The sequence below is a fragment of the Bos taurus genome, chromosome 8, assembly GCF_002263795.3.
Source record: "Bos taurus isolate L1 Dominette 01449 registration number 42190680 breed Hereford chromosome 8, ARS-UCD2.0, whole genome shotgun sequence".
Taxonomy (NCBI): Eukaryota; Metazoa; Chordata; class Mammalia; order Artiodactyla; family Bovidae; genus Bos; species Bos taurus.
Window position 1 is genome coordinate 99,154,903 of NC_037335.1, and position 72,089 is coordinate 99,226,991.

General features: G+C 42.8%; 1 pseudogene; it reads right to left on the bottom strand.

Moving 5' to 3' along the window:
• Window positions 1–17,952: 17,952 nt before the first annotated feature.
• On the bottom strand, window positions 17,953–41,566 carry LOC112447758 (surfeit locus protein 6-like; annotated as a pseudogene).
• Between the last annotated feature and the right edge of the window lie 30,523 nt (window positions 41,567–72,089).

The window sequence follows — 72,089 nt, forward strand, 5'->3', positions numbered from 1 at the left end:
TCCCCATCTATTTCCCGTGAAGTGATGGGACCAGATGCCATGATCTTCGTTTTCTGAATGTTGAGCTTTAAGCCAACTTTTTCACTCTCCACTTTCACTTTCATCAAGAGGCTTTTTAGTTCCTCTTCACTTTCTGCCATAAGGATGGTGTCATCTGCATATCTGAGGTTATTGGTATTTCTCCCGGCAATCTTGATTCCAGCTTGTGTTTCTTCCAGCCCAGCGTTTCTCATGATATACTCTGCATATAAGTTAAATAAGCAGGGTGATAGTATACAGCCTTGACATACTCCTTTTCCTATTTGGAACCAGTCTGTTGTTCCATGTCCAGTTCTAACTGTTGCTTCCTGACCTGCATACAGATGGGCTAGGTTAACCCTATAAAACTTTGAGATACAGATCTCTTCCAAAAGACATCAGGAGACCAGCTTATTGGGTAAGTAGGACTTTGAAAGTGAAAGTCGCTCAGTTGTGTCTGACTCTTTGCAACCCCATGGACTATACAGTCCGTGGAATTCTCCAGGCCAGAATACTGGAGTGGGTAACCTTTCCATTCTCCAGGGGATCTGCCCAACTCAGGGGTCAAACCCAGGTCTCCCGCATTGCAGGTGGATTCTTTACCAGCTGAGCCACAAAGGAAGCCCAAGAATACTGGAGTGGGTTGCCTCTCCCTTCTCCAGCAGATCTTCCCAACTCAGAAATTGAACAGGGTCTCCTGCATTGCAGGCAGATTCTTTACCAACTGAGCTATCAGGGAAGTTAAGCAGGACTTTACTTTTACTCTAAACTTCTCTGTCAACTTGTCTTTCCCTGCCCCTTAATGAACATCTGGGCAGTTCCCATAGCTTTTCCAATAGTTCTCAGGTTAATACATTACCTAATTTTCCAAGCATTAGTAAGTCCAGTGCAGTTGAATAGCAAATTGTAATCTTCTGTCCAATTTAAAGTCTCTCCTTTCCACAGTGCGGGCCCTTGTCAGCTAGATACTAGCAGGGGGAAAGGGGACATGGTTGGATTCTTTACTGTTCCTCCCTCTTCTACTCATTCTCCTTGACTCTGCAGCTTTGGCTTCTCCAGAGTTAGGGCTAGAAAGAGCGGGAGAGAAAGAGGCAGAAGATGCTTGGCTTGTCTTAAAATGTAGATTACAATGTCGTTGTAATGGTCATTGGTGTTCTCTGGGCGAGGCCAGTGGGTAAAGGCTAATTCCTTCTCTATAGGGCTTTCTCATATGTCCAGTCCCTCTTGAACCTTCCTCCCGCCTCCCACCCCATCCCACCCCCTCGAAGTTGTCACAGAGCATAGGATTTGAGTTCCCAGCTCATACAGCAAATTCCCACTGGCTGTCTATTTTATATATGGTAATGCATACTCTCTCAATTCTACTCTCTCAATTCGTCCCACCCTCTCATTCCCCCACTGTGTCCACAAGTGTGTTCTTTATGTCTGCATCTCCAAAGGGCTTTCTCTTAGATTTCCCAGAGGTAGCTTTCCTGAGGCCCTCCTATGTTGCTTCCTTAATATGCACTTTCCAGGACAATCTCTGACTCTCAGTGGCTCCCTCCACACCCCTTCTGGTGGGATCACCTTGCCCCTCTAGTGGATTTGAGCCTTCCTCCCTTCTGAGGGATCCCTATCTAACACTTGGGATGAATAAATGAATCTTTGCCCCTCCACCCTCGTCAAGTGCCAGTCAGTTGGAACACATCCCTCTTAACTGTACACCAAGGGCCTCTCTGGCCAGCCAGACTCTCACATTTTGACAATTTCAGGTATAGGTCAGCTCCAGACTCTGTCTTCCAATCGCCAGAGACTATCTATCAAACTCTAAGACTTGAAACCCTTACTTCTGTGGCTTCAACTTCCTACTTCCTTCCCCTTTACCAGTGGGAAGGGAGGAGAAATGCCACACTAAGTCTTTTTCTTAAAAAACTCTTCACCTCCCAATCTTTGTGACAAATCCTCAAGCCTGTCCCAGTGTGGGGAGTGGAGGACTGTACAGCCTGCCTCTTATATCTAAGCTCATCCTACACAGCTGGTCTTGTCCTATGGAACTCAGCAGCCAGGAGAGGGAAAGGCATATTTAACATCTTGTAGCTCTAACTACGGCTTCCCTGGTGACTCAGTGGTAAAGAATCCACCTGCCAGTGCAGGAGATGTGGGTTCAATCCCCGTTCTGGGAAGAAGCCCTGGAGAAGGAAATGACAACACATTTCAGTATTCTCACTTAGGAAATTCCCGGGACAGAGGAGCCTGGTGGGCCACAGTCCATGGGGTCACAAAAGAGTCAGACTTGACTTTGCAACTAAACAACAAGAACAGCAAGCTCTAACTACACACTCCCAGAGGCAGTGCTGTTTAAAATGAAATATTCCAGAGGAGTCATGATAATTAAGATCTCTACTGCAATAGAAGCAAGCAGATCATGCCTGCTAGAAAAATCTACCAGGCCAACATCATCACGGTCACTGTGATTCAGTCTGAAGAATTTGGAGACTTCGAATGCATTAACTATTCAGGATTACTTAGCTTTGGGGAAGTCCCTGGAGACCTCCATTTTGCATTGACTGCCAACTGGTTTCTGTCCATACTCCAGGCAAAGTTGGAGCTACACCAACCCTCTCCAGATCCTCTCTCTCTCTCTTTGAGTCTCATATCAGGATGGAACAGGCAGTTCACTGAATAGTCTTTATTGGACTACGATCTAATTCTATGGCTTTCATTGAAGGTCAGTATAATGAGCAACTGTTTGCAGTTTCCTTTCAGCTATACTAGAAACATCAGGAAAAAAGCAAATGTAATGGAGAAATTACTAGCTATCTTTAATCTTCCTGTAGACATCAAAGTTGTGAGACAAAGATGGGAATTCTAGAGTGAATACAGAAATATCAACACTGCCTTATAACTCCTGTGTCAACGAGTCTGTGTTACAGGAGACACAGAACTGAAAATTACTGGTGATTGTTCTGCCTCATTTGGGGACAATTCCTATTACAAATAGCAGAAAAAAAATTTCTGGAAGTTGTAATAATTGCATCTGGGCCAGAAGGGAAGAAAGAAACTATTGGGACTATTTAGTTTTCATGCCAAGAACAAGAACAATTAAAATTTTTTAATTTATTTTTAAACATTTTATTTTGTACTGGGGTGTAGCCGATTAACAAACATTGTGATCATTTCAGGTAAACAGCAAGGGGACCCAGCCACACGTATACATGTATCCATTCTCTTCCAAAGTCCCCTCCCATCAGGCTGCCACATAATACTGAGCAGAGTTCCATGTGCTCTGGTAGGTACACAGATACAGTAGGTCCTTGTTGGTTATCTGTTTTAAATATAGCACTGTGTACATGTCCATCCCAAACTCCCTAATTATTCCTTTCCCTCATCCTTCTCCTCAGCAGCCATAAGTTTGAAGAACAATTTTAATAGAAGTAAAAGGTAGCCTCTGACTGAAACATTCTCCCTGTTTGCCTAAATCTTCACAGCCTAGAGCACTGTTTCTTAGCCTTTTATTCATTATAACCCAAGAAGGAGTTTTTTTCAGACATTTTTCCTCATCTCCTCCCATGGATATTTAATACCATAAGCATAATTTTGTTTATGTAAACATTAAAGTATGTCTATACACTTACCATCTTTATCTGCATACCTATCTGTGTGTGTGTGTTATACATAAAAGGAGTAAAAAATTTTTTTTACCTATATTAACTTCCTAGTGCTGCCATAACAAAGTATTGGGTTGGCCAAAGAGTTCATTTGGGTTTTTCTGTCAGATGGTATGGAAAAATCTGAATGAACTTCTTGGCCCACCCAATACCATAAATTTGGTGACAACACAGGTTTATTCTTTTATGGATCCCTTGGCTTGTGGCTGCATAACTCCAGTCTCTGCAGCAGGCTTTGCAGGGCTTTCTTCTCTCTGTCTCTGATCTCTTCTGCTTTCTGCAAGAACACTCTCTTTGGATTAGAGTTTGCCCTCATCCAGAATGACCTCCTCTCATGCCTTACCTTAATTATATCTTCAAATATCCTATTTCTGATAAGGACATATTCTGAGGTTCTAGGGGGACATAGATTTGGGGAGATGCCATTCAATCCATTCAGATCCCAAGAACCAATTTTTGTGCCCTTAAAGATGATATCATCCTTATTGAGAATAGCACTTCCCTGGTGGCTCAGACGGTAAAAGCGTCTGCCTACAATGCAGAAGACCTGGGTTTGATCCCTGGGTTGGGAAGATCCCCTGGAGAAGGGACTGGCAGCCCACTCCAATATTCTTGCCTGGAAAATCCCATGGACAGAGGAGCCTGGCAGGCTACAGTCCATGGGGTTGCAAAAAGTCGGACACGACTCAACGGCTTTACTTTCACTTTTCACTTTCATAGCCTAGAAAATAAATGGTATTCAAAGCACTCCAGAATTGACATCCAGGTTATTTGGAGAAATGAATGTTGTCAACTCTCTGAGATCTCCTGACAAGTCCTCTGTTGGTGACTTCTGTATTAATAGTTCTCTGCTAAGAGGTGCTGTGGTCCCCAGAGGAAAATCACAGCACTGTCAGTCCATCTGCCTTCCCACATCCCCTAGCCCACCTGCTGAAAGGGTTCGTTAACATCTCTCATCCCCCACTGCATCATCTACTTCCTAGAGTTAATTTTGGCTTTAACTGAGGTCATATACAAGGAAGGGTTTGCTCAGTGTCTCCCACCGAAAATCAATCAATGATTAGCAGGTTCTTTTTCTTTTTTTAAAGTTGAGCCTTGCAAACTCTTTGCAAGCATGTGGGATCTAGTTTTGCAGCATGTGGGATCTAGTACCCTGACTGGCAATTGGACCTGGGCCCCCTGCATTGGGAGCTTGGAGTCTAGCCACTTGATCAGCAGGGAAGTCCGAGTAGTTGATTTTATTATCATTCTTTTTCCCCCAGGATGTCTTCCCTGAGAGGTGATGTTCTCTTGCTAGTTTCTCTCTCTAGCAGGGAGTTTTGAGACTTCTTGTATTTTGGCTATCTCTACCATAATTCCTAGGCTTTCCAGGTGGCACTAGTGGTAAAGAACCCGCCTGCCAATGCAAGAGATGCAAGAGATGCAAGTTCAGTCCCTAGGTGGGTAAGATCCCCTAGAGAAGGGAATGGCCACCCACTCCGGTATTCTTGCCTGGAGAATCCCACGGACAGAGGAACCTGGCGGGCTACAGTCCATGGAGTGACAAAGAGTCAGACACGACTGAAGTGACTTAGCATGCATGCACGCACCATGATTCCCATTTAATCACAGCCCACTTGATCGTTTACAAGCTTCAGCTTTGCTTTCCACCAGGAAATCATGAAAATTCCTTTCATTGGCTCACCGAGCTTGCCTTGATATACATTGGGGAACCATGCACAGGGAAGGGCCAGCCATCAATGTGGTGAACCAACTATGTCAGGAAAAGAGTGGGTGCATTGGTCAGTTCTGGCACACTCCAGGGGTGGGGGCAGAGGGGGTTCTGTGTGACTTCTCTTCTAGAAAGGTAAGGAACCTATGCAGTGGCTTCTCGGGGAAAATAGTGTATCACCTGCTTGTGAATAATTTGCATTTCAGGGCATTCATCTTGGCATACTTCTAACTTCAGGCTTTTCAATCTTTGTCTTCATCTTAAGGCTAAAATTCTGTGGCAGAAATAAAGGCATAATGGGTGACTTTGACTCTGTCAGCCTCAGAGGGACTCTGGTCAAATGCTCCCACTCACATGACAGGAAACAATTTTTGGTTTTGATTTTATCTCTGACAAGCAAGTTGAGATTTGTCTTTACAATTCCATCTTTTCTCTGCAAGTTGCACAAGTTCTTGGTAACATAGGATTGTGTGTGTGTGTGTGTGTGTGTGTGTCTACTCAATTGCTCAGTCATGCCTGACTCTTGGCGGCCCATGGACTGTAGCCCTCCAGGCTCCTCTGTCCATGCCATGGGATTTCCCAGGCAAGAATACTGGAGTGGGTTGCCATTTCCTTTTCCAGGGGATCTTCCCAACCCAGGGATCTAACCTGTGTGTCCTGCATTGGCAGGTGGATTCTTCACCTGGGAAGCCTCAGGATTGTGCTTATGATCATTTAAACACTATTTTTTTTTTCATACCCATTGTCAGAGCCAAGCATTTGTAGGGACTTGAATGACATTGGGGATCATTGCTCGAAGGAAATGCTGTTTACTCCCTCTTCCGGTTAATCGGTCATATAGCCTTGAGTCAAACTAGATCACAGAGGGGACTTCCCTTGCGGTCCAGTGGTTGACTCTGCACTTCCCATGCACAGGGTATGGGTTCAGTCCTGGTTGAGGAACTAAGATCCCACATGCTGAGCAACATGGTCAAAAATTAAATAGAATAAGAATAATAAAATAATTTTAAAGAAGATAATTAAAAAAAAAAAAACTAGACCACAGAGACCCCGGAGGGTGGGCTGCACTGTTCTGACTGCATGCAAAGTTAGCTTTGCTTAGGTGCTTCTTGGTTTGAGGCCTTCAGCATTTATAGGGGTCTGCATGGACCCATCCCTAAGAAGCTTCTTGTTCTGTCAGTTGAAGAGCAAGGCTAAGGATGTCATGCTTTCCTTCCATGCTGTCCTCTTGAGAAAATGCTGACTGTCTTTACTACTAAGATCGGCTTCCCTACCGGCTCAGTGGTAAAGAATCTACCTGCAATGCAGGAGCTGCAGAAGATGCAGGTTCGATCCCTGGGTCAGGGAGATCCCTTGGAGAAGAGCATGGCAACCCACTCCAGTATTCTTGCCTGGGAAATCCCATGGACAGAGGAGCCTGGTGGGCTACAGTCCATGGGGTCACAAAAGAGTTGGCCACCACTTAGCAACTAATCAACAGCAACAACTAAGAAGATCTCCTTTAAAACTTTTTTTTTCTTTGATCCGTATTTTTCTTGAATGCTTTTTGCCTCATGGATGTTGGGAACTAGATGTAAGATCATGTTTCTTTTCCTGTGTTGGAGGCTGCAAAGCTTCCAGCCAGTAGGTGGTTCACTATAGCCAGGTTGAAGACCCCTTCCACCAAGCTCATTCCCATCCCTTTCCTTATAGTCTTTTTTTTTTTTTTTTCTGCAGCATTTATAATTTGTGCTCTTTTGTTGTATTTTTAGCTCTCTTTGTAAAATCCCTTATATCCTTTTTGGAATAAAGTAGGAAACATATTTTTAAGTAAATATTTGTTTGGGAGAAGAATTAAACTAATTCCGCATGATCCCAATGGGCAAAATGAGGATTCTTTCTTTTTTTCTACTTTCCTTATCCTCCTTATCTTCCTTCTCTCCTTCCTCCCTTCCTTTCCCATCCTCCTCTCCCCTCCATTTTTCCTTATCTCCTTCTCCCCTCCCTCCTTCCATCCTTCCTTCTTTCCTGCCACTCAAATATTTAACATATTAATATGTCAACTGACTATCAGGAGCTGAACTAGGAGACTTAGGGAGACAGAGGAGGCAGCTTCTGTTTAAGAAGGGATTTTATAACACTCAGTCGCACCCAGAGATAATGAATTACCCCTTGTACCAGAACTTCATAATTTACAAAGTGCTTCTGCCCACATATGACCTTGTTTTACCTTCATAGCAGAGCTCAATGGTAGGAACTATTATCTTCATTGATCAAGAACCTGAGCTTTAACAAGAATCTTGGCCAAGGTAACTTAGCTGCTAAATGAGAAAGGTATGAATGGCTTCCTGGTTTTCTGATTTCAAATCCTTATTTGCCCTTTCCATGACCCGATACTACCCATACTTGTTCCCTCTCCACTCATGGTAGGCATGCCTTCTCAGCCTGAGTGTATTCCCTTTCACTCTGATGTCATTTTTACCCAGAATGTGAATAACAGTTCACATAGTGTCATTGCTATTTTTATTCTCTGTGGCTTAAAAGCAGACAGAGATATGCCAAACACGTTTCTGCTTTCATGCTTCCAAGTTTTGCTTGAGGAGATAGCATCTTCTGTTCGGAGGCCACATGAATGCTGGTTGGAAAACAGGTAGGTCCATGTGCCAGTCATTCGGTGCTCCATCAGATGCAGCATATAGTAGTTTTTTAAAAAAAATATTTATTTATTTACCTGTGCAAGTTCTTAGTTGTGGCATGTGGGGTCTAGTTCCCCCGCCAGGGATCAAACCCCAGCCCCCTGCATTGAGAGCTCAGAGTCTTAGCCACTGGACCACCAGGGAAATCCCTTGGTACTTCATTTTTGAGTCACCACATGTCACTGCCTCCACCTGGGGAGATGGCTCTAGTTAGCTCTTCATGTGTGCATATATTGTGTATTATCTTAGAGAGAGCAGAATGGTGCATTCTGGAATAAAGCTAGGGCTTATCACAGAATATCCTACCAGCAACTATTAAGGTACTTTCTTCTCCAGAACCAAAAGCTGAATGTTATTGTTATTACTATTGTTTTTGTGGGGGGAGACTCCTTACCATATACTTATTTAGCATGAAAAAGTAAACACTTCTAGGTTATTATTTTAAAAAAGGTGTATTCATTACCCTTCCTCAAACTTATTTTATGTTTTTGTGTGTTAGATGCTCAGCTGTGTCTGACTCTTTGTGATCCCATGGACTGTAGCCCACCAGGCTCCTCTGTCTATGGGATTTTCCAGGCAAAAATACTGGAGTGGGTTGCCAGTTTCTCCTCCAGGGGATCTTCCTGACCCAAGGATTGAACCCAGGTCTCCCACATTGTAGGCTGATTCTTTACCATCTGAGCCACCAGGGAACCCCCAAAATTTATTTATTTGGCTCTGTTGGGTCTTCGTTATGTCATGTGGGGTCTTCGTTGCTTCGTGTTAGATCTTTTGTTACAGCACAGGGACTCTCTAGTTGGGACACACAGGCTCAGTAGTTGTGAGGCGAGGGAGGGCTTAGTGGCTCCATGGCATGGGGCATCTTATTTTCCCCACCAGGGACTGAACCTGTGGCCCCTGCGTTGCAAGGCAGATTCTTAACCACACGACCATCAGGAAATCCCAAACTTTTTTTTTTAATCTTGTTGAAATTCCTCCAAAATGATGGTTTATGGACAGCACGCTTCCTTAGCTTCCAGAGAGATGCATCTGGCCCCTACTTTTATGGTTCTTTGATCATTTTAATCAGGTCATTCAGTGAATGTGAGCCTGTGCATGGAATGTATCAGGTAGGGTATGTCAGGTTGTACTGTGATAACAATGCATCTCAATAAAACAAAGATATGTCCCCTGCCCGGGTCCACTGTGGGTCAGCTAGGGGCTCTGTTCCTCATTGGCTTTATTCTGGGACCCAGGCTGGTGGAACAGCCACCACCTAAATGGCAGAGGAAAAGAGTGTCTCTACTCTTGCCCTGGGCTGAAACTTCAACCTGCCAAAGCAAATCACTTAGCCACACCTCATTGCAAGGAGCAGAGAAATGCAAACCCACCAGTGGGGAACTTGAAATATTTGGTGCAGTGAGTTAGGTCCTGGCACTACACATTTGTCTTGTCTGGAAATTTATATTTTAGGCAGAAACCAGGTAAACTTTTAGTAGGGGTTTGGAATCTAGAGACTAAATCTGCCCCATACTGCCTTATACTTATGGATGGGTCCTGTATGCCTCTGGGTCCAATTCCTTTATCTTAAATGTTTAAGTAATAACTCCCTGGGAGAGGCACATCCATAGGATGATTGGTGAATATCAAGGAGATATTATATATGAAACTACTTTGAAATGTGGGGAAAAGCTTTGTAGATAAAGATAATCCATGCTATTGTCATGTCTCTTTTGGATAGACTAATAATTCTAACCCATATCACTTAGATTAAAAATAAAATACACCCATTCTGAAGACAGGCATCTTTCTCTGCAAATGATTATATCAGTTCTACTGAAATGTCACGAACCTTTCACAATTAATACACAAGAGCCTGGAGAAAAGGTAGCCCTTGGCCAAGGTAGCACAGGGCACAACTTCCCAATAGTTACTTTCATGTACCTACGAGTCTGGACTCATGGCTCATTTTATCTTTAGACTCTTGTGGGAATACCATCGATCAGAACAAGAAGGATTGCCTCTGCATTTTGCTGGCCTTTCTAAGTTGACAGGTAGAAGACTGATCATTAGAAAAGAGCACACAGAACTCTAATACTGTAGATTGTGAATGGATGATAAGATTTTTCTGGGCAGTCTGATTGAACTCATTTGACATCATTCCTATTTTTCATGGCAGCTCCTAATGATCTTCCTTCCTTGCGGCTCCCTAGAGAGGAGAGGAGAATTAACCATGTATACTCTCTTTAGGTTCAGCAAGACAGTTTCCATTTATCTCAGATTTCACAGAGCACTATGGAATGTATGACTTCTAGGTCCCTCAAAGACTCCACTGGGGGTCATGATTCCCTGCAGAGCCAAAGGGGCATGTAAGACCAGCTCTGTGCCAGTGAGGCCCAGTTCTCCCACAGAACCAGTTCCTATCATCCCAGGGGATTAACCAAAGGTGTAATATATGTACATCACTCGTCAGGTTGGAGCCCAGAGAGCCCTTCCAAGTTTCCTCCACTTCTTCCTTCTCTGCTCCTCTGCCTTCTACCCAGCCTCCCACTCCACCTCCAGGGTCCTTGTTCCAACCAGCTGCTACCATGATTGGCCAAGCCCAGGATGCTCTGTACCCATGTGGTCTGAGGTCACTGCATCTCGGGAAGATGAACAGTGGATCTTTGTATTCCTCAGCATGAGGCACCTACCAGACAGATCCACTTCTCTCTTGCTAATACCCATTACCCTGAAAGTCTTAATTTTGATGCACGGTTATGTTTTGTTTTGTTTTTTTAAACTTTCTTCCCATAAGGGGAAGGAGCAAAGCAGGTGAGCAGAATGGAATACCCTGTGTGTTCACTTGGCTTTCTGAAGAAAGGAAAAATCTCAGAGAGCAGGCATGTTTGTGTTTGCATTGTTCTCTGCCTTCTCCCCAGTCTCCCATTTTCATGGTAAGAAAAATAAGCCCATGCCTGAGAGGATGAAACAGGTTCAAGGGTTGCTTGGCCAATTCTCTCTTGATAACAACTTAATGGTTTCTGTTAGACTTTTTCCAGGTTATATAAACCAACCACCTTGAATGCTGACTTGGGGTAAGTAGAATAAACCAAAGGAAAAGCCAGTTAGAATGTATTGGTGAGGCATGTGGTCTTAGAAAAATCACAGTTGGTCTTTGTAATGCAGAGAAAGGCCACAGCCCCATCACCTGGGCAAGGGTTCTAACCTCTAGCATGACTTTGGTCCTAACTAATAGTCTTAATAGATTGCGATGATCCGAAGTCATCCTCTGCATTTCCAGCCTGGTTCTAGCTGGTCATTTTCTGTTGTTTGTGCCTATAAAAAATGGAAAAAAAAAAGAGCAACTGATTCATAATATAAAGATTATTTTGTTCTTAGAAATTTTTGGATCTGATTTTAAAATCCCAGAAGCTAGTGCTGCCTTTTGAAACACCACATTGCTTGACATGAAGTTTAAGTTCACTTTGGTAGCCAAGAGAGAACCTAACACACCAAGTTCTTTCTGAAATGTCCTCAAAGCCTTCCTAAGAACAGAGAAATGCTCTCCCAATCCTCCCTCCCCAAAATCATTGCATTTTCTTTCAGCTTACCACTTTATACAGTGATCAAATTATATAGTGACCATTTTTGTATACCAGTCCACAGGACTGGAAAAGGTCAGTTTTCATTCCAGTCCCAAAGAAAGGCAATCCCAAAGAATGCTCAAATTACCACACAATTGCACTCATCTCACACACTAGTAAAGTAATGCTCAAAATTCTCCAAGCCAGGCTTCAGCAATATGTGAACCGTGAACTTCCTGATGTTCAAGCTGGTTTTAGAAAAGGCAAAGGAACCAGAGATCAAATTGCCAACATCCACTGGATCAAGGAAAAAGCAAGAGAGTTCCAGAAAAACATCTATTTCTGCTTTATTGACTATGCCAAAGCCTTTGACTGTGTGGATCACAATAAACTGTGGAAAATTCTGAAAGAGATGGGAATACCAGACCACCTGACCTGCCTCTTGAGAAATCTGTATGCAGGTCAGGAAGCAACAGTTAGAACTGGACATGGAACAACAGACTGGTTCCAAATAGGAAAAGGAGTACGTCAAGGTTGTATATTGTCACCCTGCTTATTTAACTTATATGCAGAGTACATCATGAGAAATGCTGGGCTGGAGGAAGCACAAGCTGGAATCAAGATTGCCGGGAGAAATATCAGTAACCTCAGATATGCAGATGACACCACCCTTATGGCAGAAAGTGAAGAGGAACTAAAAAGCCTCTTGATGAAAGTGAAAGTGGAGAGTGAAAAAGCTGGCTTAAAGCTCAACATTCAGAAAACGAAGATCATGGCATCCAGTCCCATCACTTCATGGGAAATAGATGGGGAAACAGTGGAAACAGTGGCTGACTTTATTTTTTGGGGCTCCCAAAATCACTGCAGATGGAGATTGCAGCCATGAAATTAAAAGATGCTTACTCCTTGGAAGGAAAGTTATGACCAACCTAGATAGCATATTCAAAAGCAGAGACATTACTTTGCCAACAAAGGTCCATCTAGTCAAGGCTATGGTTTTTCCTGTGGTCATGTATGGATGTGAGAGTTGGACTGTGAAGAAGGCTGAGCGCCGAAGAATTGATGCTTTTGACCTGTGGTGTTGGAGAAGACTCTTGAGAGTCCCTTGGACTGCAAGGAGATCCAACCAGTCCATTCTGAAGGAGATCAGCCCTGGGATTTCTTTGGAGGGAATGATGCTGAAGCTGAAACTCCAGTACTTTGGCCACCTCATGCGAAGAATTGACTCATTGGAAAAGACTCTGATGCTGGGAGGGATTGGGGGCAGGAGGAGAAGGGGATGACAGAGGATGAGATGGCTGGATGGCATCACTGACTCGATGGACGTGAGTCTGAGTGAACTCCGGGAGTTTGTGATGGACAGGGAGGCCTGACATGCTGCGATTCATGGGGTCACAAAGAGTCGGACACAACTGAGCGACTGAACTGAACTTATTTAACTTATATGCAGAGTACATCATCAGAAACACTGGGCTGGAAGAAGCACAAGCTGGAATCAAGACTGCTGGGAGAAATAGCAATAACCTCAGATATGCAGATGACACCACTCTTATGGCAGAAAGTGAAGAAGAACTAAAGAGCCTCTTGATAAAAGTGAAAGAGGAGAGTGAAAAAGCTGGCTTAAAGCTCAACAGTCAGAAAAAAGGATCATGGCATCTGGTCCCATTACTTCATGGGAAATAGATGGGGAAACAGTGGAAATAGTGGCTGACTTTATTTTGGGGGGCTCCAAAATCACTGCAGATGTTGACTGCAGCCATGAAATTAAAAGACGCTTACTCCTTGGAAGGAAAGTTATGACCAACCTAGATAGCATTTTAAAAAGCAGAGACATTACTTTGCCAACAAAGGTCCATCTAGTCAAGGCTATGGTTTGTCCAGTAGTCATGTATGGATGTGAGAGTTGGACTATAAAGACAGCTGAGCACCAAAGAATTGATGCTTTTGAACTCTGGTATTGGAGAAGACTCTTGAGAGTCCCTTGGACTGCAAGGAGATATAACCAGTCCATCCTAAAGGAGATCAGTCCGGAGTGTTCATTGGAAGGACTGATATTGAAGCTGAAACTCCAGTACTTTGGCCACCTGATGCGAACAGCTGACTCTTTTGAAAAGACCCTGATGTTGGGAAAGATTGAGGGCAGGAGGAAAAGGGGACGACAGAAGATTAGATGGTTGGATGGCATCACTGACTTGATGGACATGAGTTTGGGTAAACTCCGGGAGTTGGTGATGGACAGGGAGGGCTGACGTACTGTGGCCCATGGGGTCACAAAGAGTCGGACATGGCTGAGTGACTGAACTGAATTGAGCTGAACTGATGGCAGTGTTTATGGCAGGGACTGCTAATGAAACAACACGTAAGACATGGACCAGTTTCAACTTATCTTGCTTTTAAAAAACAGGCTGTTGATGAATGAAACCTGGTTATTTTACAGCAACATCACTGCGCATGTGCAATATGGAAACCTGTGAGTCCAGGATGAGCCCGGAACCAAGGATCTCAGTCTACCAAACTCAAGGAGTAGAAATGTTGCCTCCAGAGCTCGTTATGAAGTGAGAAGTCCTTCAATAAAGCAAATCCAGCTTCTAGCTGCAAAAGTAACTTATCATCTATCAACTGATTCAAGACTAACACATCAGCTTCCATTTCACCCTTCAATTTCACCCTGAACCCTGGATCTGGGAGGCAGATTTGAGCCCTGACTCCTGTGGGCTTGAGGGTCAACCTTGCAATAAAGTTCTTTCTTTTCTCAAAAGCCAGTGCCAGAGTACTGGCTTCCCTGCACTGTGGGCAGTGAGCTTTCACTAGGTAACATTCATCTCCGGCACGCAATACGCTTCTATTAATAATGGTGCCACTAAGCCTAGTACATACCAGGTGTTCAATAGATATTTGCTAAATAAATCTTATGTAATATCCCTGCTTAAAAACTCCCAAAGCCTTCCTATAAATTTTCAGCTTCCTCCTGACTCAAGTATTTAATTAAGAATCATTCTGTGTAGCTTGGAGCTGAGGGATTCAAAGACTGTCCTTGGGTCTATGAACCAGGTTTTTTTTTAATTATCCCTAAAAACTTTGAGTATCTGCTAAGATTAGGAAGGCTTCACCACTTCATGTCCTTATTAGCTTTTCCTCAGACTATTATTATAGTTTATTGTCTGTTCTCCTTGCCTTCCTGACTCTCCCTCATTTTAATCATTCATGATCACCATTCCTGAGCTCAGGAACAAGCCACATAATTTGAAGGTTCCAGTGCAAGATGAAATTCAGGTCCTCATGGACTTCCCTGGAGGTCCAGTCGTGAAGACCTCACCTTCTAACACATGGGGTGTGGGTTTGATCCCTGGTCAGGGAGCTAAGATCTCACATACCTTGCAGCCAAAAAAACCGAAACGTAATACAGAAGCAATATTGTACCAAATCGAATAAAGACTTCAAAAGTGGTCCATACCAAAAAACAAAAAAAGAAAGAAAGAAAAATGCAGGGCCCCTTATTCAAAATGACTCAACAAGCACAGGGCCCCTCTGTGATGGGGGTCCACGGTGACAGCAGAGTCTGTGCACTTGTGAAGCCAATCTTGCCTGAGTTCAGTCTTTAAAGGCACAGTATCAGTCACGATCAGCCCTTTTTCAAAAACTTGCAGTGGCTTCACATTGTCTAGAGTTGTGATTATAGGACTTCAATAAATTCTGATCCCAGCCAGCTTTCCCCCCTTTCTTCCCTAAAATTCCTCTTTATATGCCCTGTGTGTGTGTGCTTGCATGCGTGCTCAGTCACTCCAGTCATGTCCAACTCTTTGTGACCCCATGGACTATAGTCCTCCAGGCTCCTCTGTTCATGGGATTCTCCAGGCAAGAATACTGGAGTGGGTTGCCATGCCCTCCTCCAGGGGATCTTCCCCACCCAGGGATTGAACCTGTGTCTCCTGCATTACCGGTGGATTCTTAACCCACTGAGCCACCTGGGAAGCCCTTATTTGCCCTGTGCTTCTCCCAAGTAGAACTACTTAACTCTTGGCCAGCGGTACCCTCTCCTACCTCCATGTCGAATTTGTTGTATCGATCCCGTTACTTAGTGGGCTTTTCCTTCTGTTTCCATCATCACAAATACCGTGTGAAGTCCTCTTGGATCCTTTCATTTCAGGACTCTTTCCTCCCTCTGATTTTCCAATATCAGGTTAGCAGAGTCCTCTTTTGCCCTTCCACTCTTTAATGAGCTCCCAAGACTGGGCTCAGTGCTGTGGAAGGTACACAGATGAGCACCGTCTATTTCATTCTACTGATTATTCTATTCTTCTGATTTACTTAGAGCTCTTTTAAGCTCTTGAGGGTGGGCTTTGCCTAAATGCACCTATGTCTGCCCATTTGTATAAAGGATGCTCAGTAAATACTTGGATTCAATAGATGAATGAATAAACCAATGGTTAAAAGTTGACTTTCAAGAAAAGTGAATATATTCATTTATCAAGCAAATAGTTATTGAGTACCTACTATGTGTTAGACTCTTCTAAGAGCAGGTAAAACAGGTATGAAAAAGGCAGCCTGGTCCCTGCTTGCATGGAGATTATACTTTATGGGTGGGAGGTAGGGAGTAAACAAAGAAACCAGAAAAATAATAGCTGTTGCTAAGTGTGCTGGATGTCTTGGTGAAGAGGTTGTGAGTTTGAGGGTGTCTGGGAGACTCAAATAGCCAGGGAAGATGACACCACAAAGTTACATTTAAGCTGAGATCTGAATAAGAAAGATAATCTTGGCGGAAGGTTAAAGGCAGAGGTTCAAAGTAGAGAAAATAGGCAGTGCCTGGGCCCTAGGGTAGCATGAGCTTGGAGGAAGAGAAAAAAAAGACCAGAGAGGGCAGACAAAATGTGCATAGAGAAATATGAGACGAACGAGAGGAGGCTAGCCAGGAAAAGGAGCATTAGTTTTTATTCTAAATGTGAAGGGATGCCTTTGGGGGATGGGAAGGTTGGGTTTAAATAGAGGAGGAAAGACTTGAATTCTTTACTATGTGGATACTGACCTGTGAGGTGGCAAAGCTGGAGACAGGGTGATATGAGGTGGCTATAGTTCAGGTGAGAAATTGTTTGTTTTTGTTTTTTTTTTTTAAAGGCTATCTAGTGCTTTTTTGCAGTGTCTTTGCTGTGTCTGACACATTTTAATGCATAGCATCTTCATTATCTTTTGATCCCAAATACTCTGACATCCATTAGGTATTATTCTTTGACCCACAGGTAATTTAGAAGCATGTTTCTAAACTTCCGAACAGGAAACTTTAGCAATTTCCACTTACGTTTTTAAATTGTGCTATGACCAGGTAATATACTTTGTATGACATTGACACTTTAAAATATGACTTGTTTTACGAACTTTGAGAGTTTCCCCCACTGTTCCATGTGTGCTTGAAGTATATACTGTTTTCAGATACCGTTCTGTGTGTCCATCAGATCAAGCTTATAACTGTTTTCATCCGAACTTTCCATAGCCATCCGATTTTTATCTGCTTGTGTATCAATTCCTAACAGAGATGTTAAAAATCTCCCACTTTGATCTGTGACTTGATTTCTCCTTGTGTCACTTTCTGCTAGACAGACTTGGAGATATGTTCCTGGTGCACAGCTTTTCCACCTTCCAGGTGATTTGAACCCCTTTTCATCACGTGGGGATATTCCTTCTCTTTAGCAGTGCCTTTTATCTTAAAATTGACTTCATCTTCCAATACAGCCAACACCAGCTTCCTTTTGGTTACCATCTGTTTCTTAACTAGAAATTAGTCAAAAGAATTTTATTAACAGTTTTAAAAAAATAATTTACATACCATAAAATTCACCTGGCTGGCTGTGAGCTGGGACTTAACTCTGCCTCTGTGTATCCTCCATTCATCTGGCTTAGCTGGAGGTTTTTCTCTCCCACCTCCTTCTAGATTGACACTGTCCATCCCACTCCATACTTCTTCCTCCTAGTTTAGTAAGACTGTATCTTCTGTGGTTATTTTAGGATTTTAAATGTGCATGCTTATCTTAAATTCTAATCTTTACTCATCTTATAAATAAACGTAGAATAATTCAATTCCAGGCAACCTGAGGATGGCCCCGCCTTCTTCCAGTCGCCGAGACCATCAATTCCACCTTCGGTCTGGCTTCAGTCGCTGGTTTTCGTCCTTTTCAAAAGAGTTTGGGGCTGACACAGCAGTCCCAAAGGCCATTCCCTTCTGCTCCTGTGAATTCGGGAGATACAGAGCGGGTCAGTGAAGCCCGCCCCTCCTTACCTGGCGCTCACCGCCTCCTTACCGCTCCCTCGTCCCCAACCCTGCAACTTTCAGGGAGCGTTCTGGCCTCATGAGAGGAGGCTGGGGTCTAGATGTGGATCAACCCTTCCCCAGATCTGAAGGCTCTTGTGCCCACGCGGCCTGAGCCCTGGACAAGTCGCTGAGCGGAGTGTGACAGCGTCCGCTCTCCACCCAGAGCCAGGGCCTGCCTGGGGTCGAGCATCCGGGCCCTCAGGCCAGGTCGGTCTCCAGAACCAGGGTGCAGGATGCGGCCCTTCTCCAGGCGCCCCTCGGCCTTGACCGCCTTCTTGCGCAGGTTCTGCCGCCATCGGTCCTGCAGCAGCATCTTCCCCACCACCTGGGCCACTGGCCCTGCGCTTCTCACACGTGCACCCGCGCTGCGCCCGCCGCTTCTCCTGGACCTCCGGCTGCAGGTGCTGGCCGTTGAGGATCTTCACGCCCTTGGCCTTGTACAGCAGGTTCGTCCCTGCATCTTGGCCTGAAGTTCCCGGGCCTAGGCCGCGACCCAGTCTGGCAGCTGCTCCAGCCCATCAGCCCCTTCACCTTCTGCCTCCTCTCCTTCCTGCGCTGCGCCTTGCAGGCCTGCCCCTCTTATTGACTCATCTCTACCTCAGTGAAGAGCAGCCCGGCTGGCCCGGCAGCTCAGGGGGCCTCTTGGAGACCTTGGCGGCTTTCTCCTTCATCCCCAGCTCCCTCCGCACCCTCTACTTCCGGTCCCACTCCTGCTGCCTCAGCTTCCTCCAGCATCTTTTCCCCAAAGAGGTGGGAAGCAGCTTCCTGGCGTTGCCCTGGCTGCGTGCCTCCCCTATCTTCTCATGCAGGCGCTGTCACAGGACGTCCACCGCAAATGAAGAGTCGGGCGCTGAGGCCAGGCCATCCGCAGGGCCCGCAGTGGAGCTGAAGGCCTCCGCCTCCTCTTTCACTGCCGCTGACTTCCTGCCCTGAGGCTTCTCCACAGGGACCCGCACCTGGGATTTCTAATGTGCTTTCTTCCCCTTCTGTTCTGGGGGCCCAGCAGTTTCTGAAACTTGAGTTTTGCTTTCTGAGTTGTGCGTCTGGGACTCAGGACTGGGCAGGGAGCAGATCTTCTTGTCCAGGCTCTGAAGCTAGGCTTCCTTGGCGAACCGAGTAAGCCCTGGCTGGAGGTTCGGGGTCCTTCTGGGGGAAGGAGGGCCAGGGTGCAGCATCCTGGGCCGGTACTAGCACTCTGCAACACACTCAGGGCCCCCCAAACGCCCGGTCTGAGCTACCTTCATCTATCTACCCAGCTGCACTTGCCAGAAACCCCCAATGTGAGAACTGATGGTGGCTTGAATTAGGGTGCAAGTGGCTTGATCACTTGGATGATGGTTGGTGTTGTTCTTGAGGATGGAATAGATTAGGAGAGGTGTAAGTTTGGAGGGATGTTGCAGAGAAATTCTGTCAAGTGGAACAAGAAGGTCTGGATGGACAATAAACGATTAATCTTTCACCCAAAGAGGTTTGGCCTTTGCCCTTGGCTCCTGGGAGGTAACCTCTAAGACCTAGGAATATCTTGCCTTGATTTGTTTAACCTGGGGACCTTTGGCCAAGCCAGATAGCCTATGCTAGCAGTGTGATTTATAGGAAGGGTCCTTGGGTCATGTGGTATGAATTTGACCTCTGGAGACTAAGGTTGACCGCATGACCAGTCAGCCATGGCTATGTGACTGAGCCACAATAAAATCTGTAGACACCAAGGCTCAGGTGAGCTTGTCTGGTTGGCACTGGCTCATGCATATCGTCACACATTGGAGCTGTGAGAAATCAAGTGTGTCCATAACTCCACTGGGAGAAGATAACTAGAGGTCCCATGCTTTGGACTCTCCTGGACACTTCTGCATGTTTCTTTTCCCTTAGCTGCTTTTAATCTCTGTCCCTGTTCTGTCTTAAACCGTAACTGTGAATATAGCAACTTTCAGTGAGTTTTGTGAGTCCTTCCAGCAAATTGTCAAACCAGAGTGATCGTGGGGACCCTCTAACTTGAGATTGGTGACAGAGGTAAAGATGGTGCGAATTTAACAAAGAGAAGCACTGGGTGACTCAAGTCTTAACTCCATTGGTCAGCTGTGTCCAGCTCCATCGCAGCCCCTGCAGATGGCCCGGCCCAAGAGCTTGGCTCTTTATTTGCCGTGGATGTTCTGCTGGCAGCATGTGCATGAGAAGATAGAGGAGGCATGCAGCCAGGGCAATGCCAAGAAGCTGGGGAGTAAAAAGAGGAGAAAGTACCTTGTTGTCTCTTGACCAGTGTCTCAGAGGATTTCTCTTTTCCTTTTTGCCAGGGTCTCATTAAGAAGAATCTACTGTCTCTGGTCAAAGAGCTGCCTACAAGTGTAACCTGGAGAGACAGCAGAGAAAGGCAATGCCTTTAGTCGGTGTGCATAATGAAATCTGTGGGAAGAAGTAACACCCTTGATATGTCAGCCACAATATGGTTTCTGTCTAATTGAATCCATTCGTCATTACATTAAAAAAGAAGCTGATGCAATTGAAAAGTAAGTTCAGTTAATCCGTCCTCTCACAAAAACAGTTTGTGTGTGTGTGTGTGTTGATGTGAATCTCATCATAAAGATAATATAAACTCTGGCTTCAGGCACATGAGGGTTCATTTCCTATGGCAGCCTCCTTGTATACTGCTGAGAGTTACAGCATGTGGAATTACTTATAACTAAAGCCTCTGACTGAAAATATGGAGGTAGCACTCGATTTATCATCCTCTGAGATTTAAAAGCTCTTTAGAACACAAGCCAATACCAATTTCTGTTTTAACAAATCAGTAAGTATCTCTTCATGGACTAAATGACTTTCCCATTTGGCACCTCTCAAAGCCCTTCCGCCCCCACCCCACCCCCCACCGCCTCCCTGTGGCTAAAGAGGTTGCCACATATGTGCTGGATATAGGCAGCTTGGAAGAGTGTGTCTTATTTTACAGACTCTAGCATGGTCAGCAAGATTAATTGTTCAAAATTGTGAAAAACAGACATTCTTTCCTTGATGTCTCAGCTTAGATCAGTATTGCATTGGTTATCTATTGCTGTATAACAAGTTATCCCAAATTGAATGGCTTAAAATGATGCACATTTATTAATACTCACAGTTTCTGTAGTCAAGAGCTGGGCATAGCTTAGCTGATTCCTTTGTTTCAGGGTTTCTTACAAGACTGAAATAAACTTGCTAGCTGAGGCTGTGGTCTCATTTGAGAGCTCAGCGGTGAAAGATCCATTTCTAAGCTCCTTCAGGTTATTTAGTTCTCAGAGGACTTTTTGACTAAAGGTTACAGATCCTTCCCAGCTCTTAGCTGGAGATTGCTCTAGTTCTTTGTTCTGTGGACCTCTCCAGCGTGGCCACTTTTTTCATCAAAGTATGCAAGTGGAGAAAGCAATAAGGAAAATCTAGCAAGACAGAGATTTTTAATGTAATCATGTGGGTGAATCCCATCACTTATGCTGTATTCTGTTGGCCTTCCCACTCTCAAGGGGAGGGGATTACACAGGGTGTAAATACTAGGAGATGGAGAACATTAGGTGCTATCTTATCTAACCCAAGGTGCTTAGGTCCTTGGTTGAAGAAGTAACAGTAATATCCTTTTATAAAGAGTGTGCTGTATGTTTCTGAGTTTCAAAAATATTTGTGGATAGGCTCAGCAGGCAGATTATATCCTTGAAGAAAGGATGATGCTTTGGTGGCAAGTATGTCTTTAGTCCAGCTGATTTTCTCATTTTTCTCATGTTATTTTCCATCTTCTCCAAATAATCTATTTTCTTCCTCCTTTTATTATAACCAAAAAAATGTCTGGTCAAGTTAGAAGCTGGGAAGAGCTCAGAGTCCTTGAGGTTGGGGTGAATAGCCTAGAACTTAACAGGGAGGGCAGTAATGTGTTTGCTTGGGGCAGCTTTCTGACTTTTGGCTTTTCTCAGTTCACTGTTTCTCTTTTATATTTGTGAGGTCCTGAATCAAACACCACACAGCTCCAGAGTTGTTTCCTAGCAGTGTCTTCATGACAGAGCATTTCTACGGAATTCCATGCTTGACCTCCAGAGTTTTAAAACCTACTGAGTTAGTTTCTACTAGTGCTTTTTGTGGTTGTTTAGTCACTAAGTCCTTTCTGACTCTTTTGAGACCCCATGACCTCATGACCTCATGAAACCCATCAGGTTCCTTTATCCATGGGATGTCCCAGGTAATAAGACTGGAGTGGGTTGTCATTTCCTTCTCCAGGGGATCTTCCCGACCCAGGGATTGAACCTGTGTTTTCTGCATTGGCAGGCAGATTCTTTACCCCTGAGCCACCAGGGAAGCCCAGTGTTCCTTACTAAAATTCACAGATGACATTCTAAGACTAATATAAAGCACCCATATGTGCCTGCCACCCTTGCCCGCTGCCGTGGACGACAATCTTAGGGATTAGGAAAGTGTTTGTTGTTGCTGCTGTTGTTTTCGTTCACCAGAAAGTATGAAACATTTATCTAATCATTTGTTCACACATTGACCTTTACTCATTCAAGAACAGTCATTGGCAGTTGCCATTGAGAGTGACAGCAAAGTCACTGCCTTTATTAATCATTGCTCTTCTTCTCCTTCCTGGCTTTCTTCTTAGCATCCACAAATGTGTTTGCCTGCTGCTTTAGCCTCTCGTACAGGTAGAAAATATGTGCTCAGTTGCTCAGTCGTGTCTGACTCTTTGTGACCCCATGGACTGTTAGCCCACCAGGCTTCTCTGTCCACGGGATTTCCCAGGCAAGAATACTGGAGTCGGTTGCCATTTCCTTCTCTTCGCATCCACAAACGTGATTGCACGCTGCTTTAGCCTCTCCTAGAAGTCAGTCAGTTCAGTTCAGTCGCTCAGTCATGTCCGACTCTTTGCGACCCCATGAATTGCAGCACACTAGGCTTCCCTGTCCTGGAACTCCTGGAGTTCACCCAAACTCATGTGCATCAAGTCGGTGATGTCATCCAGCCATCTCATCCTCCATCGTCCCCTTCTCCTCCTGCCCCAAATCCCTCCCAGCATCAGGGTCTTTTCAAATATCAGTTCTTCGCATCAGGTGGCCAAAGTGTTGGAGTTTCAGCTTCAACATCAGTCCTTCCAATGAACACCCAGGACTGATCTTCTTTAGGATGGACTGGTTGGATCTCCCTGCAGTCCAAGGGATGCTCAAGAGTCTTCTCCAATACCACAGTTCAAAAGCATCAATTCTTCAGTGCTTAGCTTTCTTTATAGTCCAACTCTTCCAAGAAGTAAGCGTCTTTTAATTTCATGGCTGCAGTCACCATCTGCAGTGATTTTGGAGCCCCAAAATATAAAGTCTGACACTGTTTCCACTGTTTCCCCATCTATTTCCCATGAAGTGATGGGACCAGATGCCATGATCTTAGTTTTCTGAATGTTGAGCTTTAAGCCAGCTTTTTCACTCTCCTCTTTCACTTTCATCAAGAGGCTTTTTAGTTCCTCTTCACTTTGTAGAAAGTGTTTTATCTCTAATGCTTGTTTGGGTCCCAGAAGACTCAGAACTACTATTTCCTAGGTCTGAACCCAGAGAGTCAAGGACAGTTCTTAGGCCCAAATCAGCAGCTCCTTTTTCATGTTCTTCTGCAGACCCAGGTGCTATCCAGAGCCTACTTTGCCTTGAGTCAGACCTAAGAGGATGCAAGCTTCCTTTTACCTGCTTGAGGGTGATTGACAGAAAAGGGGAGGAGATGGGAGAATGCCAGGATTCTGAAGTCTAGAGAAGATGACTACAGTCTTTCAGAAGATGAGATCAGCAAATCTCTGAACCTGTGGTGAGGCCTAGGGGTCATTTTCAAACAACTTAGTGTATGTCAGAATCACCTGTGGAAAATTTTTTAATATGAATTCTATTTTCATATATTTTACTCCAAGGAGGGCAAAACACAGCCCAGGAATCTGCACTTGCACTTAGCATTCCTCACATTTTAGATGCTGATGGTCTAAAGAGCACTGTTTAAAAATGGTGAGACTTTAGAGAAATAGGTAGACCACATGTAAACCATAAGAGGAAAAATCCAGGGAGTGAATTTACTATTTGTTTTTCCCTTCATTGATTTCAGATATATAATCACACAGTAGCAGCTACTTGTTTTCAACCAGAGGTGGAATGGTTGCAGTGCTTATTCAGTGAGGGAAAACTAAAAGCTGTAATTAAACCAACTGGCTACTTAATTCGTTCATTCATCTGCTCCATCGAAGGAACATTCATTCATTTCCTTTCTCTTCCGTGATTCAGGAACAGAGTCACCTAGGCTTTATGAATGAAAGTCAGCAGCCTTTCACAGCTAGACAAATAAAGCCAGCTTGGGACGACCAGACAATGTCTCCTCTATGTTTATGCCTCTAAATCACACTGTGAGTAGCCACCGCTTTTCTCTCTTGGGGAAAACAAACAAGTTTGGAATTACAAAGACTAGAGTGGGAAGTCTCTGATCTACCAAGGAAAAAAGAGCAAGATACAAGATATGAATATGATGTCCATCTAATGTGCATATATATGTGATATTTTTATGATGCAAAATTTTAATGATTTGTATTGAATACTGTGATGTAATATTTTTATGAGAGAAAAAGGTAAAGAAAGACTCTACCCTGTTAATATTGGGTATGTTTACTCCCTTTGGGGAATTGGAGATGGGATTAGTGTGGGAAATTATTAACTTAATTTTTTATACCTTTATAGTAGAATATGACATCAAGTAATTATAGAATACTACAAGTAGAATACTATAACAGTGAACCATACCATTTTTTTGGTATAAAACTTAAAGAATATTGTAGTACGTAATAAGTGCAAGGAAATTCCAGCTCTCAGATCTCAAGTCTTGGGTATTTTAAAGTTAAAGGAAGAACCTAGTTATGGAGGTAGATGGACTCCAATTGGTCTCCCATCAAACGTCTTTGTCAATGTCTTTTAGATTAGATTTGCTAATGATTTGAGTTGACAGACCATCTACTTTCTTCTTTTCTCATTATATGTATGCTACATGGGATTTCACTATGACCAAGAGGCCAAGTGGGGATCACCATACACACAAAGCACCCCCCAGATTAGTAGGAAGAGGGCAGGGTTTCTAATAAGACATCAAATGTGTCCTGATTTTGAAATTAAGATTTTTGTTTGTTACTGAAAGTAACCAACTGCTTATTCCTTAAGAGTGACCAGCAAAGTCCTGGGGCTTGCCCAGGTTTTGAGTCAGAGGTAAGGAAACCATTCATTCATCCACTAAATAAAATTTTAAAGGTGAGTAGAGGGCCAAAAAAAAAACCCCCCAAAAACATTGCATATTGATTCCATCTGCTAGTAGATCTCAGTCAACAGCTGGTTGTTTTAGCTATTACAATTGAAAATCAGTAAAATTCAATTTATAATTTAAGAAATCACCAAAAGCACAAAAGGACAAATATTATGTGATTCCACTTTTATGGGGTACTTAGAAGAGTCAAATTCATAGAGAGAAAATAGGATGCTGGCTGCCGAGTACTGGGGGAAGAGATGGGGAAGTTCATGTTTAATGAGTACAGAGTTTCAGTTGGGGAGGATAAAAAAGTTCTGGAGATGGATGGTTGCACAACAGTGTGAATGTACCTCATGGCCACAGAATTGTACGCTTGAGAATGGTTAATGTGGTAAATTTTATGTATGTGTTACCATAATTTTAAAAAGAGTTCAGTTCAGTTCAGTTGCTCAGTTGTGTCCTATTCTTTGCGACCCCATGGACTGCAGCACTCCAGGCCTCCCTGTCCATCACCAACTCCCGGAGTTTACTCAAACTCATGTACATTGAGTCGGTGATGCCATCCAACCATCTCATGTCTTTAAGCTTCCCCTTCTCCTCCCACCTTCAATCTTTCCCAGCATCAGGGTCTTTTCAAATGAGTCAGCTCTTCGCATCAGGTGGCCAAAGTATTGGTGTTTAAGCTTCAACATCAGTCCTTCCAATGAATATTCAGGACTGATCTCCTTTAGGATGGACTGGTTGGATCTCTTTGCAGTCCAAGGGACTCTCAAGAGTCTTCTCTGACACTGTAGTTCAAAAGCATCAATTCTTCAGTGCTCAGCTTTCTTTATAGTTCAACTCTTACATCCATACATGACTACTGGAAAAACCATAGCCTTGACTAGACGGAACTTTGTTGACAAAGTAATGTCTCAGCTTTTTTAATATGCTATCTAGGTTGGTCATAACTTTCCTTCCAAGGAGCAAGCATCTACCAGAGACATTATTTTGCCAACAGAGGTCCGTCTATTCAAGGCTATGGTTTTTCCAGTAGTCATGTATGAATGTGAGAGTTGGACTATAAAGAAAGCTGAGTGCCGAAGAATTGATGCTTTTGAACTGTGGTGTCGGAGAAGACTCTTGAGAGTCCCTTGCACTGCAAGGAGATCCAACTAGTCCATCCTAAAGGAGATCAGTCCTGGATGTTCATTGGAGGGACTGATGTTGAAGCTGAAGCTCCAGTACTTTGGCCACCTGATGCAAAGAGTTGACTCATTTGAAAAGACCCTGATGCTGGGAAACATTGAGGGCAGGAGCAGAAGGGGACAACAGAGGATGAGATAGTTGGATGGCATCACCGACACAATGGACATGGGTTTGGGTAGACTCTGGGAGTTGGTGATGGACAGGGAGGCCTGGTGTGCTGTGGTCCATGGGGTTGCAATGAGCTGGACATGACTGAGCTACTGAACTGAAATGAACTGAACTGAACTAGGTTGGTCATAACTTTTCTTCCAAGAAGTAAGTGTCTTTTAATTTCATGGCTGCAGTCACCATCTGCAGTGATTTTGGAGCCCCCAAAAATAAAGTCTGCCACTATTCCCACTATTTCTCCATCTATTTGCCATGAAGTGATGGGACCGGATGCCATGATCTTTATTTTCTGAATGTTGAGCTTTAAGCTATCTTTTTCACTCTCCTCTTTCACTTTCATCAAGAGCCTCTTTAGTAGTTCTTCACTTTCTGCTATAAGAATGGTGTCATCTGCATATATGAGGTTATTGATATTTCTCCCGGCAATCTTGATTCCAGCTTGTGCTTCATCCAGCCCAGCGTTTCTCATGATGTACTCTGCATATAAGTTAAATAAGCAGGGTGACAATATACAATTTTGACATACTCCTTTTCCTATTTGGAACCAGTCTGTTGTTTCATGTCCAGTTCTAACTTTTGCTTCCTGACCTGCATACAAATTTCTCAAGAGGCAGGTTGGGTGGTCTGGTATTCCCATCTCTTTCAGAATTTTCCACAGTTTATTGTGATCCACAGAGTCAAAGGCTTTGGCATAGTCAATAAAGCAGAAATAGAAATTACTGAAAGAGCTTGATGGAAAATGCAGGATGCTTCCAGAAATGTCTTCAAAATACAGCATTCTTGGATCTTATTACCCTTGCAGTATGGACCTGATTATTATAGTTCAAGGGGAAAATACTGGGGTGACCAGGTGTCCCACTGTGCCTGGAATCGAGGGACTTCTCAGCTTGCTGGACTTTTCAGTGCTAAATTGGGACGTCCCAGGAAACCCAGAGGAAATTGGTCATTTTAAGAGTTGCCAGCAAAGGCACACCTTGGAGAACAAAAACAGGATGGCAAGATTGTTAGCCATGGAGAAAAAGAAAGGGCAGAGTGGTGAGGCAGAGTCTCAATGTGGGGAGGCAAGTCCAGTCAAGACTTCCTCCACCTCCAACGGTGAAGATGCATTCTATTTTTTAATTTCATTTGAAATCTGAATTTTCTTGATTTCTTATTAATTTACCTGTGTGATTATCAGTGAGCAATTCAAATAAGGAAATGGTGCAGTCCTAGAGTTGAAGGTGCTGGCAAAGATACACTGCAGGACTTAATGCAGAGACTGCCTGTTTTGTCTGTGTCCAGGTTAGCCCCCCAGGTCTTCCAGAGAATAAACAGATAACTGAAATTGCTTCCTTTGATGACCCATTTGTCTGCCTAAGGGCAAAAATCCCCAGACAACCTTCTGGCTGGCTGCCAGCTGATCAGCATTTTACCCAAAGCATGAAATCAAAAGTAGCTCAGTTTTTTGTTTGTTTGTTTATTTTTGTCTCCTCTCATTCTTTCTCATATTTAAGTCATTTATTTTGTTGTTAGAGGAACAATAAATAAAACAATTTATTATTGTTTTCCCTCATGCATAATTAAATAGTATGCTAATAACTTAACTGTATGTCCTTTGAGTTATTCTTTGACTCTCATTCTGAGGCTCCACTGTGATAACACCCACCATAGAAATGTGTAGATTAAAGTGCACCTGGATCTTGTCTGGACCAGGACCCCTTGGGTCCTTGGCTCATCTTCTCTTGGCTCCTGTGATAAGGCTAGTGTGGAGTGTGGAGACTGGGCTCTCTGGCTCTCACATGCTAAACTGATGCCTGGTCTCACCCGTTTCTGCTTCTGGTTCTTGGCTCTGGTTGAACAGAGTGAGTTGAATTTACCCTGGTGGCAACAATGGCGGCATCTGAGTTTCAATTCTAGGACCTAACTTGAGTGATTTCTGTCAGTGGCAGTTGATAAGAATCAGTAGTCTAATGTCCATGACCCTTCTTTGCTTGTATGCCTGAGGATTCTTATTGTTCCTGGCACTTGAGTGCAAAGTTGAAGAGCTTTTGGTGTTTTTCTTCCTACTAATAATGTTCTCTCTGTTTATGTGTTCTGATTTGTGTCAATTTGGCTTCCTCTGACCCTCATGCTCAGAGCCTTTTTCCTTCTTTCAAAATTCTCATCATTTTTCATGTACATTTATTATGATCCTAATCAGGCCAATATCTGCTAAGTTAAAATTCTTGCACCAAAAATTAAAAGGAAGCTAAAGCCCTAGTATTCAACCATCTATTTTGGTTATTCTTAACAGTTGAATAATGCCCAAATTACTTTGTTCAGGATTTATAAAATAAGGCTGAAGAGAGGAGATTATTGCTATTGCTTTTTAAAAAAAAAAAGAAAAAAAGTATGGATACTAGAAAAAAGAGAAAGATTTTGGTAAAACCAGAGAGAAAAATCAGAAATTTACACATATTTTTCAACACTGTGTTTCCCAAGAGGAACAAATGGTGATTAATTACATGTTTTTATTTTTCAACTGATCAGTATACTTAATAAATATTAGTACCTGTTTCAGGCAAAAGAGACATGACAATCAAGTGCAACTCATGATTCTGAACTGGGTTTTTTCCTATGAGAAAGTGTGAAAGTTAGTTGCTCAGTTTTGTCCAACTCTTGGTGACCCCATGGATTGGAGCCCACCGGTCTCCTCTGCCCATGGAATTCTCCAGGCAAGAATACAGGGGTGGGTTGTCATTCCCTTCTCCAGGGGATCTTCCTGACCCAGGGATTGAACCTGGGTCTCCTGCACTGCAGGCAAATTCTTTATCATCTGAACCATCAGGGAAACCCATTTTATGCATGTGTGTTAGTCTCTCGGTCATATGTTTAACAGATGAAACAATCATAAGCTCACAAAATAGTTGGAAATACTGCCAAGGCCTCTCATTTCCTGAACTATTTGAGAATAATTTGCCAGCCTTATGTCTGTCATTCTGTCTCATGTGTACAATATTTCCTACAAGGCCATTCTTCCATAAAACCACAATACAACTATCGAAATTGGGAAATTAACTTAGATGCATTATTACTATTACTATATGTTATTGTATTACTATACAATCCTCAGACCACATTCAAGCTTTCTAATAATATCCTGTGTAGGAAAGAGCTTTCCTGGTGGCTCAGATGGTAAAGAATCTGCCTGCAATGCAGGAGGCCTGGGTTCCATCCCTGAGTTGGGAAGATCCCCTGGAGAAGGGAATGGCAACCCACTCCTGTATTCTTGCCTGGAGAATTCCATGGGCAGAGGAGACTGGTGGGCTCCAATCCATGGGGTCACCAAGAGTTGGACAAAACTGAGCGACTAACACTTTCACACTTTCTCATAGGAAAAAACCCAGTTCAGAATCATGAGTTGCACTTGGTTGTCATGTCTTTTTCACCTGGAACAGTTCCTCACTCTTGCCTTGATTTTCATAACCTTGAAACCTTTGAAGATTATCAGTCAGTTATTTTGTAGAGTGTCCCTCGATCTGTTTGGCCTGGTGTTTCCTCATGACTAACACAGGTCGATGACATCACCACTTGATGGACATGAGTTTGAGTAAACTCCAGGAGTTGGTGATGGACAGGGAAGCCTGGCATGCTGCGATTCATGGGGTCTCAAAGAGTCGGACAGGACCGAGCGACTGAACTGAACTGAACACAGGTTATGCATCTTTGGCCGGAATAACACAGAAGTGATACTTGTTCTTCTCACAGTGTCCCATCAGGTGGAGAAGGGTGTCAATTGGTCCCATTACTGGTGATGTTTACTTTGATCACTTGCTTAAGATGGTACCTTTCAGGTTTTTCCTCTATAAAGTTCTCTTCTCAATAGCCCATTTATCATTCAGCTAAGCTTCTTTCTCTCTCTTTTCCCCATTTTTTTCCTTTCCACTATTATTGACTCATAGAATTCTGTTTTATTCAATGGGTTATAATCTGTTTCTATCATTATTTCTGTTGCCCTCAACTTGGCTCCTGAAACCAAATCAGTCCAGATTGGTGCCTGTCCTTTCAACACGTTCCATTGTAATTTGAGTACTTCATAAATTGTTTCAGGCTTATCTTGTACTTTTCCAGTTCCAGTTCTAGAAAAAGACATTTCTCCAAGAAGCACTGGTCCCTTTTAGTGGAGAATGATGTCTAGAAACCCAGACCTGGGGACTAGATATCCTGATTTTTATTGAGGTATCACTGTTCCCAGGCCCTCTCTTTGTGGGTGGGAATAGGGAATATATGTTTGTGTGTATGTATTACATATACTGCCAGGCTCCTCTGTCCATGAAATTTTCCAGGCAAGAATACTGGAGTGGGTTGCCATTTCCTTCTCCAGGGGATCTTCCCAACCCAAGGATTGAACCCAGTTTCCTGCATTGCAGGTGGATTCTTTACTGACTGAACCACCAGGGAACCCCTACATATGCACACATCTTTATTTATCTCTCTATATATCTTTATTTATCTCTCTATATCTTTATTTATCTCTCTCTATATCTCTATATAAATTTTATCTATTTATCTATGTATCTTTATTTATCTCTCTATATATCTATATATAAATTGAGAACTGTGAGTTAACACCAAACCTCTTATTTCAGTCCAACACCATAGATTTTATTGTTTTTCTTTTGACATTTATTACTTCATTTTCTGACATTGAGAAACCAGACTCATATTATCCACATGTACCTCTTTATTTGTTCAATCTTCCATAAGTGACCATTTTCAAATCTATGCCATCATCTTCACTTTTGACATGCCTCGTATTCTACCCTGATGGGGGGTGTGTGTGTGTGTGTGTGTGTGTGTGTGTGTGTTGCTCAGCCGTGTCTGACTCTTGGCAAACCCATGGACTGTAGCCCGCCAGGCTCCTCTGTCCATGGAATTCTCCAGGCAAGAATAATGGAGTGGGTTGCCATTTCCTTCTCCAGGGGATCTTCCTGACCCAGGGATCGAACCCTGGTATCCTGCATTGCAGGCAGATTCTTTACCACCTGAGCCACCAGGGAAGCTCAATCTAATATGGTATTATTTGATAATGTCTCATATACTAAAAACAACTAAGGTGTACCTAGTTCTGATGTACTGTAACTTTAAAATATTTTACTATATATATAGTTACCTATACCTCATTCTATTCAGACAGCCCTCTACTGGAGACTCAAGCATTAGCATTTTTGCCAATAATGGATATGTCTTCAGATTAAGGTTTTCTTGAAATATAGTTGAGGTACATTATTGTGTTAGTTTCAAGTACACAGAAAAGTAATTCAACTTTATGTATGTATATATACACATGTAGTTTTTTAGATTATTTTCCATTATAGGTTATTATAAGAAGTTGAATATTGGTCCCTATGTTATATAGTAAATCCCTGTTGCTTCTCTAGTTTATACACAGTGGTGTGTATACGTTAATCCCATACTCCTAATTTATCCCTGCCTCTTTCCCCTTTGATAATAGGTTTGTTTTTCTGTCTGTGAGTCTCCTTCTATCTTGCAAATAGATTCATTGATATTATTTTTTAGATTCCAAATATAAGTGCTTTCGTGTGACGTTTGTCTTTCTCTGACTTACTTCCCTTGGGATGATATTCCCTAGGTCCATCCATGTTGCTGCAAATGGGAAGATTTCATTCTTTTTTATAGCTAATATTTCATTGTATGTACATACCACATCTTCTTTATTGGTTGAGATTTTGATATGGTGTAAAAATAAAAGAAAAAAGATAATGACTTATTAGAGGCACTTCAATAGCTGAAAAAAAAGTTATTAAAATTAAAGCCAAAACTAAAGAAAATGCTCCCAATATCTGGTCTGCCAACAAGTAACCATTGTCTGTATGGGCTCCGGGATTCTGGCAAGGCAGAATGGGCTATGGGTGTGCTGAAATCAAACTGTCCAAATTTTCAGAAGTGCTTACACTTTACACTAACTCTGATATTAGCAACACAAACCACACCTGAAAACTTCTCCTGTGCTCCCACCCTGTGGAATGCTTACAGGAAGACTCCTGAGACTTGCTTGTTTCCCCATCTAACCCTCTCCACTTCCTTGTACTCGGATTCATCCACTCATGAGATCAAACATTTTTCTTGGGTTTCTTGGTGTCCTCACCTCGCCCCTCCTCAAGTTTGCTGGTTCTAACCCCAGGTTGTCCCCAAGTCTGTGTCCTCCCCTCATCCCTCTTAAACTTGGCAGTCTGTACTTGCTTTGGTGCTTGACCTGGCTCCTGCAGTGCAGATGGGGGCATGGGCCTCTTTTGTTTTCATAAGGAAATTGAAAGGTTTGTGGCACAGAAGCAAGATATATTCTAGAACATATTTGCTTTATAGCACAGCAAGTTCAAACCCAGAAGTATTCTGAAAAACATTGATTGTTAGCAATTTGGGTGGGAGAGTTCAGTCATTTGCACAATGCCATATTTGATCTGATCCATCTGTTCCTTTATGTTGAACTTTAATATTCATTCAAAAATTGATATTATTTGAAAGACTACCCTGTACCCAAATATTTTTCCCAAGACCAGTCACAGTGTCTGAAATCTGAGCATCAGAGATTCATTTGATGAAGAAAGGAACTTCTAAAATATTTTGGGTCCTTAAGTGCCCTCTGTGGAAATAGGAATCTCCATGGGAGGATTGTGAGTCTGGAAGAGGTTCATAGGTCCTTGAGATTGATTTCACTTTTCAGATCCAGCTTCTCTCCTGCTCACTAGTTTTGTTTGGACTTACACACTTTCTAATGTTTTGGTGTTAGAGTGCTATGTAAATGATGCTTATGAATATGGAAAATGCAAAGGGAGGAGGTGATGTGTTGTTGGAGATAAACACACTTAGTCAAGTTCATCTTTGTAAGTTGCTTAAGATGCTGGCGCAGAGGGCTGTAGCTCAAGTTAAAGAGAATGCCCAGGGGAAAAATCATCTGTAACGTTAACTAGAACCATGAGTTAAGCCTAGGGGGCTGGAGAATGTGGATGTAGTTTGAAGAGCCCTCAAGGACAGCTTGGGAGGCAGAAATGCCACCCTAGGCAGAGGGTCTCACAGTTGGGACATATGGGCTTCTGGCTACCATCTTGTATGTCACACCTACGTACAGTCAAGAGAATGGGCTTCAAACTAGTCATCTGTGTGGAAGAGGGTGGGTAGAAGCTTCCAGAACTGCTGCCACCTCTGAGTTTCATAAGTGTCCTTACTCCCTTCCTGTCACTCATCTGCTTAGAGGTGCATTAAGTGGCTTGTTCTGACTTATCCTGAAACCCATAACTCCCTCAAGAAAACTTGTGTATGCCCTGACTTCTCCTCTATAACAACCAGCATCTTTTAAAGAAGCCCAGAGGCTTCCCCTCACAGCCTATTCATTCCTAGGTAGCCGTGTAGCCAATTATGTGACTCTGCAGGAAAGCTATGAAACATCCACATTTGCGGTTTGTGAACATTCAAACCCATCACAGCTGATCCCTTGAAACAGAGATTATAAAGGGCAAATATGGCCTCTGATCCATGGGATTATTTAAAAATTTTTAGTAGTCACTAACCATTTGCTTTGGGGAGATTTTATGTAAAAGTAAAGGTGTTTTCTTGTTTCCCTTGAGAAAACTCAGAAGATCTAGACACACTAGACCTATATTCCTCCATGGTGGTAGTTGGCTGGGGTTGAGTCCAGAGTACCACTTCCAGATGGTGTATGGTCCCCATGGTTGGTCATAGTCCCTATGATTTTCTATTGTCCCTCTACTGGGCCCTCTTTGCTCATTTAAAATACATGCCTGGCAATATCACTGATGAACATAGATGCAAAAATCTTAACAAAATTCTAGCAAACAGAATCCAACAACATATTAAAAAGATCATACATCATGACCCAAGTGGGCTTTATCCCAGGGATGCAAGGATTCTTCAACATTCACAAATCAATCAATGTGATACACCACATTAACAAACTGAAAGATAAAAACCATATGATTATCTCAATAGATGCAGAGAAAGCCTTTGACAAAATTCAACATCCATTTATGATAAAAAACCCTCCATAAATCAGGAATAGAAGGAACATACTGCAACATAATAAAAGCCATAGATGATAAACCCACAGCAAACATTATCCTCAATGGTGAAAAATTGAAAGCATTTCCTCTAAAGTCAGGAACAAGACAAGGGTGCCCACTCTCACCACTACTATTCAACATAATTTTGGAAGTATTAGCCACAGAAATCAGAGAATAAAAAGAAATAAAAGGAATCCAGATTGGAAAAGAAGAAGTAAAACTCTCACTGTTTGCAGATGACATGATCCTTTACATAGAAAACCCTAAAGACTCCACCAGAAAATTACTAGAGCTAATCAATTAATATAGTAAAGTTGCAGGATATAAAATCAGCACACAGAAACCCCTTGCATTCCTATACACTAACAATGAGAAAACATAAAGAGAAATTAAAGAAACAATTCCATTCACCATTGCAACAAAAAATAAAATACTTAGGAATAAATCTACCTAAAGAAACAAAAGACCTATATATAGAAAACTATAAAACACTGATGAAAGAAATCAAAGATGACACAAATAGATGGAGAAATATACCATGTTCATGGATCGGAAGAATCAATATAGTGAAAATGAATATACTACCCAAAGCAATCTATAGATTCAATGCAATCCCTATCAAGCTACCAATGGTATTTTTCAGAGAACTAGAACAAATAATTTCACAATTTGTATGGAAATACAAAAAACCTCAAACAGCCAAAGCAATCTTGAGAAAGAAGAGTGGAACTGGAGGAATCAACCTACCTGACTTCAGACTATACGACAAAGCTACAGTCATCAAGACAATATTGTACTGACATAACAAAGAAATATAGATCAATGGAACAAAATAGAAAGGCCAGATATAAACCCACACCTATGGACACCTTATTTTTGACAAAGGAGGCAAGAATATACAATGGAGAAAAGACAATCTCTTTAACAACTGGTGCTGGAAAAACTGGTCAACCACTTGTAAAGGAATGAAACTAGAACACATTCTAACACCACACACAAAAATAAACTCAAAATGGATTAAAGATCTAAATGTAAGACCAGAGGCTATAAAACTCCTAGAGGAAAACATAGGCAAAACACTCTCTGACATAAATCACAGCAGGATCCTCTATGACCCACCTCCCAGACTAATGGAAATAAAAGCAAAAATAAACAAATGGGACCTAATTAAATTTAAAAGCTTTTGCACAACGAAGGAAACTATAAGCAAGGTGAAAAGACACCTTCAGAATGGGAGAAAATATTAGCAAATGAAGCAACTGACAAAGAATTAATCTCAAAAATATACAAAAAGCTCCTGCAACTCAATTCCAGAAAAATAAATGACCCAATCAAAAAATGGGCCAAAGAACTAAACAGATATTTCTCCAAAGAAGACACAGATGGCTAACAAACACATGAAAAGATGCTCAACATCACTCATTATCAGAGAAATGCAAATCAAAACCACAATGAGGTATCATCTCACGTCGATCAGAATGGCTGCTATCAAAAAGTCTACAAACAGTAAATGCTGGAGAGGATGTGGAGAAGAGGGAACCCTCTTACACTGTTGGTGGCAATGCAAACTAGTACAACTAGTACAGCCACTATGGAGAACAGTGTGGAAATTCCTTAAAAAACTGGAAATAGAACTGCCATATGACCCAGCAATCCCACTGCTGGACATACACACTGAGGAAACCAGAATTGAAAGAGACACGTGTACGCCAATGTTCATCACAGCACTGTTTATAATAGCCAGGACATGGAAGCAACCTAGATGTCCATCAGCAGATGAATGGTTAAGAAAGCTGTGGTACATATACACAATAGAATGCTACTCAGCCATTAAAAAAAGAATGCATTTGAATCAGTTCTAATGAGGTGGATGAAACTGGAGCCTATTATACAGAGAGACATAAGCCAGAAAGAAAAACACCAATACAGTATACTAATGCATATATATGGAATTTAGAAAGATGGTAACGATGACCCTATATGCAAGACAGCAAAAGAGACACAGACGTAAAGAACAGTCTTTTGGACTCTGTGGAAGAAGGCAAGGGTGGGATGATTTGAGAGAATAGCAATGAAGCATGTGTCTTATCATATGTGAAACAGATTGCCAGTCCTGGTTCAATGCATGAGACAGTGTGCTCATGGCTGGTGCCCTGTGATGACCCAGAGGGATGGGATGCGGAGGGAGGTGGGAGGTAGGTTCAGGATGGGGAACACATGTACACCCATGGCTGATTCAGACAATGGCGCCCCACTCCAGTACTTTTGCCTGGAAAATCCCATGGATGGAGGAGCCTGGTAGCCTGCAGTCCATGGGGTCGTGAAGAGTCGGACACGACTGAGCGACTTCACTTTCACTTTTCACTTTGCATGCATTGGAGAAGGAAATGGCAACCCACTCCAGTGTTCTTGCCTGGAGAATCCCAGGGACAGAGGAGCCTGGTGGGAGGCCGTCTATGGGGTCACACAGAGTCGGACACAACTGAAGTGACTTAGCAGCAGCATAGCAAAAGCCACTACAATATTGTAAAGTAATTAGCCTCCAATTAAAATAAATTAATTAAAATAAATAAAAGAGGAAACAGTTTTAAATTTTTAAAAAATAATAATAAAAATATAAATAAATAAATAAAATACATGCCTGGTGTTTGTGTGCTAAGTTACAAAACTCACCTAAAACTATCCTGGGCCTGCATCTTTGAGAGAATGGCATAGAGGTTAGAAAAGGAGTGGGGAAGACTGTAAAAACAAAATCACTCCATTTCAAAATGTTTAACTGATGCACACTGTATAGGCTTCAAATCTTAGCCTGAGCCAGACTTGGACCTTCTCAGTGACTCAAGTTCACTGCCCAGGTAGGCATTTGTATCATACTCACTGGGCCAACATTGGAGATATGCATGGAAATATTCTCTTTCACTCATTTGGAAAGAGGCCAGGGTGTACTTCTGTTTTTCCTAAATGGTCTGAGAGTTCCAGGACCAAGAATAGTAGGTCTGGGGAGCAAGAAGATAAACTGATCTCATCCCATACTTTTCCTTAGCTTCTGTTCCTCAAATCTGTGCCCCCAGGAATGGCTCACACATCCAGCATGGCTGGGAGAGAGACAGCCAGAAGAGGGTGGAGATGCCACAGCACCATCTCTTTCCTGAGGTTTCGACCTCAACCCAGGAATGCCCCTGCTGTTTTCATTGTGCAGTAAGTTTGTAGGGGTGCCAGGGGCGGGGTGGGGGAGTGGTTATGGAAGAATATGGATTCTGGAAATCTGAGAAAGTAAAATAAGACTATTACTTCCCTTTTCTTTAAAAATAGGCTGTGTTCATGTTTGGCATTACAGTGTGAAATCTGACGAGTGTAGCTGCCTTGAGTGGAACGGAAGTAAATTTGTTGGATTTTGAGGAGGTCAGGAAATGATGATGAAAGGGTTTACATAAGGCATTCATGGGATATGAGGAGGACACCAGCCAAGAGAGGGGGTCAAGGAGTGTCATTGAGTGTAACTGACAAAGGTGATGGGATGGAAAGGTTGGTATGCTTCACTTGATTCAAAGGAGGATATTTAAAAATTGTATCCAGAATAGAAACTTAATAGGGGAGAAATGGCGGCTGGGAGGAGGGTGTGTAACTTATGGATCCTTCCAATAATGGCACTTTTGCTACCTGAAAATCAAATGATTTCTTATTGGGAGTGTTGCAGGAAAGGGGACCCCTTCCAGGGCCCGAAACTGGGCTCTTGTCTAACACTCGGAAAAGAATTGTCCAAGGAGATACGTGCTGACAAAGCAAGAGATTTTATTGGGAGGGGCACCCAGGTGGAGAGCAGTAGGGTAAGGGAACCCAGGAGAACAGCTTTGCCGCGTGGCTTGAAGTCTTGGGTTTTATGGTGATGGGATTAGTTTCCAGGTGGTCTTTGGCAAATCATTTGAATTCAGAGTCTTTCCTGATGGCGCATGCATCGCTCAGCCAAGATGGATGCTAGTGAGAGGGATTCTGGGAAGTGGACGGACACGCGGTGTCTCCTTTCGACCTTTCCTGAACTCTTCCGGTTGGTGGTGGCTTATTAGTTCCGTATTCCTTATCAGGATCTCCTGTCATAAAACAACTCACTCAAATGGTTACTATGGTGCCTGGCCAGGGTGGGCGGTTTCAATCAGTGTGTTTCACCTAAGAGGAGTATTTTACCTTATTTAACATATAATCAAAAACACAATGTTTGAGTAATCTGTTGAATCACTCACTTTCCTCTAAGTCCTCTGACACCGTACTTTCATAGCAATCCAGATAGGTAGAAAATTAAGTTCCATTAGTTCCTCAGATATTACTTTTCTCCTGACCTCTCTGCGTAGCTCTCCAGGGAGCATGTGTTTCATTGGTCACACAACAAAATACGAGGTGGTCCCAGTCCAGAGGGAAATGAGGATCAGCTTCTCGTTTGTTGAGGTCTGAATCCCCTGGTGGCACCTCAAGGCTGCTCTTGAATGCTGTGTCTCAGTTGGTCTTATCATCTTTCAGTCAGTCATTCGAACCGTGAGAATCGGGCTTGGTGCCTTTCTCTTACCCACACTTTCTGTGTCCTGGCGTATTTCTTAATTCTCTCTTTCCCATGCTAAATATGGCTACCCTATTTATCATTTCTTGTCTAAATTGTGTCAGCAGGCTTCTAACTAGCTGTCTATCCTAAACTAAGAGAGACCCTGAGTGTCTCCAGTTACAGTTCTCTCCTTGTGATTTGGAGGTAAGAAGGGGTGTTGTGTTTGCCAACATCATCCTGTCCCTTAGTGAAGCCTGCACAGGCAAGGTCCTTTACTGACCTTCTCCAGCCTCATCCTTAAGCACCTTCTTCAGGACCGTGGCATTGCACAGCTCCACGGGACAGCATTATACTGCATTGTATGTAAAAGGGGGTTCTGGTGTGGAGTGATACTATGGTCCTTTTTTTTGCCTCCCATTCCAGCAAATGCCAGAAACAAGTAGATATCACCCTGCTGATTACCGTTTCTTTGTCTTTGATTTTGTTGGTCCTTCTTTCTAGAACATCTTCTCACTACTTTTCCTCACCTCCTTGGACACACAGACACACAGAGATACACACAGACATGTGAACACATGCACTGCTGCTGCTGCTGCTGCTAAGTTGCTTCAGTCGTGTCTGACTCTGTGCTACCCCATAGACGGCAGCCCGCCAGGCTTTGCCATCCCTGGGATTCTCCAGGCTAAAACACTGGAGTGGATTGCCATTTCCTTCTCCAATGCATGAAAGTTAAAAGTGAAAGTGAAGTCGCTCAGTCGTGTCTGACCCTTTGTGACCCCATGGACTGCAGCTTACCAGGCTCTTCTGGTTAAATGTTATTCATCCTTAAAGACATAGCCTGAGCATCAACTTCTCCAGCAAGATTTTCCTGTTTCTCCATTCAGCCTTACCTTTGTAACCACCTTATAACATGGTATTTCAGTTTTGAAATACAAAGAGTCAGTTGCTTCTGACTCTTTGTGATCTCCATGGACTGTAGCCTGCCTGACTCCTCTGTCCATGGAATTTTTCAGGCAAGAGTACTGGAGTGGGTTGCCATTTCCTCCTCCAGGGGATCTTTCTGACCCAGGGATTGGACCCACATCTCCTGTGCATCTCCTGGATTGCAGGAGGATTCTTTACCACTAAGCTACTGAGGAAGCCATAATACATATCTATGGACACCATCAACTGTAAAGACTTGGATCTGACAAAAGATATGTCCAAGAGAGTACAATTTCTTGAGATCTTGCTCAAGGGGAATTTTTACATTATTTTATTCAACAAATATTTATTAAGAGCCTACTATGTGCTGGGAACTGTTCTAGGGGACATATAAGTGAACAAAATAGAAAAATAAATCCTCACCCCCATAGGGCTTACATTCTAATGAGTACTTAATTGCATTCGCATAAGTAAATATTCTCCTCACATTTTCCTGAGAGCAAAAGAACATTCTCCCTTCAAGGATAAATCAGTTTCCAATTCCAGAAGAGACAAATGTTTTCCAACTTGCCAATGATCCTCCTCAAAGCATATTAAAAAAGAATACATTTGAATCAGTTCTAATGAAGTGGATAAAACTGGAGCCTATTATACAGAGTGAAGTAAGCCAGAAAGAAAAACACCAATACAGTATACTAACGCATATATATGGAATTTAGAAAGATGGTAACAATAACCCTGTGTACGAGACAGCAAAAGAGACACTGATGTATAGAACAGTCTTATGGACTCTGTGGGAGAGGGAGAGGGTGGGAAGATTTGGGAGAATGGCATTGAAACATGTATAATATCATGTATGAAACGAATCGCCAGTCCAGTTTCGATGCATGATACTGGATGCTTGGGGCTGGTGCACTGGGATGACCCAGAGGGATGGTATGGGGAGGGAAGTAGGAGAGGGGTTCAGAATGGGGAACACGTGTATACCCGTGGTGGATTCATGTTGATGTATGGCAAAACCAATACAATATTGTAAAGTAATTAACCTCCAATTAAAATAGATAAATTTATATTAAAAAAAATCTTGTGGGCAATTTTAGGCAGTGTTACTTTTGATGTTGACATTTAATGTTTATATCAGGAGATGAAAGTATTTAATGAAGAGATACATAAGCTACCTTTAGAGATACCACCAAGTAACCAAATAGCTTCTCCAGCTTTATTCAGCATAGCAGAGCTGAAAAGATTATGCCAGATTAAGCATCCATAGCCTTATAGCAATTGAACATCATCTAGCTCTTCTGGCTCTTGGCTTAACCAGTGAGCAGTGTGCTTGCGTGACATTGGACTGGTTTCTCTCCCATGTGTGGTTAAGGGGCAGCTTTTCCTTGGCAAAGTCCCCTTGATGAGTCCATGGTGTCATTGGGTTATCTCTGAGAGGTCATTGTTTATCTTCCGTCGTAGGTCAGACTTGGCAGTGGTGAAATAAGTGTTCTTGCTACATCTGTACACGCATAATCATGGGCTGTTCTGAACACATACGTCATCTTGTGGGTGGGTGAGAGGATTCTAAAAACAAAAAACAAATAGGCCTTTTCAGCTTTTTGAGCTAAAAGAAAACAATAAGTGTATTTCAACACAGAGGATAGTCCCAGGTCAGACATAGAAGTTTGTGTTGGCTGTTGGACTAGGTAACCCCCAGAATCCCTCCAGTCATCAACAGACTGTGATTGCAAGAATCATCCATGAATCAGAAGTCAGTGCTATCAGTGTCTTGTCTGAGCAGACTCATACATAGAGGGAAGTCAATAGAAGACTTATGAAAAAGAGGGATAACATTTGCCCATGTTTAACCAAAGAAAAGAGCTCTTTGCATTTTGCTAACATCCCTCCTGTCACAATTGTAGCATCAGTAGATTCACAGGAAGCTATTTGGGGTGACATATTTTCAGAGAGAACTAATTAATGATGAAAGAAGAGTGAGACATGAAGGATAATGGTGATTCCGTGATATTAATTCCGGCTCTGTAAACCAAGTCGGTGGGGGGCTGGTCTGCAGATGAATGCAACTCGGTAAATTATGTAATTACACCCCCACCTCACATACACATACATGAGCAGCTCTAGATGAACAAATACCCAATTTCTATTAGAGGTAGATTTCTTTCCTACATACCAATGTCTCTAACAGTAACATTACTGACATGAAAGTAAAAGGGTAGAATGATCCTTGTTATAAAATATGAAAAGTACATAAAGCTCCACAGGACATAATACTTCTAGGAGTATAGTTGAAATCCAGTAATGCCAAGCAAATTAGAAGACTGCTGTTTTTTTTATTTTAATTATTAACCTAATGGTTTGCTTTGGGTTTGTGGATATATTTGGATGGTGCTTGGAGCTTGACAAAGCGATCATTCTTATTTTCTTCCTTCCCAGGTAGACTTAAAATGATAGTAATATCTTTATTCATCACTGACAAGGAAGGAAAGTGAAGATGAATCCTGAATATACTTTCCAAGAAACTAAATTTCAGTCTAGGCAAGGTATAAACATTAATGACCTAATATATATGGAAAATTTTGAAAGCCCATTTAGTCATTTTGTTTGGTTTTTACTTTTTTAAAAGATTTTTTTTTTTTTTGATGTGGACCATTTTTAAAGTCTTCATTGAATTCGTTACAATATTGTTTCTGTTTTATGTTTTGGATTTTTGGCTGCAAAGCATGTGAGATCCTAGTTCCCTGGCCAGAGATCAAACCCACTCTCCCCATTGGAGAGCCAAACCTTTACCGCTGGATCACCAGGGCAGTCTTTAACACAAAGCGCTGGCCATGATTATCCTATGATGGTCTCGGGAGTTACTGTAATGTGTGGGGTCGTGTGTTCCTAGACTGAAGGACTCCAAAATGATGTTGTGTTTTATTGTCCTGTGCCCATTTTCACACCTTTCTTCCTCAATTTTAACTACAGCTACCTGAAGTAATGCCTTTCCTGTTTTTCTACAACCTCTTCTAATTGTGTGTTTCTGTTTCTAGTAAACCAGAAAAACATTTCACCAAACAGGCTCGGAATTATATCTGAAGTAGTTGTGTTAGGAGTTTTGTTTGGTTTGGATTATGAAACACTAAGGTATGAACCCCTCATTCTCTATCCCTCACACCTGCCCCCAAACCCATAATTCTGCCTATAATCTCAGGCAGATTGCTGAAGCCCGCCATGGTCCCCAGTTGAAAAAAATTCCTGTTTCTAAAGCTTACTCATTATAACTATATAAAAATCCTGTTAGATATTCTCTAAGAGCTAGTCATTCTGTTTTTATAGCAAGAGGCTGAAGATTTTGGTTCTGTTGATGAATTTGACTCTTGCTAACATATAACCTCAGTTGTTTAACTACTCTAAGCTTCAGTTTCTTAGTCTGTAAAATGGTGATAATAATCTCTCAAAGCAAGATCGAGGGATAAATATCAAACAATGTATACGCAAGCAAATTGGAAACTCCAGACAACTTGAACTTGGCCTGAGGTTCATAGACAATGGATGGACTTCATAGGTCCACAGACTACCTGATATTAAAAGCAAAATGTGGGTTTGTGTGTTTTTCATGGACGAAGAGGCCACAGTTTTCATCAGATACTTAAGAAGGTTATGACCCTAAGAAGGTTAAGAATAATTATTTATGGGCTGGACTTCATGATATTATTGTTTTATCTGTTTTCTAGTTCTAGACTATATTTCAGATAGTTATGTTATTGATTTTAAGTCATAAATATGTATTTGGTATATTAACAGTACTTGGTGAGTTTAGCTTAAATGAATAAACTATTACAGAGTGTGTATTAATGGTTCCACACAGCCATAACCTGCTACTTTGTAGCTCTGCCGTATATATGTGTGTGTGTGTCACATCCTCACTTAATCAATGAGAATAAACAAATTGATCATCTATTACCTTTATCTGTATTGATTTCCTCTCTTCAATACTATGAAGATACATATTGATGGCTGTTAAACTGAGATTTTAAAGGCAAGTTACAGTGCAATAATGATCATGATCATGATAGCTTATTACTGCATAGCTATTGTTCATTGTCTACTAAGTACCAGGCACTGCTGCTGCTAAGTCGCTTCAGTCGTGTCCGACTCTGTGCGACCCCATAGACGGCAGCCCACCAGGCTCCCCCGTCCCTGGGATTCTCCAGGCAAGAACACTGGAGTGAGTTGCCATTTCCTTCTCCAACGCCTAAAAGTGAAAAGTGAAAGTGAAGTCGCTCAGTCATGGCCGACTCTTCGCGACCCCATGGACTGCAGCCTACGAGGTTCCTCCATCCATGGGATTTTCCAGGCAAGAATACTGGAGTGGGGTGCCATTGCCTTCTTCCAGTACCAGGCACAGTGCTAGGCAATTTATGCATATTGTATCTAATTTTCAAACTAACCTTTAAAGATAAGTTTTATTGTTTTCATTTTATAGGGAAAGAAACCTGAGACATAATAAGTCCAAAATCACAAAGCTAGTCAATGACCAAGCTGGAGTTTTAACCAAAGTTTGTTTGACTCTAAAGTCTTGTAATTTTTTTCCCCTAAAGCTAAATATAGCAAACAACATATTTATAGCTCTTAACAAAGTCTAAGCCAGTCCTGTAAAATAAGTTCTCATTTTTCCATTGCTTTTTAAAATTGTAATAATCAATCCACTAACTTCCAAGAAAGCTTCCAATTCACTAGCTTCCTTATGGCAGAAAGCGAAGAACTAAAGAGCCTCTTAATGAAAGTGAAAGAGGAGAGTGAAAAAGTTGGCTTAAAATTCAACATTCAGAAAACTAAGATCATGGCATCTGGTCCCATAACTTCATGGCAAATAGATGGGGAAACAATGGAAACAGTGAGAGACTTTATTTTGGGGGGCTCCCAAATCACTGCAGATGGTGACTGCAGCCATGAAATTAAAAGACGCTTGCTCTGTGGAAGAAAAGCTATGACCCACCTAGACAGCATATTAAAAAGCAGACATTACTTTGCCAACAAAGGTCTGTCTAGTCAAAGCTGTGGTTTCTCCAGTAGTCATGTATGGATGTGAGAGTTGGACTATAAAGAAAGCTGAGCACCAAATAATTGATGCTTTTGAACTGTGGTGTTGGAGAAGACTCTTGAGAGTCCCTTGGACAACAAGGAGATTCAACCAGTCCATCCTAAAGGATATCAGTCCTGAATATTCATAGGAAGGACTAATGCTGAAGCTGAAACTCCAATATTTTGGCCACCTGATGTGAAGAACTGACTCATTTGAAAAGACCCTGATGCTGAGAAAGATTGAGGGAGGGAGGAGAAGGGGATGGTGGAGGATGAGATGGTTGGATGGCATCACTGACTCAATAGACATGAGTTTGAGTAAACTCCGGGATTTGGTGATGGACAGGGAAGCCTGGTGTGCTGCAGTCCATGGGGTCGTGGAGAGTCACATATGACTGAGAGATTGAACTGAACTGAACTGAACTTCCAAGAACTTAGGATGCACCTACAATTCAATTTAACCTTTATCTTAAAGAGATGCCCATTGAAAGATTTTGGGCTTCCCTTGTGGCTCAGACAGTGAAGAATTTGCCTGCAATGCTGGAGACTTGGATTCAATCCCTGGGTTGGGAGGATCCCCTGGAGGAGGGCATGGCAACCCACTCCAGTATTCTTGCCTGGAGTATCCCCTTAGAGAGAGGAGCCTGGTAGGCTATAGTCCATGGAGTCGCAAAGAGTCTAACATGACTGAGTGATTAAGCACATTGAAAGATTTTAGGCAAGATGATTATATGATTAGATTTGTGCTTTTGAAAGGTTGCTCTGGCTGTTCAATTGAATGGGTTGGAACTAGATGTGACTGGAGGTGAGGAGGCCAAGAGGGAGCTTATTTTATCAACAGCATAAGCATAAGGACAAGAGAATGGCTTTGTGACTTTTCAGGAGGTAGCCCAGATTGATCTCGCTGACTGACTGCATACAGCAAGTCAGGACGTTAGGGATCAAAGATAAAGCCCAGGTTGCTGCAAGCACCCTTCCATCTGTGTTGTTAGCATAGGAAAATTCCATGGACAGAGGAGCCTGGCAGGTCCATGGAGTTGCAAAGAGTCAGATACGTCTGACTGAGCACTAACCACATACACACAGGCAGGGTATTCAGTTCAGTTCAGTCGCTCAGTCATATCTGACTCTTTGTGACCCCATGGACTGCAGCATGCCAGGCCTCCCTGTCCATCACCAACTCCCGGAATTTACACAAACTCATGTCCATTGAGTCGGTGATGCCATCCAGCCATCTCATCCTCTGTCGTCCCCTTCTCCTCCTGCCCCCAATCCCTCCCAGCATCAGAGTCTTTTCCAATGAGTCAACTCTTCGCATGAGGTGGCCAAAGTATTGGAGTTTCAGCTTCAGCATCAGTCCTTCCAGTGAACACCCAGGACTGATCTCCTTTAGGATGGACTGGTTGGATCTCCTTGCAGTCCAAGGGACTCTCAAGAGTCTTCTCCAACAGCACAGTTCAAAAGCATCAATTCTTTGGCGCTCAGCTTTCTTCACAGTCCAACTCTCACATCCATACATAACCCCTGGAAAAACCATAGCCTTGATTATATGGACCTTTGTGGACAAAGTAATGTCTCTGCTTTTTAATATGCTATTTAGGTTGCATAACTTTCCTTCCAAGGAGTAAGCGTCTTTTAATTTCATGGCTGCAGTCAACATCTGCAGTGATTTTGGAGCCCCCAAAAATAAAGTCAGCCACTGTTTCCACTGTTTCCCCATCTATTTCCCATGAAGTGATGGGACCGGATGCCATGATCTTCATTTTCTGAATGTTGAGCTTTAAGCCAATTTTTGCACTCTCCTCTTTCACTTTCATCAAGAAGTTCTTTACTTCTTCACTTTCTGCCATAAGGGTGGTATCATCTGCATATCTGAGGTTACTGATATTTCTCCCAGCAATCTTGATTCCAGCTTGTGCTTCCTCCAGCCCAGCGTTTCTCATGATTATGTGCTCTGTATATGTTAAATAAGCAGGGTGACAATATACAACCTTGAATTACTCCTTTTCCTATTTGGAACCAGTCTGTTGTTCCATGTCCAGTTCTAACTGTTACTTCCTGACCTGCATACAGGTTTCTCAAGAGGCAGGTCAGGTGGTCTGGTATTCCCATCTCTTTCAGAATTTTCCACAGTTTTATTGTGATCCACACAGTCAAAGGCTTTGGCATAGTCAATAAAGCAGAAATAGGGTTTTTTTTTTTTTCTGGAACTCTCTTGCTTTTTCAATGATCCAGTGGATGTTGGCAATTTGATTTCTGGTTCCTCTGCCTTTTCTAAAACCAGCTTGAACATCTGGAAGTTCACGGTTCACATATTGCTGAAGCCTGGCTTGGAGAATTTTGAGCATGACTTTACTAGCGTGTAAGATGAGTGCAATTGTGTGGTAGTTTGAACATTCTTTGGCATTGCCTTTCTTTGGGATTGGAATGAAAACTGACCTTTTCCAGTCCTGTGGCCACTGCTGAGTTTTCCAAATTTGCTGGCATATTGAGTGCAGCACTTTCACAGCATCATCTTTTAGGATTTGAAATAGCTCAACTGGAATTCCATCACCTCCTCTAGCTTTGTTCATAGTGATGCTTCCTAAGGCCCACTTGACTTCACATTCCAGGATGTCTGGCTCTAGGTGAATGATCACACCATTGTGATTATCTGGGTAAAGATCTTTTTCGTACAGTTCTTCTGTGTTTCTTGCCACCTCTTCTTATATTAGGAGGAGATTTACAGGAGAAAATGATGAGTGAATTTTGGACATATTAGGTGTCAGGTGTCTGTGAAGATGTTACAATGGCCTTTGAGTATTCAGTTTTAAAATTTAAAATTTAAAAGTGATGTGGGTTGGAGATTTCATTTGGAATGTGAGCACCATGTCAGTGGGTAAATAAAGCCACAGAAATAAATGAAATGGCACAGGGAGGGCATGCACAGTAACAAATAAAGAAAATTGAAGATAGAGCCAGCAGAGCCCCAGCATTTAAGAGACAAGTAGCAGGTAAGGCATAGCTAGAGTTGAAGCAGTGTGGCTTCATAGAAGAGAGTGTTTCAAAGCAGAAGGGGTGACCCTAGCATTGACCCCAAAGAAACGAAAACATGTTCACATAAAGAAAGAAAGTGAAGTCGCTCAGTTCTGTCTCTTTGTGACCCCATGAACTGTAGCCCACCAGGCTCCTCCATCCATGGGATTTTCCAGGCAAGAGTACCGGAGAGGGTTGCCATTTCTTTAGAGACCTGTACACAAATGGGTATAGCAGTTTTATTAGTATTTAACACAATCTAAATATCCATCAACTGGTGAAGATAAATTGTGGTGCATCTGTAGAATGTAATACAATTTAGCAATGAAAAGGAATTACCTCTACTCACAACAACACGGAGGACTCTCAAAAGCATTTGCTAAGTGAGAGAAGCCAAACACAAAAGGCTACATATTGATTGATTCCACTTACATGAGGTTCTGGAAAAAGCAAAACCATGGGGACAAAAATTCACTCAGTGTTGCCAGGGAGGTGGGAGGAGGGGCTTGCTATCAAGGCAGTGAGAGGAACTGCTTGGGGTGATGGTAATGGTCCATATTGTGACTATGGTGGTGACCCCATGACATAATGTATCTGAACTCACAGACCTGTACACCTGAAAAAGACGAGTGTAACTTATGCCTCGATCAACCCAACTTAAAGTAAACACACACACACACACACACACACACACACACACACACACCCAAAAAGGAGTGGTCAAAATGTCAAACCCTGGTCCTGAGTCACATGGGAAGAGGATGGAGAGATGTGCATTGCAGTCAGCCTTGGTGACTTTAGGGGGAGCAGTGTCCGTGATGAGGCAGAAGCTGAGGACTGAGGACTGAGGAGTTTGGCAAAGATAGTTGGTCGTCCTCCCATACCCATTTCCCTCTTCTTTCCTGGGCATGGAGTCTCTGATTTTCAGCAATATTCATGACTATACAGACTGAAGACTGCTCCACCCAGGCTCCCTGGAAACTGAATAATGTCTTGTGAATGAATTCTGGCCAAAGAGATGTAAATGAAAGTGTCCTGAGGCAGTTTCTGGGAGCCTTCCGTAAAAGGAAGTTGACAAGCTTCCTTTGCCTTTTCTACTGTTTGTGCTTGAAAATGGAATGCAGACATGATGGCTGGAGTCTAAGCGGCAAAGTAACTTGGCTCATGAAAGGACTTTAGGAAGGGACACCACAAGTAAAAGAGGAACATTCTAGGGGAGGCTGGGTCTCAGCTCTTTGAGAGCTGCTGCTGCTGCTGCTAAGTCACTTTAGTCGTGTCCGACTCTGTGCGACCCCATAGACGGCAGCCCACCAGGCTCCCCCATTCCTGGGATTCTCCAGGCAAGAACACTGGAGTGGGTTGCCATTTCCTTCTCCAATGCATGAAAGTGAAAAGTGAAAGTGAAGTCGCTCAGTCGTGTCCGACTCTTTGTGACCCCATGGACTGCAGCCCATCAGGCTCCTCCGCCCATGGGATTTTCCAGGCAAGAGTACTGGAGTGGGGTGCCATCGCCTTCTCCGATTCTATAGGGAGTAAATATGAGGAAAGGATGTAAAGGTGGTGAGTATGGGCAACCCTTTCAAGAGGCTTGACTATGAAGCAGAAGATTAAACATAGGAAGGTAGCTGCAGAGGGACATGGGCGGAGGAAGGGTTTTCTGATCTCCAGATTCACCCTGGATCCTCTGAATGGAAACCTGGAGAAGATCTAGGATCTCTTCCCACAAAATGTCTCTGTGAGTCATCACTGGGTTTGACTGTGGGGCTCACTTTCCAGAGGGAAAGGAAGGGTGTGAATCTACGCAGAACACTTTATGCTGGTTTCTTTTCAGTCTCTTGAGTGTGTAGAGCTCTTCCCTGTCTAGTCTAGAGCCACCAAACAAGTTGGTGGCTGCTTAGAATGCCCTTCCCGCTGTGGTTTGCATTTCCCAACCTTCCCCTTCTCAGGCCAGTCCTTTAAAGGGTGGGTTGTGGGGGGGGTACTTCCCTTTGAGTCTCCATCAGAATATTTTTTTAAAACTGCCATAATAAGATATAGTTTATATACCATAAAATTCATCTAGAATGTACAGTTCAATGCTTTTTAGAAAATTCAAGAGCTCTGTATCATCATAAATTAATTTTCTTATTTTTTATAATTATTTTTTGGCTGTGCTGTGTCTTCATTGCTGTGTGGGCTTTTCTCTAGTTGTGGCAAGTGGGGGCTGTGTGTGGCCTTCTCATTGCAGTGGCTTCTCATTGCAGAGCACCGGTTCTAGGGCACTGCAGGCTTCGCTAGTTACAGCAGGTGGGCTCAGTAATTGCGGTTCCGGTTCCGGGGCTCCAGAGCACAAGCTTAATAGTTGTGGCTCTGGGGCTTTGTAGCTCCGCAGCATGTGGAATCTTTCCAGACCAGGGATCAAACCCAGGTCTTCTGCATTGGCAGGTAGATTTTTTACCACTGAGCCACCAGAAAAGCCCCATAAATTAATTTTAAGACACTCATCACAGCATTTTACTGCTTAATTTTTATAGCAATATCTTCAGCCTATGATGATGTTTGTTTATTTAGTTATGTTTCTTTCTCTGTACTTTGTCCTTCTACATTAGTCTGAGCTTCACCAAGACAAGGACTGAGATGGCTAAGCTGAGGGCTGCATCCCCAGCACCTAGCGGACACCTGCTCGCAGAGGGATCCGGGAGTAAGATGCAATGAAAGCTTGAAGCTTGAAGCTTGTCTCATCCACTCTTGACTGCAGCAGGTGCAAGACCCCTGGATGGGAGCCAGGTTCCCACTTGGGAAGCCATTAGGAGTAGAGGATTCTCAGAAGGATTGTAGGAAGGGAATATATTCCCGGGGAGGATTGACTCTGGGGTGGGGCCATGGTAATTTGGGAAACAATGTTCAGTCTATCTGTTGTTTTCAAAGGACCAACTAGGGAAGGTAACTCTGGGCAATATCTTTCTGGCAGGCGGGAATACGCGGAACGTGGAGTGGTAAGAAGGGCGTGGGGTCGCCAGTGTGATGGAACACCGCATTAACGCGCCACAGCGCAACTGGAGTTTTCCTTGGGAAACCCAAACTGGATGGCCGCTGAGCTGGCACAATGGCGTTTTCGAACCTGTGCCCAGTCTGTTGTGGGCAGTACTTGCTAGTTGCGGAGGCCAGGCGCTTCGTTCTCTTGCAACTTCCAAGCCACAAGAGCTGCAACCTTGCCAATGACTCAATCGTTTCCCTGCACCCTCTGGGCTGTGCCACCCGCCACAGCCGCACATCTCCAGGCTCCCACCGGTTCCCGGCGTCTCGGGGCAGCGCCGCCCGTCCCAGGGGAGCCGCTGGCGCACCTGGCGCCTCGGGCGCCCGGGCCCTGCGCGCTGGTGGCCACACCGCCCGGCGCGCAGCTGCCGGCGCGCTCCCTCCCCAAACACTTAAGTGGAGTGGCTTGTCTAGCGCCCAGCGAACAACATTATCCAATTGCTTCCCGTTTTATTCGCAGGCTGGGAGCTGAGAGAGCCTGAGCGTTCACTTTCAACCCTCAAGGGGAGGAGGGATTGCGGGTGGGGAGGGGGGACGCTCCCGGGCTCCACCTCGCGCGCGCGGCGCGACCAGAGCGCCCGGCTCCAGCAGAGGCGAGCAGCGCCGGAAAACCCCGCAGCAGCCCAGAGCCCCGCGATGGAGTGAGTATCCCCGCGCCGCGCGCGCCTTTAGCTGCCTTCCCCCTCCGCATGTTGCTATGGCGACCGAGGCAGCCGGCTGATCCCGGCTTGGGTCCCGGTCCAGGATGGGTGTTTAATTTCAGCCCCGTGTGTACGCCTGGCGTTTCTATAGCAGCAGCCGGGGAGGCAGGAGCCAAGGGGTGCCAGACCTGAGATGCGTGGTTTTGGCCGCTGCCCCTTGGCCAGCAGGGCCTCGGGAGGGGACGATGTTGCTGAAGAGGGAGGCACGTTCTAGGCTTTCCCGTCCCTGCCCCAAGCTTCCGCCACTCAGGGAGTTGGCCGCAATAGCCATTACTTCCGATTCCTAACCTTGTCAGCATTATTGGACTGCAGTCAGAAAAAAAAAAAAAAAGAGTGTGTGTGTGTGTGTGGGGGGGGGGTCACTGCGGATCAGAAGCAAATGTAGCTTGATATGAAGCGTGTAATGGAAGCATGATGAGTTAGTGGGGAATATGAGCCAGGGCTGCAGTGCCCCGGCTACTGGAAACCATGAGGACCCCCAAATAATTGATTTGTTCCTGGAGTAATTGAGAAAGGAGACAGAACAGTAGGACCAGCAGCCGAGGGTTAAATTACAACGTTTGGCACCGTGGGCACCGCATGGGAGGCATGGGGAAGAGGGCACGAAGGCAAGAGGGGCGTTAACCAGCAAAGACACAATGAAGGTCTTGGGTGGAGGTGCGGACTGGGATTCCTCTCTCCTCTCTCTTGGCCTCCCTGCGTTGCTTTTTAGTCACTCTTCCAGGCTGCTGCCGCAGCAGAGCCACTCTGACAGGCGCCAGGCGCCAAGAAAGAGTCATTTTGGGAGCCAGCTATTAGATACCGGCTCACTTGGTCAGCTTCTCCTCCCGGTTTGTTCCCACGGATACTCCCTGACACTGACGCTGTATGAAATCATATTTCAGCCCGGAGATAATGTCCTGTTTTCAGGTACTAGGGCTTTCATGCCAAACCCAATAAACCCCAGATGCAGCTAGTATGTTCCCTCCGTCCTTTCATATCTGATTGTGCAGATGCAATTTAATCCTCACCAACAAGGCTGCTAACGCAGAAGTGAGCGATGGTGTGGCATTTTAGCAATGAGGAGTTGTAGATTTCAGCCTCTGCATTGGCTGGTCCTTGTGCTGGTGATTTCCTACACTAGTAATTTGATGTCTCTGAGCCTCAGTTTCCCTATTTATACAATGGAGGTAAAGATGTTCCTTTCTCATTTTGAAGTATTGAGAGGATCAGATGTTTCTTTCTCTGCTAAAGGGCTCTGTCAATTGTAAGGTATATGCAGATTTAAGCAGCTAATGATCAAGGCTCCGGAGTCAGTTTGCAGGGTTTGAGTCCTTTTACACTTTGCTGCCATGACATTAGTCTCTCTGGGCCTCATTTCTGGAAACAAATGGTGATAATAACAACACTTTTATGTGATTTTTGTGAAGATTAAGCCCGTTGGTGTATACCAAGTTTTTTAGAACAGAACCTAGCACAAACTAAACTCAATAGCATCGATTACCAATATTATTATTACTACTGTGGTCTCCAGCATTTTCCACTGACATCTGATGGAGTCTCAGGTTGGCACCTAGCTTTGTTTTTCAGACAATTGCTAAAGAAACACACTGTCCCAAGGGCAACTGAGAGTAGCACAGTTTTAAGATACCACTGTAGATGCAGACAACCAGAAGACACAGCAGGCTTGGGGATACAGAGCAGAAACTGGTCACCTTGCCATCATCATGGCTGTTTTCTGACCCAGAGATTCTGTTTTAAGAGATTGAATGTAGGTCTAGTTATTTGCTAGCGGAGTAATTTTCATCTTTATGATTTCACATTAACACTCTAATGTATATAACACATCTGCCAGGCTTAGAGCGTGAGAGTTTAGTAACTGTATAGGATTTGTCCATTTACCTCCTCAGACCTTCCCTCTATTTCCTCTCCATCCCCCACTAAGCTTAGTTCCAGGTGTGCCTGTCTCCCACCTGGAACTCCTTGAAAATGAAGAGTTTTCTCATTATACCCTTCTGCTCCCTCCATGGGATCTCAACTGGGGCCTCATCCAGCCTTCTTCTCCCCATGGGCCTGGCCCTGGCTTTCGCCTTCCCCTGTGACGTTCCAAAGCCCTCCTTATCTCCCAGTTAACCTCTCGCATTTCCAACTGTTTATCTGTTCTTTGCCCCGCTCCCTTTGCGTCAATCTTATGATTTGCTTTATAACTCTTTACTTCCCCTTTCAGAATACCACCTTTTTTTTGTCCTACCTTGAAATTTCCCACCTGCCACTTCCTGTCCTTCCCCTCAATCTAAACCAGCTCCAAAACTCATCCTAGATAGGACAGCTTGCCTTAAATGTGGGTGAGATAAGGACTCAATTCTCCTTTCTTACTGTATCCAACTCAGGTTTATGGAAAAAAAAATAATAAAAGAGGGAATGAAATTCATGTCTTTCTTTTATTTTTTCATTTAACCAACAAGTATTTGTGGAGGTTAGCACTGGTCAGTGAAGCAGTCATGATTCTTATTGCCTGGAGTTCATTGTCTAATGAAGGGATAGATGTTAAACCAGTAAACACAAATGAATCTATGTTGTTGTTCAGTCACTGGGGTCTGATTCTTTGCGACCCCATGGACTGTAGCACACCAGGCTTCCCTGTCCATCACCAACTCCTGGAACTTGCTTAAACTCATATCCACTGAGTCGGTGGTGCCATCCAACCATCTCATCCTCTGCTGTCCCCTTCAATCTTTCAATCTGCTGTCCTCCTGCCTTCAGTCTTTCCCAGCATCAGGGTCTTTTCTAATGAGTCAGCTCTTCGCATCAGGGGGCCAAAGTATTGGAACTTCAGCATCAGTCCTTCCAATGAATATTTAGGGTTGATTTCCTTTAGAATTGACTGGTAAAGTGCAATAAATGCCATGGAGGAAAAAACACAGAGAAAATGATGAGGATATAGGTTAGGGGGTTGGGATTGGGGGCAGGAGGAGAAGGGGATGACAGAGGATGAGATGGCTGGATGGCATCACTGACTCAATGGACGTGAGTCTGAGTGAACTCCAGGAGTTGGTGATAGACAGGGAGGCCTGGCGTGCTGCGATTCATGGGGTCGCAAAGAGTCGGACACGACTGAGTGACTGAACTGAACTGAGGGGGTTAGCAAAGCCCCACTGAAGAACTGAAATGTAATGTGACATCTAAAGGAGAATCTAATGTAGGAATTGGCTGGTTAAAGAGTAGATGGAAGAAGCACTCTGGGCTGAGAAAACAGCATGTGCTAAGGCCCTGAGACAGGAGAGACCTCAGCAAGTTGGAAGAACTGGAGGAAGGGTCCTGTGGCTGGAGTTCTGCAGTGAGGGGATGATGGTTCAGAGATGGCTAAGTGTGTGGAGCCACCAAAGAACTTTCGGCACCTCTCCTTCTGAAGGTGACCAACAAGGACCTACTGTACAGCACAGGGAGCTCTACTCTGTGTTGTGTGGCATCCTGGATGAGAGGGGAGTCTGGGGGAGAATGGATACATGTATATGTATGGCTGAGTTCCTTTTGCTGTCCACCTGAAACTATCACAACATTGTTAATCAGTTCTACTCCAATATAAAATAAAAAGTTTACCAAATGAATGTGTCATAGCCAAGTATGAGAATGCTTTAAATGTCTGCAACTGGAGAAGAGATTATCAGTTTTAAAAGCTAGACTGTTATGTGCCCATAGCTGATCGTTTTGAGTAAGCCAAGGTCACTATTTAAAATGACACTGAGTTAAAATAAAAGCAAAATCATTTATTCATGAGAATGATTGGTTTTAATAAAACAAGAGCATCTTAGTTAAAATGAGGGAAAAAAATCTCTATCACAAGCCGAGAGGGTCCTAGGTGATTGTAATTGGCTGCCCTCCTTGTTTGGTCAACTGGAAGATCGGGGTGTTTGTGGGCATGAACTGTAGATACTAATTTGATTCCACACCTAAAGGTTGTGTCAGACACTTCCCTAGAACAGTCTGGGAGCCGAAAGGCAAAGAGAACAGAGCATGGGAACTCTTTAAATTGCTAGAGTGTGTCCAGTTTAGACTTGATAGGTTCTTTACTCTGACAGCTGAGGAAATGAGAGACCATCACTTGTTATTTACCATTTGTTGCAGTTATATTGTGAGTTTTACCTTTTCAAAGTTTTGAACATTTGCAGTTTTGAACTGTGAATATAATTCTCACAGTTCATTTAATTGAGTTTTCTTTATGTACGAGTCTCTGTTCTAAGTGCTGAGATTACAACAGTGAACAAAGCTGAGCCAGATCATCTCCTCACGGAGCTTCTATTTAATCGTGGAGGACATGTATATAAATGTTAATGTCAGAAAGTGATAAATGTTCAGAATAAAAGTAAAACCCAGTAGGAGAGTGGAGGCTGATTAGAGCAGGTTACTTTTTTTCTTTTAATTGAAGTATAGTTGATTTACACTGTTGAATTAATTTCTGCTGTATAGCAAAATGACTCAGTTATATGTATATATCTTCTTTTTTATATTCTTTCCCATTATGATTTATCACAGGATATTGAATCTTGTTCCCTGTGCTATACAGTAGGACCCTGTTGTTTATCCATTCTATCTATAATAGCTTGCATCTGCTAATCCCAAACTCCCAATCCGTTCCTTCCCACCCCCTAAGGGAGGGTTACTTTTGACAGAGTAGTAAGGAAACATATTTATGAGTTGGTGAGTTTGAATAGAGACTTGAATAAAGTGAGAGGTTGACCCATTGTAGAAGGAGCACAGTTGCAAAGGTCCTGAGGCAGAACCCTGCTGTGTGGGCTTCGTTTTCACCTTGGATCTAAACGGAGTGCAGATCACCATCAGCCCTTTCACCAATGGCATCCTCTTTCCTGAGCATTTTGTGTTGATTAAGTGTTCAGTTGGAAGGTTTTGTTTTCTAGGAGGGCCCAAGGGTGTTATATCCTGAAAGTCTTTCTGTGGCTTTTATGCACAAACAAATTGAATGCATAAAATTATACAATCACATTCCTCCCCCACCCCCCATAATTCTATAAGATTTTTCCATTGTGTTCTGGCCTTGACTGTTGTTCTGGTGAAGTCGGAGGCTAGCCTGGTTAATTCCTCTGGCAATTTCATATTTTTTGTCTTGGTGCTGACAGAAATATTTTTAAACATCAAAGTTTAGCAACTTTTTTTGTGATATTTCTCACTATAAGTTACCATGTCAGTTTTTCTTGGAAAATGGTATGTTCCTTTGATCTGAAGATCCATGCTGTTGCTGCTGCTGCTGCTGCTAAGTCGCATCAGTCGTGTCTGACTCTGTGCGACCCCATAGACAGCAGCCCACCAGGCTCCCCCATCCCTGGGAGTCTTTTTTTTTTTTTTTTAATTTTATTTTATTTTTAAACTTTACAATATTGTATTAGTTTTGCCAAATATCGAAATGAATCCGCCACAGGTATACCCGTGTTCCCCATCCTGAACCCTCCTCCCTCCTCCCTCCCCTACCCTCCCTCTGGGTCGTCCCAGTGCACCAGCCCCAAGCATCCAGTACCGTGCATCGAACCTGGACTGGCGACTCATTTCATACATGATATTATACATGTTTCAATGCTATTCTCCCAAATCTCCCCACCCTCTCCCTCTCCCACAGAGTCCATAAGACTGATCTATACATCGGTGTCTCTTTTGCTGTCTCGTACACAGGGTTATTGTTACCATCTTTCTAAATTCCATATATATGCATTAGTATACTGTATTGGTGTTTTTCTTTCTGGCTTACTTCACCTGGGATTCTTTAGGCAAGAACACAGGAGTGGGTTGCCATTTCCTTCTCCAATGCATGCAAGTGAAAAGTGAAAGTGAAGTCGCTCAGTCGTGTCCGACTCTTAGCGACCCCATGGACTGTAGCCTACCAGGCTTCTCCATCCATGGGATTTCCCAGGCAAGAGTACTAGAGTGGGGTGCCATTGCCTTCTCTGCTGAAGATCCATATTTTCCTTTATTTTTTGTAAAGGGATTTTCTTCCTAGCCTTCAATTAAAAATTTTATTCTGTTATCTGCTGCAGGTGCATCTATTACTCACTCCTTGCCATCATAACTGTTCTGAATTGCTTTCATTTTTTACCCTTGACTTTCCCATGAGTTCTTGTGACATTTTAAAATCTATCCCCTAGGTAACTGTTTTTTAGCAGTATTTGTTTAGTCCTTACTCATTTTAATGTAGCTTTCACTTCTTTAATGGTTTTGTTGTTCTGTTCATTTTCTGGCTCTGCCAGTCCATTTTGCACTTATTTTTTTTTTAAAGCATTTATACTTTACTTAATTTCTTTGAATATGTGGAGAAGAGTTTATCTGAAAATTTCATCCATTTCTTGTATCATTTTCTGAAATATATGTACCTGCCTTTTGTTTGTAAATCTTTCCTTTCTTTTTTCTTTTTGTTAAATAATAGTTAAGTATATAGAATCTATGCATGTTGATAAATTTTTATTTATTACTCATTTCCAAATGCAGGTAATTCTAGCCAAAACGGCTGTTTGTCCAAGAATAAGTGACAAGGATAAGGGCAGTGTTTGGGGGACACAGTGACTTTTGATGAGATGTTTTGCCTCATAAACATTTCTTACAACTCTGCAATGTTTTCTGGTCTAAAAATACCTTGCAGTGAGTGAACACATCACTCACACAGGTCGCACATCTCAGCTTACTTGTGTGTGTGTGTGTGTGTGTGTGTGTGTGTGTGTGTGGGTTGGGGTGGGGAGACAGACAGCTGCTTGGTGCTTATTTATCATTGCGTAATTGACTCTGTTTAGCATCCCAAAGGGGAGGGGGCAAGTCATCTTCAAAGGTAATTGTTATTTTCTTTCTTACATCTCTTGCCTCCAGACTAGTTCTCTGTGTTTAGTTTTTAAGTTTTCAGGCTTTCATAGATAATGAAGATAGAGGGCTCAGTGTCACTTCCTGCACTACTCCGGTGTGGAACCAGCCCCTCCACACAGATGTTCCCCATGTCCCCATGACCTCCACATCACACCCCACCATTCCAACACTGGGCCTCTCTGGACTGTCTCCTTAGTTACATAAGAAATTTGAAAACCTTCTGAGATGTACAGAGGTAGAGATCACCTTTTAGGGTTGTCCGTTGATTTAATAAAAATTATCCTCTTTTTGAAACTCATAGACTTAGAAAATGCACTTATAGTTGCCAGCGGGAAGGGATAGTTAGGGACACATTGCTATACTTAAAATGGGTAACCAACAAAAACCTGTTGTATAGCATATGGAACTCCACTCAATTCTACCACTTATGTGGTGGCCTGGATGGAAGAGAGATTTGGGAGAGAACGTATACATGTATATGTTTGCCTGAGTCCCTTTGTTGTTCACCTGAAGCTATTACAACACTGTTAATCTGCTATATGCCAATACAAAATAAAAAAACTTTAAAAAATTGTCTCTCTTTGGCAGATAATTCTTATAATCTGCGACTTGAGAATCCTAGCTCTTTGCTAGCTTCATAGTAGATCAATTTTTATTTATGATTTTTCATTCTTTTAGTTCCTTTCAGCAGGTTTCCTGCAGATAGAAAACTTGCCTTTACCATATCTTTGAATGAATCAATGAATCTTGTGTTCCTATGAAAATAATATTGGGAACTACCAAATGTCATTGTTATTAGAAAATCATACATATCTTTTTCCAATGAATTCTTAGGAATGTCTATGTCACAGTAAGTTCGTGAATGATATTATAGATACTTTGCAGTGGAAGAGCTTTGGAAAGGGTATGCTGCTGCTGCTAAGTCGCTTCAGTCATGTCCGACTCTGTGCAACCCCAAAGACTGAAGCCCACCAGGCTCTGCCGCCCCTGGGATTTCCAGGCAAGAACACTGGAGTGGGTTGCCATTTCCTTCTCCAATGCATGAAATGAAAAGTGAAAGTGAAGTCGCTCAGTCGTGTCCAACTCTTAGCGACCCCATGGACTGCAGCCTACCAGGCTCCTCTGTCCGTGGGATTTTCCAGGCAAGAGTACTGGTGTGGGGTGCCATCGCCTCTCCGTGGAAAGGGTATACTTGGTGGATATTCTTCATCTTGCCCATCAAACCTGCTGTCTCCTCTTCCCACACTGATTTGTGCCCTAGGAGGCTGGCCTCTGTGGTCTGCATCAGTCAGGCTCTCCTGCCCTTTGGTTTCCTGTTGGGTTGGATCAAGGGGAGACATGAGCAGGGTAGAAGGAGACTGAGGTCAAAGCATTTATTGCATCATCTCCTTTCTTGTAAGGAAGTGGGTTGGCAGTAGCTGCTTTTTTTTCCTGAAGGCCACAGCCGCTGCATGCAGCCTGTCCCACATCTGTAGCTCTAGTTCTCTTCCGGTTCTGACACCCCTCTCCACCCCACCCCCGCCAAGTCCCCTCTCCGGCTTCCCTACTTTCTTAGCCTTTGGTGCTTCACCATCCCTGTTAGTTTTTCTTCACTCTGACCATGTCTCTGTAAAGCAGTCCCTTTATTAAGCTCACTTCGGTTATCCAGTTTGAGTGTGCCATCTATTTTCAGCTAGGATTCTAACTCTCAAAGGATAAAAGTATTTAAAGTCTTACAAAAACGTACTTCACATTTCCGGGACAGACCTTGACAGTTTTTGTTTGTACACACATTCTGGTCATTGGCGTGCAAGGCTCCAAAATATGACACGAGTGTTGACAGTTGTTATGAGTTTACCATGAACTTACTAAGGAGAAGCTTCGGTTCCACAAGGTACCAAAGTGTGTGTTTGCTTCACATCGAAAAATGTCATTTTTCTTATTACCTATAATAAAAATTCCCCTAATTTGACTCCTCTGAGGAAGACTAATCCCAGTTATGGAGAGGTTGAATTAGAATTTTATCCTATTTAAAGAAGTGAAATTTTCTTCTCATTAAAGGAGGGAACCTTACTAGTCAAAATTCTGTTTTTGTGCACAGAAAGTCATTGTATTTCACTACTGTTTAAACATAAGTGATAATTTAACTAATCAATAGTGTGTAAGTGAATGCTTCCTAAACTGCTGCCAAATCAATAAAATCTGTCCCATCTTGTTTGCTCTTATTCTTCACAGACAGCCATCTCAAGAGCATAAAATAGATCTAATCAGAAGGTATATCTTACAAGTTCTGAATGTTGTTCAGTTGCTGAGTTGTTTCAGATTCTTTGCGACCCCATGGACTGCAGCACGCCAGGCTTCCCTGTCCTTCACTATCGCCTCCTGCCCTCAATCTTTCCCAGCGTCAGCATCTTTTCCAATGAGTCAACTCTGCGTCAGTGGCCAAAGTATTGGAGCTTCAGCTTTAGCATCAGTCCTTTCAATGAATTTTCAGGGTTGATTTCCGTTAGGATCGACTGGTTTGATCTCCTTGCTGTCCAAGGGACTCTCAAGAGTCTTCTCCAGCACCACAGCTTGAAAGCATCAGTTCTTTGGGGTTCAGCCTTTTTTATTGCCCAGCTCTCACATCCATACATGACCACTGGAAAAACCATAGCCTTGACTATACAGACCTTTGTTGACAAACTAATGTCTTTTTTTTTAACATGCTGCCTATGTTTGTCATAGCTTTCCTTCCAAGGAGCAAGTGTCTTTTAATTTCATGGCTTCAGTCACTGTCTACAGTGATTTTGGAGCCCAAGAAAATAAAATCTGTCACTGTTTTCACTATTTCCCCATCTGTTTGCCCTGAAGTGATGGGACCTGATGCCATGATCTTAGGTTTTTGAATGTTGTTTTTAGCCAGCTTTCTCACTTTCCTCTTTCACCCTCGTCAAGACGCCCTTTAGTTCCTCTTCACTTTCTGCCATTAGAGTGGTATTATCTGCATTTGATATATTTTACAAGTTCCGAATGAATGGGCTCTAAATTAAAGATATTATACTCCATCTAGTTATATAAGTATTTCATACTTAGAAAGTAAGTTTTTTAGACTGCATATCATTTTACTTTGAGTACCACTAATTCTCTGTCAGTTATGTTCATTTATTCATTTGTTCAACTCATAATTATTAAATATCTACTTCGTGCTAAGTATTGTTCTAGGTCCCTGTGATACAAATATGAATATGACATAGTTCCTGCCTTCACGGAGGCTACAATCAGTGAGGAACAAGTATAACTGGCTACGTAATTTTAATAAAGTGTGCTAAGTGTTGTACCGGGGGAAAATTTGAAGAAATATTGTCTGAAGCACATAACAAGGGGACAGGAATCTAAATGAATCTTAAGCATTCAGAGATCCTGCTGCTGCTGCTGCTGCTGCTGCTGCTAAGTTGCTTCAGTCGTGTCCGACTCTGTGCAACCCCATAGGCAGCATCCCACCAGGCTCCCCTTTCCCTGGGATTTTCCACGCAAGAACTCTGGAGTGGGTTGCCATTTCCTTCTCCAATGCATGAAAGTGAAAAGTGAAGGTGAAGTCACTCAGTCGTCTTTGACTGTTAGCAACCCCATGGACTGTAGCCCACCAGGCTCCTCCATCCATGGGATTTTCCAGGCAAGAGTACTGGAGTGGGGTGCCAGTGCCTTCTCCGTCAGAGATCCTACATGGGGCCAAAATCCAAGCCTGATTCTTAGCCCCTCAAATTAAGTTAGCATTAAAACAAAAGCTTTTTTAATATCTGAACTAGTCATCTTACAACTGCTTAAGTCATTTTCCAAAAAAAATTAGCCAAGCTAATTGCAGTATTAAAGCTAGATTGAATAATTGATAGTCTTCAAATATAAAGCATTTGTTCTCACTAACAAGCCTATGGCTGAGGCCCCCTCCACGACCACTGCAGTGCAGTGGTAAACGTCTGCCCCCTGGAGGAATCAGAAACTCCATTTTTTCAGATAATAGTGCGAAGAGGGTTCAGTAAGGAAGGAAAGCAAAACAAAGAACAGAAAGGAAACAAAACAGAACAAACAGACAAAACCACATGAAGATGTATTTGCTGGGTACTGCTAAACCTTTTTGGATACTTTACTTGTTTCAGCTGTCTTTGTTGAAATCATGTCCAAAGCCTCTCACTTTTGAAGAGCATTAAGATTTGCTACACTATAGCTGAGTCTTCCAGGGAAGAACTAAAGAAGTTGGTTTAGAAACAAAAGTTCTCCAACTTTCCAGTGCTTTCCTTACCTTATTTTCCAAGACAGAGGTGTCCAGCATTTAAAGCTGATGACACCAACAATAAAGGTTTATTTCCTCAGAGACTCACACTGTAAGGTTCAGTGAATCCCCTGGGAATGATGTTAAAGGGCAGTTCCTGATTCTGTGGATCTGGGGTGGGATTGGAAAGTCTACATTCCCAATAAGCTTCCTAGGAGATGATAATGATGCTGCTGCTCTGGAGACAATACTTTGAGTGGCAATGCCCACAACACAAAGACACAGCGTAGGGCTCTATATAATGCAAGAAGTGAGCATCTCGTTCTTTTACACGTCCTCCCCACCAACAACCCTCCTGGTAGAGGATTGCTGCCATGAACTGGAGTTCAGCAGTCTACAGAGCAGAAACTAGGCTCTTCATTTTAGTTGGCATAACTTGGCAGTTCCATGTCTATAAAGCCTTTATTTTCTAGAAAGTTAGGGCAGGATGGGGGTTTGGAAAAAAAGTGTTCAAGGGGTAAACATGAATTTTATCTATTTTTAAAAATATGAATTTAAAAAGTGTGGGGGTCATAAATAATTTAAAATCTAAAAAAAATTTCTTTGGCCAGTTCCTTGATGTTTAAAAAATAACTAGTGAATCTACTTACCTCTAAGTTTTGCAAATCGGTAAAATCTTGGTGTAAACGTCAAGTTATGATTCTATAAATATTAGTCATGTTAATAGGAATACGAAATGTTCAGGGCAAGAAGCTTGTGGTATTATATTTTTTGGACAAGATCGACAAATTTAGGGATCCTTACTGTTGAAAGTCAGGGAAGAGTGACTGATTTTATAAAGAATAATTTAAACATGTTATTATGTTGGCTTTTTATGTGAGATGATAATTATCCCCCAAATTCCTTCCTTGTTATGGGAGTTAAATAGTCTAAGAACAATACATGTTCGAGAATTAAACTGTACAGAATAAAGTTTAGTTATGGATTCTTGATTACTTAATAAAATGATGGCTCTCCAAACCTAATTACATTTGCGTGAATTAAACGCATTTCTTAACGGCTCTCGATTTGTCTTCCACCAGCCTGTGTCAGCTATACCACGTGCCTTCCTGTTAGAGTCACTCCAGGTCTCGAAATTAGAAGCATTATATTATATTATGGTGATGTACATATGGCATCAGTGCAAGAAGAGTAGGAGTGTCATGCCCTGCAGAAACAGAGATTTGGAAGGAGTGTGTGTGTGTGTGTGTGTGTGTGTAAAACTCTTTTTTAAAGGCCTCCTTCTAAAATGTGTATCTGTGTCTTATTTTGATACTTTCCCATTTCCCCCATGCATTACCTTGGGAATGATAAAAGGATTCCTAAGGCCAAAATCCTGAGGCTGATGGAAAAGCTTTGGCCCTTGTCTCCCACTGTCTAAATTTGCCTGCTTCAGGGGACTGGTCATCCTTGGGGGTATAGGCTGGCATCTGGCATGCCTCAGTAGGACTGGCTGCCTGTGTTCCTCCTGGGCTCTGGCGGGGGTAGGGAGGTTAGGGAGAAAGGATGGGAGAGGAAGTGGGGAGGGACTTTGTGATGCAGAAACACAGGGTGAAATCTACAGAGGATCCTTGGTGCCTGTTGGTTTTTTCAGTAAGGAAAGCTGCTTGGGTGGTCTGCAGAGGAGGCCCCTGGAAACTGGTCACTCCCACTGCCTGGCTGATATTGATAACCTCTGATTTTCTTTCTTGTTTCTCTCTGTCTCTGTGCATCTCAGCTTTGCTGGTCTCTGGATGGGATGAAAACCAAATGGGTCCTTCATGTAGTGCCCTGAAATGGTGGGAAGCTGTTGGTTTAATCCTGCTCTCTCTTTCCCAGTGAGGGGGACTCTGTCTACCTGGGAAGTTCCCTTGACACTGAGCTATGCCAGCCTGGGGAATAAGTCAATGCAGACAAAATGAATTGTCTTCCCTTTTGTTTGGTTATTTTTCTTTCACTGTGTTATTGAAGTTTCTTAAGTAGACCCTTGAGCTCACCCAGAGCTATTTTTGTTCATGGATAGTTGTCTAATTGCTGATCTTTGTTGGGAGACAGAGGCTTAGGTCTCCCATGTCATCATCTTGGTGATGTCACCCTGGAACCTAATGGAGCTCTGATCCATTTCCAAAGCATACAACAGTCTCCTATAACATCTAAAGCTGTATCCCTAGACCCTGGCATTCTAAGTGGTACTAAGATGCAGGTACCATGTAGCTATCAAGATAGCTAGGGGCCTAGCTCAGGTTGTCACTGCTTTTGATTCACAGAATAAAAGATCTGTAGGGTGGATTAGCATAAACCGGAGATCAGAGGTAGTGTCATTGCCTGCAGTTTGCCTATATTGGGGTGGAAGTTTGGGCTTGCAGTTGATGAAGAAAACTCACCTACACTTAGGTATTAAGCTTATGAATAGATTTACATTTGGAGTCTCTTCCACCATTAAATGATTCATAGATGGTATTTCATAGGTTCCCTTTATCAAATTCAGGATGTTATTTTCTTTCTCTACCCTCCTCCAGTCTGTGACAGTTTCTCAGACTTTTTCTGTTTTTTTTATTACTATGACAGTTTCAAGGAGTACTGGTCAGGTATTTTATAGAGTTGTCCTCCATTTGGGTTTGTCCCATGTTTTTCTCATGGTTAGGGTGGGGCTATGGCTTTTTGGAGGAGGACCACAGAGGGGAAGTGCCAGTCTCATCACATCATCTCAGGTGTATGAACAATCGATGTGACTCATCACGTTGATGATGTTACTCTTGGTCATGTGGCTGAGGTAGTGTTTGCCAAGTTTCTTCTTGGTAAAGTTACTTTCCCACCTTTTCCAGGGTGTGCCCCACCTCCTTGAGGGAGGGTAACTGGATAATTTACTTGAAATTCTTCTGTAGGGAGATTTATTGTTTCCACACCATTTATTTGCTTATTCAATCATTTAGATATCAGCACAGGCTCATGGTTATTTATTTTATATTTTAATTAGGTTATTATTATCCAATGCTACATTATTATTTTGTTCAAATTTTTCTGTTTTTGTCATAGGGATCTTTTTCATGTTGACAGTGATGTACCTAAATGTAGTTTTCTTGATGTTTCTTCTATAGGGTTTTGGACTTTCAGCATATATACTTTAACCACTCATTCTTTATCCTTTTCTTTTGGGACCCCAATATTCATATTTTAGAGTGCTTGGTATTGTCCCACAAGTCACTGAAGCGATGGTTTTCTAAAGCTTTTTCCTTGTGTCATGCTTCTATTTTGATAATTTCTCTTGATCCATTTTCACATTCATTTTTTCCCCTGCATTGTCCAATTTGCTGTTAGTCACATCCAATGAATTTTTTAAGTATTTTGTTGTTTAGTCCCAGGATTTCTTCTTGGTGCTTTGCTAATCTCCATATCTCTGTGAATTTTCTCATCTTTCATCAGTTATATCCACATTTTCCTGTAGATCCTCTGACTTATTTACATAGTTATTTTAAACTCCTTATCTTCTAATTCCAGTATCTGGGTCTTCTGTGGGCCTGTCTCAGCTGACTGTTACATAGTCTTCACTCTCACTGTGCCCTTAGACGTTTTTGAAATGATGATGGGGGACTCCCATGTTAAGTGGTATCTGCTTAGCACCTCCTAAGGCAATCTGTTCTGCAAAATGTCTTACTAAAGTATCCAGAAGATACTAAAAAGATAAAAAGAAAATTTCAGCACCCCAGATTGAGACAAATGACCTTTGGTCACCCTCTGGAAGGAATTTCCACTAATTATGAAGCCAACAGAATTGGGAAGAGGACAGAATTCAGTGCCCTACCCATGCCTTGCCTCTGGAAAAGGGAGTAGCCTCACATTCCAAGAACAAGGTCGAGAGAGTTCTCCCCTTCCCTCACTCTCTGCTCAATTGACTGTACAGCCAGAAAATCAGGCAACTTTTTTTCATTTTAAGGCATGTATTAAATGACTGCTGTGCCAAGAAAACAGGGAAGAAAACAGAATTATTGCTTGTCCACTGTAATCTTGGAGTGTAGCTAATGAGAAAAGTACTGCAAGACAAAGAAGCGATAGTTGGCTGAATGTGGGTAGCTTCATTAAAATAGGGAGTAGAGGAGACCAGAGTAGACTTAGTGACAGATGATGAGTGCAGTTTTGTACTTGCTGAGTTTGAGGCTCCTGTGGTGTTTTACTAAGATCATTAAGATGTGAGGCACTTCTAGATTTAATTATAATCATCAAGACTTTTCAAATAGATGCAAGGGAATAACTGGAATAAACTTGGCCATGTGATTGGACTTTAAGTCAGAAGTGATATGGGCCTGGAAAACATGTAGTAGCTGAAGTCAAGGATATGGATGAAAGACGAGCAAAGGGCCCCGGATAAACCCCCACGGGGCACCAACATTTTAAGTTCAGACAAACCAAAAGGAACACACACAGGAGACGCAGAGCAGTGAAGGGAAATTGTCATGCAAAAAGTGGTATTTCAGAGTCCAAGGAAGTAAAGTGCTTCAAGAAAGAGGAAATAGTTCACAATGTCAAATGTTTCATATTATACAAGTCATAAGTATGTAAACTGAACGTATTAAGTAAGATTAAGTAAGATGAGTGCTGAGACTTGATTGCTGGAATTGGGTACTCGTTATACACTGATTATTTTTGGCAAAGAAATTTCAAAGGAATGATGGGGGTAGAAATGAGATTCCCATGGGTTGAATGAATGAGAGGGGCAAAGTAAGGGTCACATAAGTCTTTCTAGAAATTTAAAGTAAAGCTAACAGACAGTAGCTAGAAGGTTGTGTGTGTATGTGTGTGTTAGTAGCTCAGTCATGTCCGACTCCGTGCGATGCCATGGACTGTAGCCTGCCAGGCTCCTCTGTCCATGGAACTCTCCAGGCCAGAATACTGGAGTGGATAGCCATTCCCTTCTGCAGGGATCTTTCCAACCCAGGGAACAAATCTGGGTCTTCTGCATTGCAGGTGGACTCTTTACTATCTGAGCCACTAGGGAAGCCTCAGCTAGAAGGAGAATTCTTTTGTTCATGAGGAAGACTTGAATACATTTATATTCTCAAGAGAAATAAGCAAGTGAGATCAATATTGAAGAGAGAATGATTTCTAGGGGTGGACCTAGACAGGAACAGGTAAATTTATTGGCAAATCACTTACTCTGTGGTTCACAGGAGGCAAATAAGAGATTTTTTTTGATCCCTTAGTTCTTAAGTCAAATTATGGTACTGTAGGGATCATAGATGGCTTTAACGTAAGGTCTGACTTGGCCAAAGAATTCTTGCTAGACTAAGAGTAATGTTGGCTTTGTCCTTCATTTTATTTTTATTGGACGCTAGTTGCTTTACAATGTTGTATCAGTTTCTGCTGTTCTGTTCTCATTAGTTACTGTTTTATACATAGCAGCATGTATATGTCAATCCCAGTATCCCCGTCCATCCCACCCTCCCTTCCCCCTTTGGTGTCCATGCATTTGTGCTCCACGTCTGTGTCTCTATTTCTGCTTTGTGAGTAAGTCCATCTATCCCATTTTTCTAGATGCCACGTATATGCGTTATATACGATACTTGTTTTTCTCTTTCTGACTTACTCTGCATGATGGTCTCTAGGTTCCTCCATGTTTCTGCACATGAGCCAGTTTCATTCCTTTTCATGGCTGAGTGATATCCCATTGTATAGGTGTACCACATCTTCTTTATCCATTCCTCTGTTGATGGACATTTAGGTTGCTTCCATGTCTTGGCTATTGAAATAGTGCTGCGATCTTATTAAGAGAGAGGTCTCTTCTACCTCAAACCCCCTAACTGCCGCAGACAACCATTAACATTAATAAGATTAACAGACCAACCTAGTAAAAGCCGTTTCATTCTAAACAGGCTTTGAGGTGATTTAATAGATATTTATTTTAATAATAGAATTGAATAAAAAGAAATGGGTGATAGAATCAAGACAAAAGGAAAATTAGGTCTGAGAATATAGATTAAGGCTGAGCAAGATTAGGACATGGCAAATGCATGTCACATCATTCCATTCACTGTTGCAGAGGTGGGCTGCACGTTTGACGCTAGTCTTGCCAGTGGCTAGAACAAAGAGGAGAAGCAACTGGCGGCAAGGTTCAAATGTCTAAAGGAAAGAAATAAACTAGTTATTAAGGGGAAAACGGTTTTTCTTAGGCCCACGACTTGAGAGAAATTTCTCTCCACGTTCCCACAGTAAATTCACAAGAATTTCCTTGCAGTGCCCCTTGCTGAAAGTGGATGACAAAACCACTGCATGCATTGCCTTTTATAGAATGAAATATCAGTGGGGGGAATTAATGGGTACTAAATACTTAAAAGGTTCCAACTACTTTCCTAGGTCCTGTTACTTACCCTGCAAAAGTTCCTTACACAATCTTTGTTCAGGGTTTCACCCTTAATTTTCACATCTTTTAAAACCCCTGAAATAAACATGATCTGCATTTCATTTTAGAACGGATGAAGAAAGGATCTCTGTTTCAGTTCCCTTTCTCATTGTTGACTGTGCTTTACACTCAATCTAAGAGAAGCAACGCACTTGGTACTGGGAGCTGATAATGGTGGGTTTCATTTACAATCATTATGATTTTCAAACAGATGCCATTTCTCAGGGCACATACTTGCCTAGCAGAGATAATCTTGGGGCCTTCCTAGTGTCCAGCAGAGACAAGGTAAAGACAGAGGAAATTAAAGTTCTGGGAAGAGGAAATCACTGTTGGCCCAAATGTTATAGTAGCCTTCCCCCCTCCCCACCAGTTAAAAGTAAACCTAAATTTAATTATAGTGCTGATGGTTGGGCTTGATGAGTTTAACGGATGCTAATTCAGAGGTGGCCGGGAATCAATATATTTTTTTTCAGCAAGTAATAACATGTTTGCTTTAAAATCTTTTATCTAAGTATAAGATTCAATGTGAAAAGTTTTTTGAGGTGAGAAGTCTGATAAAGGCAATATGGCAAAGGCAGATTCCTGTCTAGGGTTTCGATCGACCCTGGTCGATCTGATCACAAAAGTCCCCTCACCTCTGGGGCATCATTTTAGAAACCTCCAGACACCCCCAAACCCTCCTGGTACTGTGTCTGTGTTATAGGCAAGGCCTCCTGGTGTTTGGAACTCCATCAGCTTTCTATGGAGGCTTCTTCCTGGGAGAGTTCCAGGTTGCACATTGCCAAGCCGTGGCTGTGGAGGGCGTCCTGTTGACAGCACTATTTTAAATGAAAATGCTTTCATCCTGAAGATGTAGCAGGTTGGAGGGAAGCTGTTTCAGAAGTGACAAGAGCAAAGACACACTAAGAGACCAGTGGTATGAGAATGGGAACAGTCAGTGTGTGGAACAAGAAGTCATGTGAAGAGCTGGTTCCTTCACCAGCCAGATGCCCTTGTTCTCTGCTATTTCGTGGTTGCTGACCTTGCCCTTCATCAGTGGAAGTAAACTACCACCTCGCTCTTGGAAAGGGACCCATGTAACCTGCCACTGAGTTTTGTCTTTGGCAACTCTTGACTTATCCTCTGTGATGTTTGGAAAGGCTTCCAGGCTTCAGAAGCCACTTTAATAGAGTTTAGACTAATTATACTTGACTTTTTCATGCTCTGCTGGAAGAGCCAGAGCAACCCCAAAGTGTAGAATTCTAAAGCTCAATGGTCATCTGGCTTATGGACGTGTGAACCCAGAGGTAAGTGGTCTCCGTTACAGTTGGACCCACGTTTTAAAAATGCACCCCCTCCCAAGGTTAATAAACCCCTCTGGTTGATGATAAGAGTGTTTCATTACTTTTAGGCAAGAAGAGAAATATTGTTGCTGGAGGTGGAAGTCCCTCCTCTAATTATGTCGGGCAGGCTGCTTCATTTGCTGTCTGTGTGACTTGGTAAAGTCCCCCTGTTCATTCTGAATTGTTCATCTGTAAAACAGAGTAGTAATCCTCTCTCTAGATTCAGGCAAGAAGAAAGAATGTTTTAAGTTCTTATGTGCTGATGTTATTTTATATTTTACTGACGTTTATTTCTGGGAACTAACCAATTTTAATCCATGACTCACGTTTACCTTACAGTCCACTGAGATTCCCAGGTGGTTCTGGCTACACCTGGGTCTGCTGAGCTGCTTCTTCCTGCCATGTGTGTGGTCTGGTTTTGATTCAAATGGTGCAGCTTATGTTGAAACTCCATTCTCTGTTATTGAAGCCAAGTCACACATAGACAGGCCTGGACTCCCTTGCAGAGGGACACTTGCACGCTCCCAGGCCCACTTTCTCTCCTGGGTGAGCAGAGCGGGACAGTCACACACGGGCAGGGTTGGGAGAGGGGGCAGGCACAGACCGTGCTCTCACATGTGCTCCCACCACTGGTCCCCAGCAGGAGCACAGTCCATGTGCAACTATGCCCAAAGCTCAGACCTGCCTTTGGAAGTTACCCTAGAGAAGGATGGAGAAGACAATGGCACCCCACTCCAGTACTTTTGCCTAGAAAATCCCATGGACGGAGGAGCCTGGTAGGCTGCAATCCATGGGGTCGCTAGAGTCGGACACAACTGAGCGATTTCACTTTCTCTTTTCACTTTCATGCATTGGAGAAGGAAATGGCAACCCACTCCAGTGTTCTTGCCTGGAGAATCCCAGGGACGGGAAGCCTGGTGGGCTGCCGTCTATGGGGTCGCACAGAGCCGGACACGACTAAAGCGACATAGCAGCAGTAGCAGCAGAGAAAGATCTCAGTTGTGTGCTAAGAATAAGTGCTATCAGGGCATGGATCAAGGTCCTTAAACCTTTTTTTTTTTTTCTGGTACCACAGATTTTTCTGGCAGTCTGATGAAGCTTATGGATTCCTTAAAAAATCCTATAGAATGTGTAGGATTACAAAATTTAGAAACATTTACACTGAAATATAGCCATAAAATATTTTTTAAAATATGGTATAGTAAATCATGTACTTTTTATTCATGCATTAAATGCCAAGCCTAACAGCAGATGAAATAACTACAGTTAAGTAATGAGTATATTGGTTATTTCTATATATTTGCAACAGTGAAAATATCTGTGATTTCTATTAGTGACAAAGCCAGAGGCAATTCTCATCCTTATCCTACTGTGGTTGACTTGCATTCATAACTAGAAGAAATACAACATTTCAGTTAGAAATTAGTGAAAATAAATATGTCATTTTTTCCCCCTATGCAAGTTCAT